Genomic DNA, 70,858 nt, shown 5'->3' with positions numbered 1-70,858 from the left:
TTTTGTTTGTATTTGACAGATATTGTCAAATCATAAATTAATTAAATTTAAAAGATTCTTCTCACAAATATGACGGTAAATTGTACAATTAATTGTTTTTATCTATATTTAAAATTTTGTACGTGTGGTGCAAGATTTGATGTTATAGAATCCGAAAAAATTTATAAAAAAAATCGGCAACTACCCAAGTACCCTCGCAAGAAAGCAATCCGTTTCATGACCTATCCAAGTACCCACTTTCATTTATTTGTGGTAATTATTGTCTAACTATAGATTAACTATACTGAAAAGATTTATCTCGTCAATTTCGACCAAACTATGAAATTAGTTTTTATTTTTATTTATATTTAATATCGATGTGGTGAAAAATCTTGAAAAATTTTGGGTTTTTAGTCGGAAGTAAACCCGGCCACAATGTCTTGAGAGCACGGAAACAAAAGATCGCAGCGTGCCAGCGTGAATGCCGCCCCCGCCCCCCATAAAGCGTGTCGGTAGCGGCTGCTTGATCATGCGTGTGCGTACGCGCCCTACCCCCAACGGCCCCACGCCCCCAACCCACCTCGGGCCTAGGCTCCTCCAGGCTCCGGCCTCCAGCCTTGACAAATCCTGGGTGAAGCCGCGCAGTGAGACAGGCGGTCCAAGGACCCCGCCACCAATTTACCAACCCGTACGTTTCCGCCCCGCGCGCAGCACAGCAACGGGCCGGCAGCTGCATCCGCGGCGCGCCCTCGGCGGCCGGCGCTGCCCCGCCTGCCCCCCCCCCCCCCCCACGCAAAAGGAGGCGTTATCTACATGCATGCATGGCCAGGCCGGCCATTACTTTTATGGCGCCGCGCAGCGCCAAACGTGCCGTAGCGGCGGGAGGACTCAGCGAGGACGCCGCCCCCGCCAGTGTCCCCACTATTACAACGACGCACGCCCACGCCCACCGCGACCGCCTGTCCTGGCCTGGCCTGGCCAGGCCCGCGGTTTCTCTGCGCTCGCCTTTCTCGTAGCTTCCGGTGTGGTTTCCTGGCGGCGTTGCTTGGACCCAAAGCTACTGGCCTACTGGGCCACGCGGGGATGCAGAGCCGCCGCACACACGGCGCCACACGGGGCGTGGGAGCAGCGGAGCGCGCGTCCCTTTTTCTCCGTGTCCGCGCTGCTCCGCCACGCCATCCGCCGCTACTCCGCCCAACAGTACTAGTAGTACTACGAGCACTTGCATGCGATGATGGTCCCGACCTGCCATCAACGCCGATCGGTGCCCCCTCCGTGCACGCACGTCTCAGTCAATGCCCCCACACTCCCCACCGCACCTCCCTCCCTCACACGTCCACATCCCCCAATTACGTGCACCATTGCTTTTCTCCGGCCGCCCCGCCGTTGCTGATTGATTCCAACCTTGCCTTCTGGCGTGGGTTCCCTGCCGTCCAGCAAAGAAAATGGTACAGAGTGCACCCCCTCCAAAGGCCGCGCTAGTGATTTTGAGATCTTTTGCAAATATATTATTCATAAATTCTAAATACCAGAAGGAATATAACTAGTTTACTACGTTTACCTTATTACCGGAATATTTTTTAAAATAAAAATATTAATGTTTTTTTTATAAATCTAGTTGAACTAATAGGTCGACGAACAAAGAGCAGTCCAGTCGCATAGCCGTAGCCCATGGTACGCAGCCATGCACCGCATAAAATAATTTATTACGTCCACCAATAAAACCAAAGCATGCGGGCGGCGAGCAAAGTAGTAGTAAAACGACGGAAAGCGGAAATCCTCCGGAGGCGCGGCGCGCGGTGGGCCCCACGACGAGGAGAAGCTGCCGCCGCGCGAATCACTGCCCCCTGATGCCGGCCCTCACGCTGCGCCAGGCCCACAGCTGTCGGCCGAGACCACGCCCGGTCCTCGCGCCGCATCCGGACGCGGCCACGCCGAACACGGGACACGCCCCGCGGCCCAGCCGCGGATCCGGCACGCTTCCCCGCTCGCTAGCGCCGCGAGACGCGAGCGCCCAACCGCGGGGCGGGCGCAGCGGATCCGGCAGCCGGCAACGACGGGTCCTGCCGCCGCGCACACGTGTCGCGCGGGGCCCCGCCCGCACGCACACGTTATTCTCAAGGTCACGAGTAGCACAACGCAGCCGCGATTCCGTCGTACGAACAGATCGTCGCCGGTGCGGAAAGATCCAGCCACCCCACCGCTCGAGGAGTCGTCCCGTCCACACCTGCCTCCCGCGCAAGGCCCACGACTCCCGCCGCTCCATCGCATCTGTACCGCCGCCTGCCGTCTCCTCGATGCTGCCACGACCCCCATGGATTTGAAAATTATTTTCGTCGCCGCAAATTGGCCGCGGTGAATGACAACAATAATTACTGTCGTTATACTAGCGGGGAAAGCCGTGGAAACAAGTGGCTTCAGCAGTTCTGGCAAACCCATCGGTGGTCAGCTGATGAGCACGTCGTTTGGAGCCTCATCAAGTCAAGGAGGAAACAAGCTTTGTCGAGTCATTAGGCAGTGCAGAATGAGATGCGCCACTGACCGAACCAGAAGTAATTTGTTCGTGTCACCGTGACGGCAACAAAATACTTTGGGGGTTGGGGTGCAAACGTAGCGGCGGAAATAAATGGCGACCTGCGTTTCCCAACCAAGCTAGACAGCTTTTCTTGAATGGAAAGATCGAAAGGAAACGTCTGAAGCTTTTCCATACAGATTTCTTTGGGTCATTTTTTGTCCTCATCAATTATATTCTCAGTAAACTTAGGAATTATACTACTAATATAATCAATACTCCATGGTCTAAGCCCGTACCAACGCCGGCTTGATCCGTCCAGACAGACGAACAGATCTCAGATCATTTCCGTCTTCGCGGAAAAAAAAAACTATTTACAAGGCTCCCAATCTCATAGTCTACAGAACAAGAATACAGGACCAAACAACCAGAAGTAACATTCCTGATGAAGGCAAAAAGGAAAAAAAAGTAACTACTAATTCGTCAGCTAAAAACTCCGGTGTGCCTAGTTCTCTGCCGGCGGCGGCCAGTTCAGATCCAGCTCGAAGCCCACCTCCTTCTTTGCCGTCACCGCGGGAGGCGAAGGGGTGTGATCAACCACAGACGAGGAGTCCGAATCACTCTGCGCGACGGCGGCCACGGTGACCGGCGGTGGGGCCACCTTAAGCATCCGGTAGCCGGCCGCCGCGGCAGCGGCTGCGGCGGCCTGTTCGTAGAAGAAGTACTGGTGCGGGGTTGGACGCGCGACGGGGTAGCCCTTGAACGGAAACCGCATGCCGCCTGCGGTGACCGCGTTCACGGCGGCCGCCCGATGGAAGAGATCGAGATCGAGGGCCGGAGGCAGCGGCATGGCCTGCATAGGCGCCTGGACGGCACAGCCGCTGGCGCCGCCGCTCGAGTCAACGGTGCTGTTGCTGCAGGGGCTGCCAGCACCGCCGGCGGCGACGGCGCACTGAGACGGGAACGGGAAGTTCGTCTTGGCCTTGGCGCCTCGGAACTCGCGGGCGGCGGCGTCGTAGGCCTTGGCGGCCTCCTCGGCCGTGTCGTACGTGCCTAGCCACACGCGGCTTTTCTTGGCAGGGTCGCGGATCTCAGCGGCGAAACGTCCCCACGGCCGCTTTCTCACGCCTCTGTAGTGTGGGCCCATGCCCACGCCTCCGACTACTCCGCCAACGCCCAGTCCGAGGCCGGTGGCCGGCGGCAACGGCGACTTGTCCGCCACCCGGGGCGCCATGGTGTACAAGTGGCGTGCGTGTGCGGGTCTTCCGGCTGAGCGAGGTGGTGTGGGCAAGCGCAAGGAGGTGTGTATATGTGTGGCGTCTAGGATAAGGCGAGGGGAGGGGGGCGGCATTTATAGGCAGCCGGGAGGGTTAAAAAAGGGCAGCAGGCAGGGGGAAAGCCGAGCGCGAGTGGTGGAGCGGCGAGAGGGAATAAAACTCGGCGCAGTGAGCGAGCGGTTTGACTGTCCTGTCCTCTCCTCGCCGCCGCCCCTCGTCTTTAGCGAGGCGGCCATTAAAATTAGGCAGCCGTTTTTTCGCGTCTGCCACCTGCCGGCCTGCAAAATTACGTAACGTATGGCAGGTGTTACGGGTGCCGTTTCTCGTTTAGGTCCCTACACTTTCATGGCCTTTAACCCAATTGCTGCCGGGTCTTCTTAGTAAGGTAAACCCGTCTTAACTTTATTGTAACCAATAATAAAATTCAAAAAAAACCAATAATATTTTTTAAAAAAAAAAACTTGGGCTAAGCGACCACATACACCGAAGTTCTCCTATGCCTTTGAGATAACCTACTGATCACAAATTAAGAAATGAGAATACAAATAGAAAAACATTTTTAGCATATCATTGTTTTATCATCAATTCTTGAGACCTCAAGTGGCGGTGGTGGCGGCTAGGAGCCTAGGGCGCATGAAATGCTCACGTCTTAGGGTTTCACCTCTCCTAGTGGCAGTGGCGGAAGCCGTTGTGGGCCCACTAGAGCCTACAGGCCTCCGGTCTATGTGGGAGTGGCGAGAGCGGAGCGCGGTGGCTTGTATGTGGGCCTTTCGGTTCGGGACGCAATTGTCCGCGTGGGATGGAGGAGCTGGTCGTGCTGGTGGCTGGAGAGGGAGCTAGAACGGAGGACGCAATTGTCGGCCTGGGATGAAAGTAGCGGGCCTAGCCCATGCGACAAATGGGGATAGGCTGGGCCTGTTGGACGTGGAGTTGCTAAAGTTTTTCAAAAGAAAGAAAATGGCTAGGCGAGGGAAGGTTTCTCTTATTTCATCTCAGAAATTTTTGGACCAAACAAGCTCCAACCAAAACATTGATAACGTTCGTTATAGACTGGAACTAAAGATTTAGGTTTTCGTATTTTAAAGTAAATAAATCATATAAGAAATGGTTGCATGTTGAATTTGAAAGGTGCATGCGTTGTTTGAAGAGTGGAGTCATAAAATTAGGGTTGTGTTTTACAAAAAAAATGAATAGATAATATAAGAAGTGGATGCATGTTGAATTCAAAAGTTACATGCTTATGGGGCATAACGCTAGCTCTATCCATCTTGTTTCCAGAGGTTGATATTTTTGTTGGGTAAAGTACTTATAATGTGTTGCTATTGTTTCTTCATGAATTCATATTTTTCATTTGGCTCCTACTATCTAATAACAAATTTGACACTTGGATAGTCTAGCCAGCCAGAAGATGTTAACAATATAGTGTAGTTTTGTGCGTATAAAAAATACTTAACGTGTCCTGTAGCATTATCAATGGCATTGGATGAGGGCTTTCAACAATTTTGCAAACATGGACCATTGCGACAAGGAAAATAACATTTCAGATGATAACTATGTGCAATGGCGTGAATGAATCAGTAATTCAAATAATTATGCGCATAAAAAATAATACATCTTGGCTTTTACCGTAGATCTAGCGCAGGCATGCTGTTACTAGTAACAGGTAGTATGACAATCAAAGAGCAACTGGAATCCCGTGACAAGCTCAAGAGCAAGGGCAGCGAGCATAAACACCGAAGAGTGGAGGGGGCGAGACGAAAATCGCTCAGATATCTCAAAAGCGAAGGGAGCACGGCACGACGACGGACGCAAAGGCAAAGCCGCCGCTCGAGGGCCCACCTGGAGCGGGGGCAGGGAGTGGGAGCGGCACGCCACGCCAGGCAGCGCGAGCACGTCGTGGCCGGGCGCGCGGGCCCCGCGGGCGAGGAAGACGACGCATCACGATCCGTGCGTCCCTGGCTGGGGTCAGGGGCAGTGCGCGTCCGGGGCGGCGGCGTCGGCGTCGGCATCGGCCGCGCACGCAGCGGAGCGTAAAGACACGTGGGGCCGCGGCGGCCTCCACTCCACCGCCCCGCTGTCGTCGCCTCCATCCCGCGCACGCCTCCCTCCCTCCCTCCCTCTCCAGTCTCCGGTCTCCACGCCGCGCTGCGGCTGCGCCGCTAACGGATCGTCAACTTGGGCCTTGTTTAGTTCCCAAAAAATTTTGTAAAATTTTTCAGATTTCTCGTCACATCGAATCTTTAGACACATGCATGGAGTATTAAATATAGATGAAAATAAAAACTAATTGTACAGTTTGGTCGAAATTGACGAGACGAATCTTTTGAGCCTAGTTAGTCTATGATTGGACAATTTTTGTCAAATACAAACGAAAGTGCTACAGTGTCGATTTTGCAAAATTTTTTGGAACTAAACAAGGCCTTGAGCGAACCTTGTCGCGCGGGGAAACTTGTTGGTGCCGGAAGATACGCCGCTCGCGGACAAAGGCTGGCTCTCGATTGGAAGGTTGAGGTGACGACGTTTTTTTTTCCCCTTGGTGCGGGGAGGTGCGTGCTGATGGTAGGAAAAGGTGGACCGAATTTCTTGCCTTTCGATCCGATAGACGGACGGCACACGCCAGGATTATTCGTTACCATACCAATTGATCGGTGTGACGATACAGTTTGAGCAAACCGCCGTATATGCCGAAGCAAAAGTACTAGAGCTCAGCCTCATGCTTTGAAACAGTATTCGTAGTACTTTGGAGGTTCAAGCAAGACTGCAGGGGTATAATGAATTTGGATATGAAACTTAATGAACTTGTACTTAATCTTTCCTTGTGTTTATTTTTAAAGAGTTGCAAGTACAAGATGAAGATAAATGAATTAATTTATATGCATGGTCTAACACAGAGCGGTGCTTTCGAGAGACAAAACACTGGCCTTCTCCAAACGGTAAAATATGCGAAGCTCATCAAATCTCAAAGGTAGAGTTGAATATGTCCTTATTTACTTTCACCTTAAAACCTATTTTTTTTTCAAAATTTTTCGTAACATCGAATCTTTTAACGCATGCATAAATTATTAAATATAGACAAAAATAAAAACTAATTATACAGTTTGGTCGTAATTTACGAGACAAATTTTTTAAGCCTAGTTAGTCCATAATTGAATAATAATTACCACAAATAAACGAAAGTGTTATTTTTCACTTCACAAATTAAACACGGCCTATATTGAACAAGAACCAGCGGATCTGGCAATCCCCTGCGAATGCGACGGATGAGCTTCCAGTAGCACTCTTTTTCAGCACAACTACTGCTCATGCGTGCTACGAGTAGTACTTGCTAGCTCGTCAGCCTCGATCTCGTCTCGTGAGGTCAGGTCAGGAAAATGACGAAGACGAACCCAGACGCGCGCGGGAGAGGTCAGGTCCTCCAAGCGAAAACAACCGGACGGTAGAGTAGAGTCGTGCGTGGCAGATCAAGATCACATTCACATCACATGAGGGGCGTGGACCGACGGACGGCCGCGCCCGAGCGCTAACGGCGAGATCAGGATCAGCGTGCGGCGCCAAAGGGACCGCGCCGCTGGGCGGGGCACCCACCACCGAAATGTCGGCATCAGCCGGCCCGCGGGCGTGTTGCTTGGATCGCGAGGTCGGGGGGCCACCCACCGGCCGCAGGCCGCCGGTCCTCTCTTTATTTTTCGAGCCGCTGGCCCTAGACCGACAGGCAGTACAGCCGCCGCACCCACCACGGCAGGCACCGGCACGCGTCGGTTGCCCGCGGATCGCGTGATGCCGCGCCGCTTCCACCACACGCCTGCGGCAGCGGCAGCACTGCCACTTTCCTGATGGCCCGGCGAATTGCTGGACGTACTCCCGACCGTGTACCAGGCGCCGCTGCCGTGCATTTATGCCCAGGAGAGGACCACGGACCACGGAGCACGGACGGTTGGCTGGCAGCTTCCTTGCCGACGCGGATTTTCGGAGCGGTGCTCCCTTAACTTCAGGGAGTATACAATGCTGCACAGGAGTATGTTATCAAAAAAAAAAAGTTGCACAGGAGTACATGTATTACTGGAATAGTACAATTTACAATAAGCACAAAATCAATTTGAAAGAAAAGGTAGTAAAACTATAGAAGTAATGGGTTTTTTTTATTAAGTTTCAAAAAGTATTTCATTATCACTACATTTCTTTTTACTTTTTTGACAAGCTTGGGGTGCGTATAACTTCTCACGAGCGAGATTAGTGTACTAATTTTAAAACTGAAGGTGATTATTGAACTTTGGTATCACACAAGTTACCAAATAAACCGTGGATACCATACGAAGACTTTTTTTTACTCAGCCCTGTCTCACTGATGGGAGGGATGATAGAAATTTTATGAGATAAAATAAGTTCTATAAGGACGCAACTTGTCTATATTATTATTTACATCAACAAATCGAGTTGTGTAAATTGAAACACAAATCCTCACTGAGACACATTTTATAATCTCTAGAAAAATACTCCCTTCATTCAATATTCACGAGCGCACAAGACCATTTCACTTAGACCACTCTTGACTACAATCGATGGTTCGGTTTTCAACACTTTGCTTTGCATGTGGTTGGTCGAGCACAAACAAGCCATTCCTATTGGAAATGAGTGTGTGTTGCCGTCGAAAGCTGGTCTTAAAAGAAGACATGTTAGCGAGGAAAGCTTTTTGTGAGATGTGTGGAGACCCGGATAACTCTTTGTACGACGTGGTTCTCTAATGTCCAGTAGTGCGATGATTTTGGGGCGAGGTCAAGAAGTTGACGGGAGTAAGGGTTCCTGATCTTCATCCTTGTACATGGGCGAGGGAGTTACTTCATGAGGAGAATGGCCCCTCTAATACTACTTATATGCTAGTTTGTAGAGCTTAGGCCTTGTGGATGAGCCAGAATGCCCATCGCCATGGTCACAAAGTCTGGGAGCCGGGAGCGATGCCTCCATTTATATCCTCACTGCTGGAGGAGCTGGCCACGATGAAGATGCCCTCTCGGATAGCTAAGATGAGATGACAAACGCGGTGGCAGCGGTCCGAGGAAGGATAGCTAAAGGTGAATACTGACTCGTCTTTCGACACCAGCAGCTACACTGGTTGCGCGGGAGCTGAAGCTATGGCAGCAAAGGAGGGCCTAGAACTAGCGGTGGAGATTGGTTATGACTGCGCCATCTTGGAGATTGATTGTCGAGGTTTGCAAACTTTTTACTTGAGGAAGGGGGTTCCTTTTTTTTTACTCAACTATGTCCCTGATTGGATGATGGGGCTAGCTACTGCTAATTGTACTCTATGTTTGATTAATAGAAAGCTCTATGTTGCTCAAAAAATTAGAAACGAGCGTGAAATACTACTCTCTTCGGTGCTAGCCGCATAAATGAGGAGTCACGTTAACTAATACGACGGGAACGAGGTATACTGTATACGCATATGGTACTGTGATTAGCCACTTAAATTTTAGTCTAACTAAACTTTAGCTCATCTAAATTTTAGTTCCAAGTGATATAAATGAGCCTAATAAAGATAATATAAGGCTAAAATGTAGGATAAAATAAAAGAGAGGGGTCTTCTTTACTCAACTCATAGGCCTTGTTTAGTTCCTTTCCAAATTTTTTCGCGATACTGTAGCACTTTCATTTATTTATGGTAATTATTGTCTAATTATGGACTGACTAGGCTCAAAAGATTCATCTCGTAAATTTCGACCAAACTATGCAATTAGTTTTTATTTGCGTTTATATTTAATACTCAATGCATGGGTCCAAAGATTCGATGTAATGGAGAATTTTGAAAAGTTTTTGGATTTTGGGTGGAAGTAAACAAGACCCTAGGGCCTTGTTTAGTTCACCCCGAAATACAAAAAGTTTTCAAGATTCCTCGTCACATCGAATCTTACGGCACATGCATGAAGCATTAAATATAAACGAAAACAAAAACTAATTACACAGTTTATGTGTGAATCGCGAGACGAATCTTTTGATCATAGCTAGTATATGATTAGACAATATTTGTCAAATAAAAACGAAAGTGCTACAGTAGCGAAATCCGAAATTTTTTCGGAACTAAACAAGGCGCTAGTGTATGTACTAGTTGAAATACTAGACGTGGACAGAATAAAACATGGCGTACTCCTATCTGCCACTCGGTTAGAGAGGGATGACGAGAACCTGTAGCGTGAGAAACGTGGGGCAAACAGAACTCAGTGAGCCTGTTCACTCGCTGTGCAGTGGCTTGACGAACACAAGAGGTGCCTCGTTTCGTTAACCTCCACGTCCAGCAACTTCCGTTGGTTAGGCCGGCGGCCAGGATGCACCCCGCTGTGGAGACGCAATTATTGGGCGAGGAAATCATGGCGCCGAGCGAGCCGCCGGCCGCCGAGGTGGAGTTGGCATCTCGTGGGCTGCGCCTGCTCCACGCCGTGGTGTGGATGGGGACGCGCTGTGCACGTCTGCTGCGTAATCTGCGATCTCACGACGCTCCTGCGGGTACCCGACAGCGCCCACAAATAGCGCACGCACCTGACAACTACGTGCGGTGCTGGGCCCACCGCCCAGCCGCACCACAGCTGGCGGGTGCCGCCGGTGCGTCGCGGTCGTTCGTGGACCTGTTCGGCTCGCAGTCGCAGCAAAAAAAAAGAATTCATTCGCGTAGAAAATGACGGGATGAGAGAGAGCCGAAAAGGAGGACATCTCTGGGGGCTATGGTCCTGCTGCGGCGCCTTCTACGTGCCGCCTCTCCAAGGCCTTGTTTAGCTCACCCAAAAAGCAAAAAGTTTTCAAGATTCCCCGTCACATTAAATCTTGTGGCACATGCATTAATTATTAAATATATACGAAAGTAAAAACTAATTACACAGTTTAGTTGGAAATCGTGAGACGAATCTTTTGATCCTAGTTAGTCTATAATTAAATTATATTTATCACAAACAAACGAAAGTGCTACGGTACCGAAATCCGAAATCTTTTCGGAAGTAAACAAGGCCCAAATCAGTGGCGGGGGGAGGTGGGTCCGCCGTGCACGCGAGCGGTGCGGCGCCACGCCAAGTGGAGATACGGACGGATCGCGAGGGCGGGGAGCGGGATTGCCCGGCGACGCCGGCGCCCGCTTTGCTTGTTTGGCCTTGTTTATATACACTCAAAAATTCAAAACTTTACAAAATTTCTTATCACATCGAATCTTGCGGCACATGTATAGAATATTAAATATAAATAAAAAAGATAACTAATTACACAGTTTATCTATAAATCACGAGACGAATCTTTTAGGTCTAATTTCTCCATAATTAGATAATGTTTGTCAAATAAAAACAAAAGTGCTACAGTATCAAAATCCAAAAAGTTTTTATGTAAACAAGGCCTTTGTTTTGTTTCGGCGAGTGATGAGTGATGGTGACGGGCGGCGTGGAGCGCGCGGCGCGGTGTGGGGGGCCGTTCGGTTCGGGCGGACGGGACGCGTCTCTGCCTGCCGTGCCGCCGCGCTACCGGCGGGTCCAAGTCGTTGTCTCCGCAGCTGCGGCGCGCCCCACTTGACGACGTCTCCCACTGTCCCTCCACCGGCTGCTGCTGGCGTACGTGGACGCGCTTTCGCTGGCGTAACCATTTCGGCATCGGGCCGTATCTCTCGCTCGTGGGTCGTCGCTCCCGGAATTTGACGTTGGTGAGTGGAGGGGCGGCTGGGCTTACCTGTTCCTGCGGGCAGCGGCCGTCAAACGCAAAGTGTACTGTACTCTCTTTTATACTCTAGGGAGTGTTTGTTTGGAATTACTAAAGTTTAACGGATACTATAGCATTTTTGTTTTATTTGATAACTAGTGTGCAATTATAAACTAATTAAGTTTAAAATATTTGTCTCGCAAATTACTCTCTATGTGTGTTTTTTGGTTTGTAAATAGTCTATAGAGTATTTAGTATTTTATGCATATGTCTAAACATTTGATGTAACGGCCAGTAAACTTTAACAGGTGAAACCAAACGGAGACTTATTCGACGGACAAAGAGAACATTTCGTCCTAGTAACAGAGGGCCTGTTTACTTCTAAAAATATTCAAGATTATTCATCATACCGAATTTTTATACGCATACATGGAGTATTAAAAATATAGATAAAAATATTTAATTATACAATTTGTCTGAAATTTGTGAGATGATTTTTGAGCCTAATTAATCTATAATTAGATAATAATTATTAAATACAAACAAAAGTGTTACACTAGCCAAACCTAAAAAAATTCGCGAACTAAACAAGGGTCCTGAGTTAACGTTTAGTCCTAGCATGCATTTGTAGCTCAATAACGTTTGATCCTAATAACTCTTAGGAATCTACACACACATATTCTACATTGTAAACATGTGCGAAAGACTGAACTGATAGATTTTAAAGTTAAGGAAGTCACTAGACACGTCGATAGTACATCACATACTACTAAAACAAGTGAAAAATATGAATGTACATGCCAAGTCGAATATAGAATTTAAACTCGGATCGACAAGTTCAACCACCAAGAGGGCAAAAGTTATTGTCTTCCACAATTTTTCTCAGTATTTATGGCAAACATGCTCGTGTGTTACAATGTGACATATCATTTGTTGTACGGTGCTTGTGCCAGTAATAATGAGCTACATATTTTTGTTACATTTAACTGGGCTCGACTTAACTATTAATTCAAATAAATCCTAAGGTTCATAATAAATATATGTTGTGAGTTTAAAAGGGGGTTGAAAGGTGATGCGTATGTCCACACATGAGTGGCACAACAACCAACAAATGTTTTGTAGCTCCTAACTCAAAGTGAGGAGGGTGAGAGTGGGATACGAGATGACTGACGGAGTCGAGTGTGAGAAAAAATGATGAGAATAAGGAACGATGTATGGCGGATCCCGCTAGAGAGAGAGCGTGAAGAAAAGAAATAATTTAAATATTCTCTTCACAAATATCCCCTAATCTAATTTGTACCATCAAGTCATCTAGATTTATACTTACCATCATTGATTTATATTTGATAAATCTCCAAACCACAATCACCCTCTATGCTTTCCCATTGTTTCTCACTTTCTCGTTGGTATAAAAAATAATTGTTTTTCGTCTTAAAATTTTCTTTAAACCGTTTGTGTACAACATGGACCGAGGAATGATTGATTTTTTTTGGATAACGAGCAATCATCATTTTTGACCATGCATAAGAGACCGCCCGATGCCATCTCCATTGGACCAAACGCGTGTAGCAAGCAATTGGGCCCATATATGCCAATACGGGTCAGGCCTAGTATGGCCTGACCGATGTCATCTCGCTTGGACCAAGCTCGTGTGGATCAGAATTGGGCCATATATGCACATACGGGTCAGGCCTCGTATGACCTGGGGCCTCCCTAGATTACCTAGGCCTAAAGTTTAGATGAACTAGTTTTTTTAGTTAAAACTTACTCCAGTTTGAGCACTTTTAGTCAAAGTGTGTTTGGATATTATATTATCTAAAAGTGAAAATTCTCTTTGGCGTAAAGTTTAGTTCACTTTTAGTGCACATATTTAAATATATCCGAACACACGCCTCGTGTTTGAGGCAGTCATTACTCATTAGCACTTGCAAATTCAGAAACTTAATGACCAGTGTATAATTGAAAACTTAATTTGAGGCCTTATTTAGTTTCTACCTTAAAACCTTTTACCCATCCCATCAAATGTCTAGTTACATGCATAGAGCATTAAATATAGATAAAAAAACTAATTACACAGTTTGCATATATTTTACGAGATCAATCTTTTAAATCTAGTTAATCCATGATTAGATATTAATTGTTATAGTTACACATTTGCTCTCTGAAAACTTTTTAAAATGCGAACTAAACATGCAGAAAAAGGTTTTAATAAAAAGACTTATCTTGCACCAAAGTTAACATTGTCTTTAAATGGACCAAAGCAAGACTCTATATGACACACGTCATTTAGGAATTCCATCGGGTGCGTCCAAATTGATTACCGAGCATATGGTATGTTCTATACAAACCGTGCACCTATCTTGCAACAAGATTAGCACTATTTCCAAACAGACCGAACCGAGCTTACACTTGAGCCTCTTCACCTATGAGTACCATTTGCGTGCGTCAAAAATGGTTTCTTTTGCCTGTAGTGCATGCCGAAACAAACACTGTTTCCAAATAGACCAAAATGAGAGTCCATATGAGACATATCATCTAAGAGTCAGGTGTGTCCAAATTGATTTCTAAGCATATTGTATGTTTCACGTAAACCGTGCATCAATCTTACATTAAGTTTAGCACTATCTCCAAACGGACCAAACCGAACTTCCACTTGTTCCTCTTCAATTAGGAGTACCATCCGGTGCATCTAAAGTGGTTTTGACTGAGTATTTGACAAAAAAAACACTTTCCTAAAGGAGGATTCCTGTAGCTGTAGCCGGCTTCTAATCAAACGTACTAATATAAGATGACTGCGGGGCTGTGTTGGCAGCTAAACGGGCCAACTGTTGGGCTCGCAGCCCAAGCATAAAAAGTGGAAGCAGAGAAACGGGATCGACCCAATGAAAACATCAAGTGGGCTGAAAAGAAAAATAAAGAAATAGAAAAGGAGGAGCGGATTTGTGTGGGCTGGGTTTAAAAGGATTTCAGCCCAAACAGTTTTGAAAGCGTTTTTTATTTTTCAAACCATCCTGAAGCTGTATTTTGAAATTATATAAGTTTGAAATTTGATTTTGAAACTAAACATGAAATCTTTGTTGAACACATTTGGAAGTCCATTTCAAAGTGTATTTTGAATTCATTTTAGAACAAAATTTGAAGCCCTTTTAGATGCAAATTTGAATCTTCTTTTTCGAACAAAAACATTTTTCAAATATATTTATGAAAACTTTACTTTTGGAAACACAATAAAACCTACTTGAACTTAATTGTATAAAAAACATGCTTCAAAATTTATCTTGAACCTAGATTTAATTTCTTAGAAGAGAATGATGTGTTTGAGTTGATAGATTAGAATAACTCCATGTCATCAAATGAACTAGTTCAGCCATGTCTTTTTTATATTTAAGTTTACTTCCTTTTCCATTGAATAAGTAAATGTATTGTAGCTCCCTTGTATGCTCTATGCTAGTTGGGCTCCTTCACCTTTATCTGTCTTTGTTGAAATAAGAATAATGGAGAAAATAGAGCATATGGGAGAACAAAGGAGGCTGAGTGGTCCTATTAGAGTTTGGGCAACCCAAGAACAACATGACTCTATTGAACCAACAAGTCATGATGTTGCACCTGACATGTACAAGCTATAAATGAAAAGATGTGCGCGAGAGGGCACAACGAGAGGTCGGACGACTCATACCCAGGTCAGTCGACCCACTAGGCAGCAAACTTCAATCAATTTTGTCTCCCATTGATGCTTTGAAACTCCCTCTATGATCTACGATACTTTGTCGTCGAAAATTTTATTATAAAGTTTGATTCGAAAAAAAAAATCATGTAATCATGCTTGAAAAGTTGATCAATCCATTCTTTCAAAAACACTTGGACACAAAATTGATTCTCACATGATCGACTTGCACAAATTTTATCCCTTGATTAGTACTGTTGACGGTCCTTAATGCTCACATTTAACCATCAACTAATCATAGAAAAGGATCCAAATGCAACCAACACCTAGACTTAGGGTTTTATCTGATAGAATTGCACAAGTTTTGGTGTTTGTCTATTTCTGCAGGGGGTTATCACGAAATATGGAAGAAAGGCCCACATGTCGGGTTTACATAGAGATATTAACGTGCCGCGCAATTTTCTATCATCTAGAAGACTCCAGAAGCCACGGGACCGAAGCGGAAGCCGAGAGGCCTCAGGGACAGGGCGCCCGCCCTAGTCCTGAGGGCGCCCGCCCACCTCTTTCCACCAATCAGGGTGAAGTTCGAGGATCATGCTCCACCGACCTAATACTTCAAGGAAAACCATACGATCAATGTCGGTTTGATCCGACGGCCCAGATTCACTTGAAGGGACTATAAAACCAGACCCCCTGGCCCCTGGAGATCATACCTCTTCTACAGAATCAAAGCTAGGGTTTCAATTCTTCATCCAAGTAGAGAGGATCCCTCTAGTTCATCTAGTTCTAGTTCTTGTTCCTCTAGTTCTAGTTCTAGTTAGTTCTAGTTGTAATCTAGAAAATAGGGAGAGAGAAGAGGAGAGCGGAGGAGGAGCCGGATCTGTCGGATCTTCCTCAACATTATACTTTTGCAGCATCTGGTTCGTTCTTCATCGTTCTCCAGGTTCTTCAATTCATAATTCCTGAGTTCTTTAATTACTTTTATTTACATTCAAGTTATTTATTGGATTCTCGCTTGCATCAAGTGCTCTAGTCTTTATAACGCTAGAGTAGTAATTAATAGATTAGATGTGGTGTTTAGTCTTGCAATTACCTGGAATTGCACCCAATCCTGCGGATTGTTGTGGTAGCCTTAGGGTAGTGACAACCCTAACGGTCGACGTATTCCACCACGTTCGGATCGGTGTTTGTAGGACCGTAGTCAGACCTTCCTAGCCCCCTTCTCATCTCTTTCTGTGGTTAGTGCTCTGATGTCCCGATATAGATAATCTTGAAGTAATTCTTGATTCTTAGATCAACTAGAGAACTCTCAGGAAACTTCCTCTCTTCCCACCAAAAAATAATCATATAGTTATCCTTGGGCGATTTGGGATCTTAATTAGTACACTCACGTTCTCTGTGGAAAATCGATACTCTGGAATACTCCTGGGTGAAAGCTACATCGGTATCCGTGCGCTTGCAGATTTTTCTGTTTGCGTTTAAAATACCCAACAAGCTTTCTGGCGCCGTTGCCGGGGAACGGTAGCTGTGCTAGTTTCGAAACAAGTCGTCCGTGTATCCTTTTTCTTTTCCTTTTTTACCACACTCACCTTATCATTTTCACCATACCACATGGATTTCACTCTAAGCATTAATGAGCATGGAATTTATTTCATAGCCACTTCACTTACTCCATGCTCATATGCAACATCTTCCCAATCCATTGGTCTCTCCAACATCACCACATTCGAGATCTCCAACCCCCACTTCCTTTCTATTTATAAAAACTTTAAAAGGGCGGTTGTCGATGCATATGTCTATAATAAATTTTGCAGATCTCGTTGAGTTGATCTTGATATAGGTCAGCGTTGGAGGGGAAACCACTTCGCTAACATAAATTGATGGTTTCCCAAGGACAAGCTTAGTGTCCTAAAACAAACACTGATTAGATCGTAACATGAGCTTTTAATTATTTGCAACATTACCTTGTGTATTGAGCATATAAGGATAATTGTAAAAATATTCCTTCGGGTATTCTTGTCACCATCCTTTCCGGGATTGGAGCAAGAAGATCGGATGAATGACAAGCACAAGGTATGTCCAACCAATCATCATGCAACATTGAATTAAATTCATCCAAACTTGAATTTTGCAAAGTTCAAGCTTGGGGGAGTACTTTACATAAAAACATCCTTTGCCATGTTACTATGTTGGTTGTCCCTACCTTTGAGACATGCTCATTTTGTTAAATACTAATCACACTACTTCATCACCACTTGAGTAGATCTCTATAAATGCTCTCATGGTACCTTTATTTGCTTTAGTATATGTCTAGGTTGGAGTAGTTTCATTTATCTCTTAATTAAGCATGGTGTTTAGTTTAGGGCTGATGATCTTACTTCTAAGGGAGTTTAAATTAAGCATGAAGCTTAGGTTAAAATGCCCTCCTAAATCAAATTAGACATGGTGTCTAGGTTGATCTTTGAGCCAATAGTATGCTATAGTAGATACTGGATATTTTATTGGACACCCTTGCAGGAATACTTTCAATATCAACCTGGGAAGTCCTGAGATAAACTCACATTGGAGACAAAGAGAGACACACATGAAGTTGAATAATTTACACAAGGAAGGCATAGCTCACAAGAGATGATCCATGGAGGTGCCACAAACACAATGCACAACCGCTAAGAGAGGAAAGCTTCCACAAGGTGATACTGTACCATCACTCTTCAAGTAAGGTAACATCTTAAGGTACTTGACTATCACTTCTATAAGCTTCTCCTTGATTCTGGCGTTCACATGAATAAAAGAGACAAACATGTATGATTTACAACTCTAGATTAACCAACCCAATCAATTCAACATGTTTAGTCCTTTCATCTTTGTGATCCCACACTCCTAATCATATGAACTAAAATGTTGCACACTTAATCTTTAGAAAATGATAGTCATGTAAAGAAAAAAATATTTACTTAGATAGATTATCTTTCCATAAGGTTGAGTGATCTGATGTGACATATGTTTTAAATGTTACACTCATGGTCTTATTATCCATCAACTTTGTCTTGCTCACTATGCTTAAGGTTAGAGAAGAACAAATACACTTTTGGTTTTGTTGGTGTTTTCCACCAACAGGGCCCGTGCACTTGATCTCTGCCTTGTCTTTATGAGCAGGTACACTTCGAGTAAAATATGAAGGACTTTTATAACTCCCAGACTACACCAAGTGAAGAAAATAGATCTACGAGTACAAACACAATGGAGATACTGCACACTTAGGCAATCACTGCCTTGAGATGCTTGAGGACGTAACTATGAGAGTAACCCCGTTGTGGAAGTAATTACTGACCTTCTGCTGGTTAAGAGAGGCGATCCAGGACGCACCGTCATCCCGATCTCCATCGGCATGGTGGACTTCCTAGAAGCACTCTACAACTTTGGCTCCAGCGTCAACATTATGCCCAAGGGAATATTGAAGAACCTCTATGTCCGAGTTGGTACCTTGGAGGCCATTCCTAAACACTTCGGGAGCTGTCATCTACGCTAGTGCTGCCAAGATCAGTTTCTACATCAAGGGGAGGAAGAAGACGTTTTCCTTTGGGAACAAGACTACACAAATCTCAAAGCAATCCTGACATAAACCAAGGAAGAGGACCAACAGGAGGAACAAGAACAAGCAAATGTGTACCGAGTCAGCTAAGATGGTCACTGCAGCTCAAGAAGGTCAAGATCGTCAACTCAAGTCACCTTTCTTGATCAAGAAGGACGACCCTGGTGTCCCAAGCATCGAGTGCACAATCAACAGATATTCTTTTTAGAAGACACTCTACGACACCGGATCTGACGTCAACATAATGGCCGCAGTCACTTATCAGTTCCTGTATGGAACCATGCCCCTACAACCAACATACATTCAGCTCCAGATGATTTTAAGGTTATTGACATGGGAGAAGACGAGTACGATCCACCCATCATCCTTGGAAGACCGTTCCTCAGCACTGTTAAAGCAATCATCTAGATTGGAACCAGAGAAGTCCACATGCACTTCCCCTCTAACAAGGTACGCCGCTATTTTACTGACCTTAATTATATAGTCGAAGACTCTAAGCAGGTCAGGACAAGAAGAAGACGACGCAACCAGAGAAGGCAAAATCAACAAGGACGGATGGGTAGACTACGAAGGAGAAGTGGTAATATCTGAAGACATACTGCTTGAACAGATATATCCTGAGGAGACCGTAGCACCGAGTCAGATGTGTAGAGAGAAGATAGTTATACATGAAGAAGAAGCGCCGCCGGAACCACCGACTACGCCACCCAGCGAATCCCAGGACGACTGAGAAACGGAGAGTCCCGTTCGGAGGACTTAAAAACACCGAACGCCTTGCCAAGAGGTAAACTTGGTAGTTATCTTTCTCCTTTCAATTATTTAAAATAGTTTGCTTAGTTAATCAGGTTCACATCATCTTGAAAAGAAAATAAAAATGTTGAAGATAGTAAGCCCCATGTGAATATGCTCATGGCATAAAACCCATAAGTACATTCACTGTGGTGGCATAAAAATGAAATAAATATATTCCTGTCCTATAAAAATAAAATTATAAAAATAAAATTATGATCCTACTAATGAGTAACATTTATTGAGGAGGCTCAACATGATAAAGGCTAGATATTTATGCTAACACTTAACCAGTTCCACAAAGCTTTGTTGTCTATTTGAGCTCCACAGAATTCAAGGATCAAAGAAGACTAGCAGACGGAGGACATCCTAATCGCTGTCAGGGTGCTGCCGACATTCAAATACACCTCCACCACTTGCTAGCTACATCAGAAGAAATTACGTCAAAAATCCAGCTTGGGGGAGAGCACCCCCATTTATCCAGCTAAGTATTCTACTCACGTTTATACTTTACTCTAATAGTAAAAAGATGCATAATCATATAAACCCAAATAAAGATATTGTGCTTGTCACACCCTGGCTTTTAAAATAAGACCAGAGTCGTCATATGTGTGCCCAGGAAGTCCACACATACAACAAAGAATAGAAATATCAGAAATAATGTTATATATAGCGGAAAACATATTTATATTAACACTTACAAACATCAGAGTACGCGGAAACAGTAGCTAGAACTTCTTAGGCTCCATTCTTCTCAGGGACGGTTGACTGGGGGCTCCGTACGCCAAGCACTTCTAACAAGCTTCTAGAAAACTCCATAGCATCTTTATCCTTCTTCTGAGCAGTACTTTACTACACACTGGGGTGTGCCGGAAATAGCAAGGGTGAGTTCATGTCGAACTCAACAAGTACAGGCGGAAAGTATATGACATGCAAGGCTTAATCAATGGAAGAGCTGACACTATTTAACTGCAGGTGAGCTTTTAAGTTGGTACACTTTTATTACAATTCTTTTATTAAACAACCTATTACTAGTGGTGAGTAGAATATCCCAACCCTTAATTAGATGGAAGTAGATTAACCATTTTATTAATCATCATCATCATTATTATTACCGAGGTAGCAACCTCAGATAGTAACTCGGGGTAGCAACCCCATTAAGGTCATGGGATAGCAATCCCAATTTAGAACACAGGATAGCAATCCTGCCAACACGGAATAGCCATTCCGCCAAAGCACGAGGTAGCAACCTCAACCAAATTTCGCCTCCAAGTATCCCGTGAATCCAATTTGCTCATCAAGTGAGGGTCTGGGCCGCTCGTGACCGTGAGCACGGCTGATATATCAGTTTTACACTCTGCAGAGGTGTGCACGTTCACTCCAAGTCGTGATTCCCATTTGCCCGGGGTCGCGACTCCCCAAAACACTTCCAAGGTGAGCAGGCAGGGTTTCACTACGAGACCTTTCACAGGGTCCAACTAATAGGATGCCACTCGTAAGTTTTTGCCGGGGCGCGCGGCAGCCGTGCCCATAGCAATGGGACCCCGAACTGACCGACCTCTTAATATGAATACCCAAGCTACATTCCTTACGCCTACCCGGAAAGTAACACCCTACCAGTGGAGGTCCTGCTAATTAGTCAAGCCAGAGCCCATATAGCTTGGAGCTGCACTGTAAGTCCCAGGGGGCCGCTCCCTGACTAAGTCCTTACGGAGAGCAGAGACGGGTACGCCCGGCAAACCGGACCACCAACGGTACCCGCTCCCCCTTTCACCACCATCATCACGATGCTCGTAAGCATCCATCATCGCCATCACCACAGTAACCAAAGGTTCAGCACAATTTAAGCATCAAGTTGAGTAGAGAGTAATTCTTGTTTGAACATGTGTATAAGATGAGTAGAGCAGCTAAGCAAACCTAGTATAGCCTAGTCTACCCAAATACATAACCCCAGGTGAGCAAGGAATAATAAGTAAAGCTAGTCATGTCCTTAGGGTTTGCATTCATTGGACACATGCATATAAAGTAAATGACATTAATGAGTAGGTTCAAAATGATCAAATGGTGTCTGCACTTGCCTTAATTCCCAGTGTTTAACTGCTCAGAAATCTTTGACTTCCTTCTTCTGATCTCCAACTTCTGCTTCGACTGTCGGTCCTCAGCTCCTGGTCTTCACTATTGACGAACCACGCTTCTTCTACTCGTAGCGACCAAGCAACACAAACAGACAAACAAACAATCATGACTAAGAACAAGCATCAATCAAAAGAAAAGCTTATAAAGAGCGCACTAAACGACACGACTTATTGCTACGATCGTGACAACGCAAGAACGATTGAGAACGGAGCTATCGTTAAACGGACACAACTTTCGAGGTTCGTAGTGTAACGGAGAAGACGACTATACGCTGGTCGTATTTTTATGAAAATAGGTGATGGATTATTCAAAGAAATATCTCGAAAGTTGAGTTGACCAAATTATAAAGAATTATAAAGGTGAGGGTTAAATGTTAGTCATATTCTATTCATAATTAATTATATATCACTGAAGCCAATCAAACATTTATAGTTTAAAAAAAATAGAATATATGAAAGCAACTAATCGAGTGATCATGTTTAAACTAATCAAGTTATAATTAATAAAGAGTCATTAAGGTTGATATTAATAACATGGGCATTTATTTATTTACAAAAGATCAAAATTATAAACATAATTTACTTTTAAATAAAAAGACTCTGGACAAATATTACTAAATTATTTATGTGCTTCATGTTTAAATAAACAAATTATAATCAAGAAGTATTTAAGTTCACATTTGATTATAAAGATACCGAAGTGTAAATCCTAAATTGTTTTTAAATTACTTAAATAGTAATGCATTCAGAATATTAATCAGATTAATTATACTCATAAACATGAGACAATAAATATAGCACTGCTAATATGTATATTACATCGACATAGTCACAATGCAACGAGAACCGAATTACAACCCTAGATTGTTTCAAATTTAAAAGCTATTAATCAAATTATATTTAAATCAATAAATTTAGAAATAAGTTACATGATAAATATTTATACTACTGCGTAGAGCGCGGCGATATGAAACTAACGCGACAAGAACGGGCTCAATCGGAGTTAAAACACGCATTCTATGGCCACAACTAGATCAGTGGCAAAACTGTGAATAAACAGAACTATTTTTCGTATTTTAAATAATTAAAACTGAATTTTAAAAGCATAAAGAACTAAATCTTTAAATACTAATGGATCCAGGGACTAGACTGCTAAAAACAGGACTTATTTCTAATTATTTTTGAACTACAGTGGATCGCGGGTTGATTACTGAAAACCACAGGGGTCATTTTGTAAAACGGCCAGGGCAGTGCGGGGTGGCCAGCCCTGCTGGCCACGTGGCGAGGCGCGGCTGGCCGGTCCACCGCGGGGCTGTGGACCAGGGGGCGCGGGGGCTGGCTCACCGGTCCACGGTGGACCGGGCCGAGCGGGCGTGGGCGCGGCGGCCGGCCGCGGCGGCGCCATGGGTGCGGATTACGAGTTCGCCGTGGCGGCGAGCTAGGGCACGGCGGGGCGAGGCAAGGGCACGGGCACGTTGTGCGCGGTGCGGCGGAGCCGGTGCGCGCACTGGCCGCGCGGATGGAGGGCCGAGGTGCGTGGTCCACGGCCGCGGGTGGACGGCGGCGGCCGCAGAGCTCCGGTGAGCGCTGGCGCTTGAAAGAGAGGGAGGGAGGGCGCAAGAAGGGCACGGGCGTGGTCGTCACCTTGCTGCGAACGCCGAGGGCCGGTCGTCGTCGTCGGAGATGGGGTCGGGGTGGAGATCACCGACGGCAAGCACCTCCACGCGGCGGCGGCGGTGACCGCGGCTCGCGGCTAGGGCTAAGGTGATGGCGGCGGCGCCCTAGGGTTTAGGGAGGGGCGCGGCGCTCAGGGCTAAGCCCTTTATAGGCTCGGGGAACCTCGTGGGACGCGCGCGCGCGAGGATCGGGCGGCGGTTGCGTCCGGCTCCGATCCAGCCGGAGGTAGGGGATGACCGCGGGCGCTGACGCGTGGGGCCAGGCTGGCAGCGGCTGCTAGAGACTGGCAAGCGGGGCCCGCGTGGCAGCGGCTCAGGCGCGAGGCGGGCTGCGCGGCTGCTGCTGGGCTGCGGCACTGCTGGGCCAGGCCCAAGTTGAGAGGGGTGCGGGTGGGCTGGCAAACTGAAGCAGGCCGAGATGAGAGAGGAAAAGAAAACCTTTTTCTTTTTATAAAACATAATTTCTAAGCTATTTTGCTAAACAAATTTTCAAACCATTTTTGAATTCAAAAACTTAAGATTATTCTATAACATGTTTTTGGACTATTTTAAAATCCAAATATATTTTAGTTTAAACACATTTCTAAATTGTTTTCCAACTCGAGTTTGAATTAGTTTTCAAATAGGACTTTTGGAATTTTATTTTTCCGAAAACCGAAAGAACTTAATCGTGGCTCGCTCGAAATTTTATAATTTATTTTTCTCACACAAACCAAACAAAGCTAGGGCACAAAACACACATCAAATAAATCACCCTCCACTTAATCTTTATAAAAAAATTAAAAATTCCACATTTTCTCTCTTTTTGGAATTCAATAATTAAATAAATCTTGGAATATTTTAGAAAAATTTTAAATCCTTATTTAATTTAGTATTTTCTAATAACAATCCAAAATTAAAAATTTTGGAGTGTTATAGATCTACCCCACTTAACATAAATCTCGTCGCGAGATTTGAAGGAACTAGAGAGAAAGATAGAGTAGATCATCAAAGTTGTTTCGAGACTTTTAAGACGTGATCAAAGGATTAAAGATGGACATAAAGGGTATAGAGTATGGTAAAGATTGGTGACAAGGAAAGATAAACGTATGAGATAAGAAGTGATCTTTGGATCCTGTATTAAGATAAGGTGCAAGGGCAAGAAGCCAATATTAACATGAGATGATACATAGGAGATAAAGATAGATATTATTGTGCTCACAATTTCCTTGATTCCAAATATGCATAAGATAGTAGATGAAAGGATAAAGAATTACCAAAAGTTGACAAAGACTTAGATTTTTTTTTGTCTTCACGCTTAATCATTTGTAGTCCTATGAGATGTAAGATCCAAGATCACACGTTGACAAAAATGATAAGGGCTCATCGCAAGAATGATAAAGATCAATATAAAGTTCTCCATGTCTTTCTGATTAGAGATTTTCGAGAGTGATGATCGTACGAATGCTACCCCACTTAAACCAAGTGTTAGCTTATCTTTCAAAATCCTGTATAAGAACACTCATCTTGTCGGTAGATAATCTTCAAAGTTTTCCTTGGGAGGTTACTAGTTCGACAACACGCTGCATAGATGGAGATTCCGAGGAACAGGGAGAGAATCAACACAATGATTGGAAAGGATAGATTAAGATGTTCTTAATTTTCTTAGTGCTGGTGTGAGACATAAGTCAGAAGACAAGAAGTTTGTCCAGGTGAAAGTTCTTGAACACTTCCCAGCAAAACAAACCAAGGGGTCGGTGAAATTGACCATATATCGGTATGGTTTTACATCTAACTTTCAGGTTCTGCATTTTGTCACGTGATAGTCCAGCATATATTCCACGGTGAAAAAGAAGTCTTATCTTAGGACCTCGGTTTCCTATTGCCTTGCTTTGATAGGTCAACAGGCATGACATTTTCTAGGTCACTCAGTGCTTCTTTGTGGTCTCCATAGATGGATTCTAAGCAGACATGACCTACTACTTGTAGTGTCGGGAGAATGTTGCAAGAGAGAACTACACAAATGATGTCGACTCATTTTGTATGAAGAATTTAAGATCGCTTCACAGGTAAGCACTACAAGTTGATGTTGGGATAGCACGATGTGCTTCGTCCAAGGTTCCATCAGTTACCATAAATAGACTGAACATCTGGTCAAACAACTCATAACCCATATTGGAAGCTTAAGAATGATAAGGTCCAATGAACAAGACATCTCATTTTACAAAGAAGATTACAAGTGACTTGAATACCAAATCTTTATAAGCTAATAGACACAACTGACTTCAGATTTCATAGACCATCATTGACTAGCTCAAATCTATCTAGGTCCCTTAATATAACTTGCTTCACATCAGATGTTGAGAATATATCACCTCTGTATAAGGTCCACATCTCTTTCAAACTGCCTCGTTGTCGGTACAATCCTTCCATTAGTGCTTTAATCCTTCGGGTGAGGTTGAATACCTTCATACATAAACCTATCTCCTGATGGGGTGGTTAGAGATACTGAGTGTTGGGTACAGTCAATCTTTCCATGACAAGCGGTTAACCATCCTCTTCCAAGAACGACATCAATCTCCATTGATTCCAAAACTACAAGATTCACCTCAAAATTTACACCTTTTATACCGAGACTGACTTTTGGGCACATGTGTGTTGCTTTTATCTTCCCTCTTGGTGATTTGACTAGTACGGGTTTCTTCATTTCCAACAGAAGCATCTTATGATTAGCAACACGTTTATTTGAGATGAAAGAATGTGAAGAACTTGAGTCAAACAAAACAGTGGCAGGAGTTGAATTGACTAGAATTGATCCAAACACCACATTTTGTGCTTCACGAGCAGTACACAGATCCACATGGTTCAATCTACCATTAACATAGTCACGAACTGGGTACTTCTTTGGACAATGTTTCTTGTGATGTCCCTCTTCGTGACACTGGTAACAAGCATTGCTAACCATTTTACCATAGGTGTTATCCTGACATTGAGCTCCTTGAATTGATGTGCCAGGAGTAATTGAAGTGCTACTAACTTGTTGGTTCTGAGGGTTCACCTTCAATGGAGTCTCTTCACTATTTCGCTTCTTAGCTTGATTACTCTTTCGAGGCTGATATTCTGTATAGGTGATGGTCCATCCATCTAGGCATACCTCTGGCATAGCAAGTGTAGCTGAAGGGGCATCTAATTCTTCAAGGTATGAATGTGTCTGATGAGAGTTTGGAGCTAAATCTAACTGCAATGTAGAACTCAGATTTGGCTCAACACTTAACAGTGGCTCTAGGGAGATTGCCTTCCTTTTCTTGTTACCTTCAGTTTGTTGATCCTGGGGTACTTCAATCTTTCCTTCACTTGACTTGTTCTGGAGACAAGGTAAACCATAGTATCTGCAGCAGTTACACGGCTCTTGAATCCCAAGTGCCTCATTAATACCATCTTTCTTGGCTTTCATGTTCTTCCAGGCATCTATGACTTGTCGCTTCATTGCTTCTTCCTGAGTTTCAGTCATGTTCTTTTCTAAATATAACTGAGAATCTTTTGGTGGTCCCACTCCACTTAGTACTTGATCCTGCCTAGACAAGGGCTTCTCCTTGTTTACTAGGGACAAGGGTAGCATAGTTGGGTCTTCCTGACATTTGGTGTAATCTTCTTCAATATCGCCTTGGAGAAGTAAAGATTGTAGTATCAAAAGCTTCTGGAGTCTAGCCATATGATCAGCTGCCATCTCTAGGATTTGGGATTGCCAAGCTATCATCTCTTCACTGCTCAATTGTGTTGCAGAAGTCATTGGTTGACTCGGATCACCAATATTCTTTTCCATTGATGTCACCACTTGGATCAATCATCTGACATTAGGCAATAGTAGAATGAGCTAGAGTAATATAGGCAAAGAGTATGACATAGGGTAGGAGAGAATAGCTGGACAGGATTAAGATTGACAAAAGATATGGATAGGATAAGAGAGATCACTACCCCACTTAACAGAGATCGAACTAATCCCCAAACGATTTCTTCCAGAACTCCTCAAAACACTAGAACAGAGACAACACACAAAACATCAAACCAAACAAAACAAGCACGCAACACATCAACGACACTACACGTGCTTCTTCAACAGTGGTGGTCATCCTAAAAAGGTAAGTTCGAGATGATGAAGGGCCATCGAATTTTGGAATAAAATAAGTTTTGAAAACTTAAGTAAAACAACTAAACAAAAGCCAAGGAGATTAATAGAAATAGCTCAAAGGAAGCTATTCAAGGAGGGGATACAACATGACAAAGATGAAGAAATAGTCAGAATCAAATAGTCAAGAGATGAGAAAATAGTTTTATATTAAAATAAGCTTTAGAAATCGACCAGTGCTATCTAGGCATACGTCCTACAGTCGACATTGCTCTGATACCATTCCTGTCACACCCTGGCTTTTAAAATAAGACCAGAGTCGTCATATGTGTGCCCAGGAAGTCCACACATACAACAAAGAATAGAAATATCAGAAATAATGTTATATATAGCGGAAAACATATTTATATTAACACTTACAAACATCAGAGTACGCGGAAACAGTAGCTAGAACTTCTTAGGCTCCATTCTTCTCAGGGACGGTTGACTGGGGGCTCCGTACGCCAAGCACTTCTAACAAGCTTCTAGAAAACTCCATAGCATCTTTATCCTTCTTCTGAGCAGTACTTTACTACACACTGGGGTGTGCCGGAAATAGCAAGGGTGAGTTCATGTCGAACTCAACAAGTACAGGCGGAAAGTATATGACATGCAAGGCTTAATCAATGGAAGAGCTGACACTGTTTAACTACAGGTGAGCTTTTAAGTTGGTACACTTTTATTACAATTCTTTTATTAAACAACCTATTACTAGTGGTGAGTAGAATATCCCAACCCTTAATTAGATGGAAGTAGATTAACCATTTTATTAATCATTATCATCATTATTATTACCGAGGTAGCAACCTCAGATAGTAACTCGGGGTAGCAACCCCATTAAGGTCATGGGATAGCAATCCCAATTTAGAACACAGGATAGCAATCCTGCCAACACGGAATAGCCATTCCGCCAAAGCACGAGGTAGCAACCTCAACCAAATTTCGCCTCCAAGTATCCCGTGAATCCAATTTGCTCATCAAGTGAGGGTCTGGGCCGCTCGTGACCGTGAGCACGGCTGATATATCAGTTTTACACTCTGCAGAGGTGTGCACGTTCACTCCAAGTCGTGATTCCCATTTGCCCGGGGTCGCGACTCCCCAAAACACTTCCAAGGTGAGCAGGCAGGGTTTCACTACGAGACCTTTCACAGGGTCCAACTAATAGGATGCCACTCGTAAGTTTTTGCCGGGGCGCGCGGCAGCCGTGCCCATAGCAATGGGACCCCGAACTGACCGACCTCTTAATATGAATACCCAAGCTACATTCCTTACGCCTACCCGGAAAGTAACACCCTACCAGTGGAGGTCCTGCTAATTAGTCAAGCCAGAGCCCATATAGCTTGGAGCTGCACTGTAAGTCCCAGGGGGCCGCTCCCTGACTAAGTCCTTACGGAGAGCAGAGACGGGTACGCCCGGCAAACCGGACCACCAACGGTACCCGCTCCCCCTTTCACCACCATCATCACGATGCTCGTAAGCATCCATCATCGCCATCACCACAGTAACCAAAGGTTCAGCACAATTTAAGCATCAAGTTGAGTAGAGAGTAATTCTTGTTTGAACATGTGTATAAGATGAGTAGAGCAGCTAAGCAAACCTAGTATAGCCTAGTCTACCCAAATACATAACCCCAGGTGAGCAAGGAATAATAAGTAAAGCTAGTCATGTCCTTAGGGTTTGCATTCATTGGACACATGCATATAAAGTAAATGACATTAATGAGTAGGTTCAAAATGATCAAATGGTGTCTGCACTTGCCTTAATTCCCAGTGTTTAACTGCTCAGAAATCTTTGACTTCCTTCTTCTGATCTCCAACTTCTGCTTCGACTGTCGGTCCTCAGCTCCTGGTCTTCACTATTGACGAACCACGCTTCTTCTACTCGTAGCGACCAAGCAACACAAACAGACAAACAAACAATCATGACTAAGAACAAGCATCAATCAAAAGAAAAGCTTAGAAAGAGCGCACTAAACGACACGACTTATTGCTACGATCGTGACAACGCAAGAACGATTGAGAACGGAGCTATCGTTAAACGGACACAACTTTCGAGGTTCGTAGTGTAACGGAGAAGACGACTATACGCTGGTCGTATTTTTATGAAAATAGGTGATGGATTATTCAAAGAAATATCTCGAAAGTTGAGTTGACCAAATTATAAAGAATTATAAAGGTGAGGGTTAAATGTTAGTCATATTCTATTCATAATTAATTATATATCACTGAAGCCAATCAAACATTTATAGTTTTAAAAAAAATAGAATATATGAAAGCAACTAATCGAGTGATCATGTTTAAACTAATCAAGTTATAATTAATAAAGAGTCATTAAGGTTGATATTAATAACATGGGCATTTATTTATTTACAAAAGATCAAAATTATAAACATAATTTACTTTTAAATCAAAAAGACTCTGGACAAATATTACTAAATTATTTATGTGCTTCATGTTTAAATAAACAAATTATAATCAAGAAGTATTTAAGTTCACATTTGATTATAAAGATACCGAAGTGTAAATCCTAAATTGTTTTTAAATTACTTAAATAGTAATGCATTCAGAATATTAATCAGATTAATTATACTCATAAACATGAGACAATAAATATAGCACTGCTAATATGTATATTACATCGACATAGTCACAATGCAACGAGAACCGAATTACAACCCTAGATTGTTTCAAATTTAAAAGCTATTAATCAAATTATATTTAAATCAATAAATTTAGAAATAAGTTACATGATAAATATTTATACTACTGCGTAGAGCGCGGCGATATGAAACTAACGCGACAAGAACGGACTCAATCGGAGTTAAAACACGCATTCTATGGCCACAACTAGATCAGTGGCAAAACTGTGAATAAACAGAACTATTTTTCGTATTTTAAATAATTAAAACTGAATTTTAAAAGCATAAAGAACTAAATCTTTAAATACTAATGGATCCAGGGACTAGACTGCTAAAAACAGGACTTATTTCTAATTATTTTTGAACTACAGTGGATCGCGGGTTGATTACTGAAAACCACAGGGGTCATTTTGTAAAACGGCCAGGGCAGTGCGGGGTGGCCAGCCCTGCTGGCCACGTGGCGAGGCGCGGCTGGCCGGTCCACCGCGGGGCTGTGGACCAGGGGGCGCGGGGGCTGGCTCACCGGTCCACGGTGGACCGGGCCGAGCGGGCGTGGGCGCGGCGGCCGGCCGCGGCGGCGCCATGGGTGCGGATTACGAGTTCGCCGTGGCGGCGAGCTAGGGCACGGCGGGGCGAGGCAAGGGCACGGGCACGTTGTGCGCGGTGCGGCGGAGCCGGTGCGCGCACTGGCCGCGCGGATGGAGGGCCGAGGTGCGTGGTCCACGGCCGCGGGTGGACGGCGGCGGCCGCAGAGCTCCGGTGAGCGCTGGCGCTTGAAAGAGAGGGAGGGAGGGCGCAAGAAGGGCACGGGCGTGGTCGTCACCTTGCTGCGAACGCCGAGGGCCGGTCGTCGTCGTCGGAGATGGGGTCGGGGTGGAGATCACCGACGGCAAGCACCTCCACGCGGCGGCGGCGGTGACCGCGGCTCGCGGCTAGGGCTAAGGTGATGGCGGCGGCGCCCTAGGGTTTAGGGAGGGGCGCGGCGCTCAGGGCTAAGCCCTTTATAGGCTCGGGGAACCTCGTGGGACGCGCGCGCGCGAGGATCGGGCGGCGGTTGCGTCCGGCTCCGATCCAGCCGGAGGTAGGGGATGACCGCGGGCGCTGACGCGTGGGGCCAGGCTGGCAGCGGCTGCTAGAGACTGGCAAGCGGGGCCCGCGTGGCAGCGGCTCAGGCGCGAGGCGGGCTGCGCGGCTGCTGCTGGGCTGCGGCACTGCTGGGCCAGGCCCAAGTTGAGAGGGGTGCGGGTGGGCTGGCAAACTGAAGCAGGCCGAGATGAGAGAGGAAAAGAAAACCTTTTTCTTTTTATAAAACATAATTTCTAAGCTATTTTGCTAAACAAATTTTCAAACCATTTTTGAATTCAAAAACTTAAGATTATTCTATAACATGTTTTTGGACTATTTTAAAATCCAAATATATTTTAGTTTAAACACATTTCTAAATTGTTTTCCAACTCGAGTTTGAATTAGTTTTCAAATAGGACTTTTGGAATTTTATTTTTCCGAAAACCGAAAGGACTTAATCGTGGCTCGCTCGAAATTTTATAATTTATTTTTCTCACACAAACCAAACAAAGCTAGGGCACAAAACACACATCAAATAAATCACCCTCCACTTAATCTTTATAAAAAAATTAAAAATTCCACATTTTCTCTCTTTTTGGAATTCAATAATTAAATAAATCTTGGAATATTTTAGAAAAATTTTAAATCCTTATTTAATTTAGTATTTTCTAATAACAATCCAAAATTAAAAATTTTGGAGTGTTATAGTGCTTATATATATTTGCTTAGTTTGATAAATAAATAAATAAATAAATAAATAAAGTTTGCTATGAATCCTCATGATAAGCTCTCACATGGAAATGATGTATAGTTGCTCTGCCATGACTAGTTCTTAAAATTGAAATCTCTCTCAAGTTTAGGCATGACTGTTATTAATTAAGATTTGCTCTAAACCTGAACTTGTGGGGAGAGTACTTGATCTAAAGTCTAAGTAGTTAACGGATACGATATGGGAAGGTTGAGCTGCTGTTTATCTGTTCCTAGAGATGCTAGAATTCTGGAGAATTTTATCTTTGAAAATCTTTAAATTGTTGCATGATGAGTTCCTGTATGATGAGAGTTTAAATTCCTACCACAGCCATATATACATACTTGCTAGACTTTGAGCCACACATTTACTTTTTACTGCTTATGAGCATTGAGTGTGGTCAAGCTTTGTAGACCCTTAGGAGCTTGTCATGTGGTTAAATCAAGATTCACTTGCACGTTCACTCATACATGCTACTTCTACTCCAGAAGTACCATCCATATATATCCATTTCCATCTCCAGAACCACCCAAAAATATTCTACTCCTAAACTGGGAGAGAATAGCCAAAAATATTCCTGTTTTTCCCCTGTGAAATAAATGCTCAAGTTATCTTGTTACTACCACTTGCTATATTATCTCATGAGATGAGTGCTCTAAAAAAAGAGAAAAAAGAAGAATACGAGGAAATAAAAAGGGGCAAGTGCCCGGAACCTCGAAAGAAAAAAAAGAAGAAAAAGTGAGACGAGAGGTAAAAATGGACAAGTGTCCGACAGTAGAATTAGGGGTACAAGATACCCACCTGAGAGAAAAGAAAAAAAGAAAAAGAAAGAAAAAGAAAATACAGAGCATCTCATTCTCCGTGAAAGTTTCAAAAGAGCAAGAAAGGTATGTATCCCCTCAAAAGAGCATAAGTAGAATTAGACTTTCACCATTGTTATCACCATCATCACCATACACCATTCATTCGCCACACATGCACATCTTGATTTGACTTATTGACTTGTTCTTTTGGATCCATGGTTTGACTATGCAATAAATGTCTTGTAAGTATGTATTAGCTGTCTCCCACCTATGAGCTCCAGATATCAAAAGCCTTATTAGAGTAGGGTGAGAGAGAAGGCAATGTCACTATGCCTTATACCACAAATACCACATACTTTGAGAGAAGGCATATACCATTACTGCCTTGGTAAGGATCCAGAAATACCACAAAAGAGAGACTAGAGAGAGTCATACAAGGAATCTCTGGGTTTTATTTGAAAATTTGCAAAAACTCCAGAGCTATAGTTAATCGAAGAATAAGAGACATGGTGCTTGACTAGACCGTTCTATCTTTTAACTACTCGAGACAGAAGTGACGGTTACAAGTCCCATGGTGAAAGGTAAATGAGTAAGTTTTAAGTCTTAACAGTTTACTCTAACCAGAGATGAGATCTTGTTTAAACGCATGTGTATCTTTAAGTTATGAAACCACTACAGAAACTCTTGAGTTCATCTTTGCTCAGGGACGAGCAAAGGTTAAGCTTGGGGGAGCTTGTTGACGGCCCTTAATGCTCACATTTAACCATCAACTAATCATAGAAAAGGATCCAAATGCAACCAACACCTAGACTTAGGGTTTTATCTCATAGAATTCCACAAGTTTTGGTGTTTGTCTATTTCTGTAGGGGGTTATCAGAAAATATGGAAGAAAGGCCCACATGTCGGGTTTACATAGAGATATTAACGTGCCGCGCAATTTTCTATCATCTAGAAGACTCCAGAAGCCACGGGACCGAAGCGGAAGCCGAGAGGCCTCAGGGACAGGGCGCTCGCCCTAGTCCTGAGGGCGCCCGCCCACCTCTTTCCACCAATCAGGGTGAAGTTCGAGGATCATGCTCCACCGACCTAATACTTCAAGGAAAACCACACGATCAATGTCGGTTTGATCCGACGGCCCAGATTCACTTGAAGGGACTATAAAACCAGACCCCCTGGCCCCTGGAGATCATACCTCTTCTACAGAATCAAAGCTACGGTTTCAATTCTTCATCCAAGTAGAGAGGATCCCTCTAGTTCATCTAGTTATAGTTCTAGTTCCTCTAGTTCTAGTTCTAGTTAGTTCTAGTTGTAATCTAGAAAATAGGGAGAGAGAAGAGGAGAGCAGAGGAGGAGCCGGATCTGTCGGATCTTCCTCAACATTATACTTTTGCAGCATCTGGTTCGTTCTTCATCGTTCTCCAGGTTCTTCAATTCATAATTCCTGAGTTCTTTAATTACTTTTATTTACATTCAAGTTATTTATTGGATTCTCGCTTGCATCAAGTGCTCTAGTCTTTATAACGCTAGAGTAGTAATTAATAGATTAGATGTGGTGTTTAGTCTTGCAATTACCTGGAATTGCACCCAATCCTGTGGATTGTTGTGGTAGCCTTAGGGTAGTGACAGCCCTAACGGTCGACGTATTCCACCACGTTCGGATCGGTGTTTGTAGGACCGTAGTCAGACCTTCCTAGCCCCCTTCTCATCTCTTTCTGTGGTTAGTGCTCTGATGTCCCGATATAGATAATCTTGAAGTAATTCTTGATTCTTAGATCAACTAGAGAACTCTCAAGAAACTTCCTCTCTTCCCACCAAAAAATAATCATATAGTTATCCTTGGGCGATTTGGGATCTTAATTAGTACACTCACGTTCTCTGTGGAAAATCGATACTCTGGAATACTCCTGGGTGAAAGCTACATCGGTATCCGTGCGCTTGCGGATTTTTCTGTTTGCGTTTAAAATACCCAACAAGTACTCAGTTATTTGTGGGAAAATTCTCGATTAGGAAGATTATTGACGGTCACTAGAAGCCAAATTTGGCCATATTTAGTTTCAAATAATGTATTTCCACACATGTACTTGTAGATTTTTTACATGTCTTTTTCATGGAAAACACATGAAATATGGGGAAATTCAAAATTTTGATGATCCGACAAATCGCCATCACACATACAAAGACCAAAAGGTCAAATCCACTTAAAAATGGCACAAACCAGAGGCACACAGGGAAGAGCAAAATCACAAGGTCATGGTGGGCCAACCCACTCAAGATGGGCCCTAGAAAAGCCCACCAGTGATTGGTCGATCCCTATTCTCTAGCTTAACCCTTGGTTTGCCCAAACCTCAAAGGGCCCTACTTGGGCCCAACAACCTCTAAGATCCTAGCCCTTACAAATTTCATGTAGCCACGCACACCCTTGGGTGTTTGCTAGTGACGCCTAGTCACAAAATACATCTCAAGCTCTCTACTGCCAGTTAGTCCTATCACAAAACAAAGCGCACTCCCTAAACTAAGGATTTTCACTTCTTTATTCACTATTAGCCACAAAGGGAGGTTAGGGAGTAGTCAAGGGATTTTGGTCCTGTATGTGAATGGAGGACCAACAACAACAAGCCAAAGTGGTGATGTATAGTTATTTATAAGCTATGCACAAAAAATCTACTGTTAGAGACCACTCAAAAACACACGACCTAGCCGACTTAGGTAGTTTTCCAAACCAAATAGACATCTGGCCAAACTCGGCCTAGGCGACTTACTAACTCGGCTTAGCCTATTTTTGCTAAGCGGCCCCACAATAATACTATATCTCTCTTTCTCACTAACACGCTCCCAAGCTTCCTCACATGGGTTAACGTAAGCACTTTGACTTGTCTAAGACTTAGTGATGCATCCCTCTTAATAGTGCCATACAACTATGCTCAAGAATAAAAGATAGCAACCTTTAAGCTTCATCTTGAGCCTTCTTCAGACCTTTTCTTGCCACATTGATCATGTACACTTGAGGTCCTTCATCACTTCACACTTTGAGTGTCATCCTTGAGCACGTGACTTGAAACAATCCACCATATTTGAATTTTTAGCCATAGCCTAAAGTCACTTTCATCAATTAATTTAACAATGTTTTGATCCTTCTCACTCTATGGCTTCCCAAGCTCTACACGTGCAAAACTCAATGCAAGTACTCTCTTTTTATCTTAGCCATGGTTCCTCGGTCACCAAGCCATCACTTGTCCTTCACCTCAAAGCCCTTTCCTTGCTATCTTCATATTTTAAGCCATCCCAAGCCACATTGTGGTTTGAACCAACCATAAGCGTAAATTGAAAGCCATTACATTTGCATTATTGTCTTCTGCTTGAACTAGATTGTTTTCACTGATATTCTTCTTGGTAAACTCTATCTATGGATCGGTCAAGCATATTAATAACAGATCATTATCATGAATACCATATTCAACATCTTTGATTTGTACTAAGCTTTCTAAGTGACACCAATATATGCAAAGCCTCATGTCTCATTTGTCATGTCAACACACTTACTTGCCAAACTTAATATAAAAATCACATTGCATGTCATAACAAAGCTTCATATGATAGAGACAAAATGATATTCATCAATCCATGTTTCTTTTTCAACAATAACAAACACAAGTTTGTACTTATATATTTGAACAATCAAATTTGGACTCATTACACATTTATATCATCAACATTCATACAATATGAGCCCAACCTACAATAATCAACTTAGTACTAAATACCTACAAATCTCATGAATATTGTTAGCCCCTTAACCACGTTGTAATCCAATCCATCAAAACCCATTAAGGGTAAGATGAATTTTCACCAGCTAACTACCATTAGGAAGTATATATGATACTTGAAATTGTGGATGGAGCGGTAAATTTTACGATTTGCTAATTCTAGACTCACATAAGATAAAACCTTTTAAATAAACTCATCAAAAAACAAAAAAATACAATAGAAACAAATAAAAATGTGAGTCTAGAATTATATATTTATAATAAAACACATTATTATTATTATACAAGCTTTCAGTTTTTTTCGGCCATCCAAAAATTATAGAAATTCAAGAAATTTTGAAACATGCAAGAATCCCAATATAGAAAAAAATCTACAACGCCAAAAAAATTTCCAAATAAAAAAAAATCTATATAGAACTATCGCACAACATATCGCGTGCGACACCCTCTGCTTGCAATGTCGCGTGGTCTATAGGTCGACGATTCACATGGTCTACAAGTCCCACCAGCCAAGACGATCCGCGTGGTCTACAAGTTCCACCTACAGTTTCCTCGCGTGGTTAGCTCATCCGCGTGATCTAAAGAAATAGATTGACGGTCTCACGTGACCAGCCAAGGTGATCTGCGTGGTCTATAAACCCCGCCAACAGTTTCCTCGCGTGGTTAGCTGATCCACGTGATCTAAAGAAATAGATCGACGGTGTCGCACAGATTACGCCGTGCGACAACGTTGTATAGGATTTTTTCCCCATCGGATATCAGCTTCTCGGAAAATGGGAACAACTTCTCACGTTATTAATCACGGCCGCAGACCGCCGCGCCGAACGGATCCGCGAACGCAGCGCTGAGTTGCCGCAGTCCCGCCCAGGAACGACGGCAGCTCAAGGCTTGAGGCGGCCGCCGCCCGCCGGCCTGCACGTCCCGTACGTCCCTCGCTTCCTTGTGCTCCTCCCCGGGCCGTCTGTCGCGTCGGGCGCTCGTCGAATCCGGTCAGACCACAAGCGAGCGAGCGAGCGAGCGCCCCCACACAACACAAGCACGCACGCACAAACTGAGCACGACGCGAACGCGTCGCGGTGTCTCTTCTCTCTTTTCTCCCGTCCTTTCTCCCTCTGCCCCGCAGGCCTCTCTGCCTCCGCCCCGCAGTTCCACACCCACCCTACGGCCTACGCTCTCTCGTCCCTCTCCACCAGGCGCCTCGCGACTCGCGAGGGAACGCCGCCGCAGCCGCCGCGGAGGATTCGGCGGGCGTCCGCCTGGACGCCAAATGCCCGCCCAGAAGCGCCCGCTCCCGTCGTCCACCCCCGATGATTCCGATGGCCGCCGCGTCGCAGTGCGGCACACCGCCGCCAGCGGTGATGGAGGCAGGGGCGGAGCCTCACATGAGATGGAAGGAGCGCCCGCCGCATCGACATCGGGGGCCTCGCGACGGTGGTGAGATGAACGACGCGCGCCGCCCCGCGCGCGGCGCCTGCGCCTCTCTGTCTCTCGGCTCCCACACGTCGTCTTCGATGCCCTGGGTCGTGGATGTGCCTGAGAGGTTTCCTTTGTGTTTGGGCGGTTTCGCAGATCCCGACGACAAGGAGGTGGGTGGCTGCGGCGGAGGAGACGGAACCGACACCAACGGCGAATCGTCCCAGTCCCCGAGCGCCGGAAGCATGGAAGAGTAAGCCTAAGCCCCTCTCCGACCTCTCCCAGCTTGCCTCGCGTGGCCGTCAAGGCGATCCGACGACCTCGTCGCCGCCTCGTGTCTAGTACGATAGCCGCTAGCTGCAGCTCGTAGTTGTGCTGCACGCTGGCATCCGCCAAGCGGGCAAGGCACGTGCGGATCCGGTGAACTGAGGGAGCGCGTTAGAACAATGCGCTCGACGATTGCTTCCTTCGGATTGTTTTTAATTAGCCTCTGCCCTCTGGTCATGGCGTCCACCAGCTGACCACCAGCGGCACTGGCAGCAAGATATATGGATCGAAGAACTGAACGTGCGTGGAGTCGGGCTTTCGATGGTATGCATGTTTCCGCCATGGTGACTGCTTTCGTTGGAATGGCACAAGCTGCGGCGGCGAGTAACAGGAGCACACGATCGTTTCTTAGCAACACTGCAACTGCTTCCACGGCGCAGCCACCGAGGCCTGGTCACGTCTCCTGCTAGTCCCTCGAGCTCACGTCGGCCTCTTCACTTCTCCGTAGACAGTGTGAAAATGCAAGAGCTTGCTATTTCGCTCTATCAATTTTGGTTTCTGAGTTTGAATTTTTTTGCTCAGAGCCTCAAGCATTTTTTTTTCTTTTCTCCCCAACCCCAAGAGCGCTAGCTACTCCTATCCTTTCCCTCCTGCAATCATGGACTAAAAGTTCAGTGTTCATGCATTTTTCCCCTTGCGTATCGTTATCAGCTAGCCCGACAATAAATTTGTAGCCTGATGAACTGAAGAGTTGCAATGAGGCCAACCTCTACACCAGCATAACTTGAAGTTTCAACGCTGTTAGGAGTAGAGTATGTGAATAACCGAACATATCTTAGTTAGTGACTTCTTTTAAATGCCTAGCGTCTTCGTCAGCAACTGAAAGGAAATATTTTATGGCGCCCTTGCAAGTGACTTCTACATCGACATATGCCCTTCCTTTCTCCGATAAAATAGTGCCATTCCATCGTTGGAGCCCTCGGTTCAATTGTACTCATGTACTGACGTAGTGGCCCTTTTGTTTTCAGTCTTCTTCCTTGCTACTAGTACGTCGGTGTCGGTGACTTGCTCGCCTGCTCAGTTGTCTGTTCCACTGGCCACCGTTGCTATTCGTTTGATCTGTTGTCATGCAGTATCAAAGCTGGCCAGCTCTTGACTCCTCTGCTGTAAGCTATGCAAACTGAAGAGTCTACGCTGTGTTTTCATCTTGGATGGTTTCCTTTCAACGTCCTCTACAAACTGACCGAATAAATCACAATTATAAGCGAGGCCACATAAGATTTCCTGGACTGATCTCCACCAGACACCAGTCCGCCGGCCGCTGGAGACTAGAAAGGTTGGCAGAGAACCAACCGGCACAGCCAACAGCGTGAACAATGAAGATTGATTACACGGAACTGGCCGTCACGCCGGGTGAGAGGGAGGCGGAGCCAAGCCTTAACCAAGCGTTGTCAGCAGCTTCCAGACGCCGGGATCACCGGCCGCCGGCAGAGGTCGGTCGCTCGCCGCACAGGGGACGTCGACGCCTCTGTGGCAAACAACACGCACAAAGCCGGGGACGGCGGGACGCGCAGCAGCGATTTGCCTCACCCACTCGCCCGTGTTCTGCAATCTCAGCTTCAATCTGAAAGACTGAAACGAAGAACACCCGCGTATTCTCACGTGGATCGAGCGCCCAAGCGGGCAAGCGGTATGCAAATACACAGCCCACGGCTTCCTCTTCCTCACTAGGAATCGGACTCACAGCCGCCAACCCAAGGAACGCGGAGGGCGGCAGGCGAGGCGAGAGAGGCGGCCTTCACTCACGCCTGCATCTGCATGCGCCGCCCGTGCGTCGCTTGCTGTTGCCGCCCCGCCCCTGGTCTTCTCGCGCGACTTCCTAGCCAGTCAGAGAAGCAGCAGGCGGCGGCCCCCACCGCGGCCTGTCAAATAGACCGAACCTGCAATACAAACCCACCACAGGACGAACACCTCCCTGCTTATTTTCCTCTTCTTTCTCTCCGCATCCCGTCCAGGCTCCCTCACCCACCTGGCCACCTCCCTCCTCCCCATCCTCCCCGTCGAGTCACACCACCTCCCCTCCCTCCCAAGCCCCGGACGCCGTCGGCAGGGTGGCGAACCACCGCCTCGCGCCCTTGCTGCAATCCGGGAGCCAAGATCCTAGGGGCAGAAACCCAGAATGCCCGCGCAGAAGCGCCGGCTCCTCCCGTCGCCGTCTTCGAAACCCCGCGACGACGTCGCGGCTACAGCCTCCGATGCCGCCGCCGGCGGAGGCGTAGGAGAAGGAAGAGGAGGACGCCCGCCGCTGCCGAGCAGGGGCGCCACCAAGCGGAGGTTGACTGACCCGGAGCCACAGCACGGACTCGAAGACGGTGAGCTTGACGACGGCATCGAGACCGGCGTCCATCGCATCTCGTTCTCTCACGACGTGCATGTCGCGTTCTGTATCCCCGCGCGAATATGGCTAATAAGAGGCTTGTGTGTGCGGGTTTGGTAGATTCGGACGCGGAGGATGATGGCGGCGCGGACAGCGACAGCGAGTTCTCCCAGAGCGACGGCGGCGGCACCGATGAGTGAGCCTTCCTTTCTCTCCTCCGCGCTCTATCCCTCCGATCTCGTCCGGTCTCGTGGAGCTCCTTTCGTTATCTACGATATGCTTCTGGCCTGCTCGCGGTGCCTGTCTCGTGCACCCCGCCCGCCGCTTCCTCGTATCCTGAGTCCCGACCCGCCGGTGGGTTTGGTCCTCGATGAGCTATCCGTTTCAGTCATGGTTGCTTAGTTCGTGTGATCAGGTCGCCTCTGTGCAAACGCACCGATTGCCAAGCTGACATGGATGATGCATCATATGCGTTCGAGCTAGGCAGGCATGCGATGGTCTACTATATGATATGCATGCTTCCGGCATGATGCAGGCCATCGCCGAGATGGAGATTGCCGGCCTGCTGATGACTTGGCACTGTCTTTGTTTTGTGCATTTGTACTGTTGTGCTTGAACCACTGCATTCATCTGAAATTCTGAACTGCTCTATCTGCCGTGGCTATTGCTGTACGTTGGAAGAGTTGTCAGTTCCGACTGTAATGCACATACGTTTTCCCGTCAGCATTGCATATGCTTTAGAAATTCATGAGATGAAATATTCTACAGCTTGGCTTCAGTCGCAAGTCCAATTTCCGTATTCTTTTATCTCAGGTATATGAGTCATGTATCTATGTCAGACTGTAACTGTAAGCAATTCTTTAATGGGACTATTTCAGTACTGATACCCGTGGATAGTTGAATACTTAAGTATGCTCAAATATTCAGTTTATTAGTTAAATATCGACTTTCACTTCTGCCTACTTTATGTGATCTTTATGTAGTGTCATGAAATAGCAATATCTTTTCGGTTTCAAAATAAAAAATACATACAGATGCTACACTTATTTATATTTACCTGCATTTCACTGCACTACATATAGATTGAAGATCATTATTCAGGCTCATGGAGTTTGAAATATTTGATGTTTTACATGATTTGAAGCTTATGTGAACTGCTTTCTCTCAGGTTTATGCTAGTGAAATTAGCAGAGATAAGGAAGGAGGTTCAGTGCCCTATCTGTTTAGGTGAGAATATTCTTTCTAATTTGCTTGGACAAACATGGATGTTATATTATTATTTTCAGTTTTCTTGGTCGAAACTGAAATCTAGACATGGTATGATTCCCTTATGCTTGTACATATCTGATTTTTTCAATTCATTGTTTAATCTAGCATATTAAACATCCTGCCTGTTTCTTTCATTCATATCTATACTATTTTTGTGTATCTTGTAAATGGTCTGCATTTTGATTTTTAAAAAAGGTAAATGGTCTGCACACTATCGTTGATAGATTGCAGTCCATTTTCCACCTAGTTCTATGTATTTATCAGTGCACCGGATGCATCTCAAACAGATAAATAAATGAAGGCGGTGAATGATTGTCTTTGATGTTCTCTCAGTTACCTCCCTCTCGTTTTGTGAATAAGGACATCTGTAATCCCGTTACGTACTTAAAGTTCCTATAGTTAAAGTTGCGGTTTACACTTTTCGAAGGACAACTCTGCAGTTGCACTAGATTTCTTTCATTTAGTGTACCATGTAGCATAAATATGGTTTTTTAATTATGTTTTCTTAATGAAGATTCAGATTAAAGAGCCATGTCTCTACATTGAATTGTCTGCACTAGCTGTCTTCCAGTATAAACTCATCTTCCAGTTATTTGTAGCTGGGTATCATATACATGTCATCTTTTTAAGGGATCGCTCCAAGTGTAAGTTGCACTGTTTTCTTAGACGTGATACACTTTCTCGCCCTAATTGTAATATTTCCTATCCAGTGTGGCTGTAACCCTTCTGATTCTGGTGTCAGCTAGCCTCTAATTTCTGTAGTGTAACCTACCATGTGTCACGTCTGATGATTTTTATTTCCTATAGACCATGTGATGCTTTTTATCGCCTGTTCATACAAAATTTGGTAAAACGGTTATATTAATCTGAGCTAAGGAATATATTGGATGAAACCCCATTTCCAAGTAGACAATATGTTTGTTACTACTCCCTCTGTCCCAAATTGTAGGCCGTTTCAGTTCTCTCCTAAGCCAAATTTCTCTATCTTTTTTTCTTTCAAAAAAAAAGTTCTCTATCTTTTGACCAAGCTTATAGAAAACTTGGTCAAAGCTAGAGAACTTTGATTTAGAACAAAACTACAATGAACTACAATTTGGAATGGAAGGAGTTAGATACAATAATTTACATCTTTGAAGTTTGAGAATTTAATTGCTTGATTCTGTCAGATGACAGTATATCATGGAGTCTAATCGTTCTATTTGACAGGTATTATCCGGAAGACAAGGACAGTTATGGAATGTCTGCACCGCTTCTGTAGAGACTGCATTGACAAATCTATGCGGCTAGGGTATGATGCCAGGCATCATTTTCTTGTGTCACAATCAATTTTTAAAAGTAGAATTCAAAGCCTAATTTTGTCTCTAGATCATAAAATAGAGGATTATTATCTGATAATAAAGTTAATGCTCTGGTTTTGCAGAAATAATGAATGCCCAGCATGTCGCACTCACTGTGCAAGTAGACGTTCTTTGAGGGACGATCCTAAATATGATGCACTGATTGCAGCCTTGTATCCAGATATTGATAAGTACGAGGAAGAGGTGATGTCTATGTTCCCCATCATCGTTTTGTAGCCTCATTCAGCCTCTCCTTGAAGTGCTTCTAATATACTTGATACTGCAGGAACTTGCTTTCAATGAGCAGGAGAGGATTCGGAATCAAAAGGTGATCTCAGCTGCTTTGTCAATAGAGCACTGTATCTGTTTATACAAAATTCATTTGCTTTATATCCTTATATTTAACCATCTATGTCAACGCATTATTATTTTTTTCATTAAAGATACAAGAAACCATCGAGGAAACATTCCGAAGACAGTCCGAGGCAATTGGTAAGAAGCGTTCTACGGCAAAAGCAACGGCCACTGCCTTTTCAAGGAGGTACAGGAGAAATATGCGAACACGGGGGAGAGGTAGAACTGTTACCCCTGATATTGCCCCTACTGGCTCAGATGAGGAGGATAGGGAAGATGAAAATGCCAATGAGGTCACCAAAGAGCCACCTTCTGCTAACGATCATTCTCCAGATTTAAGACTGAAAAGGTGCAGGAAGACGTCTGCATCACAAGCATCGCCTGCTAGAAACATTGGCAGTAGCGATCACAGCTTTGAGGAGAATGATGAATTAGTTGGTGGAAAAGAATTTTTAGCCACCTCTCCGTTGCGGGGAGAGATGCTTGCATGGGGGAAAAACGGTACACGGAGCCAGAATCGACATGGCAGTGCTGGTTCAAATGGCAGGATTGGAAGGAGCGGACGCATTGCAAAATTGGTGGATCACCTCCGTAATACTGATGAAATGGATAAAGAGGTACTTTTCATTTTGTATTTATGTTCTTGTGGACATAGTCTTTTCTCACAGCTATACTTCAGAAATATAGGAATTAATCATGAAGAAAAACCTGTTTGGGAAACAACTCTTTAAGGGAGGGACAAAATTGCAAGTTTCATGCTCATGTCGTGTTTCTACATTGTTGCTTTCCTATTTGCTTTTCCCCTTGTCTTCAAGGGAAACAGTTGGAAAGGGTTGCTGGCCTTTTGTCACACCAGATACATATCTCTATATGCTATATTTATCTTACATACATTTAGTAGTTCTGTCAAGATGAGCTTAACCTAAACCTGTAAACGGAGAGTGTGCCAGGTCTGCTGAACTGTCCAATTGTCCATATTTCTGTTTTGCAGTTCCAGTTGTATCTGGTTCTGCTTCCTGTGGATGGTCAAACCATACCTAGCTTGGAAAAGCCGTATCTAAGTTGTCAGCCAACCTTGTCCATTCAACATCTTGTACAGGTGATTGCTTTGTCAATGGATCTCTTTCTTGATTATTGAACATTTCTAGTTTACTCGGTTGGACCTAAATAACTAAAGGATGTGAAATCCACGTTCTTTCAGTTAATTGCTGTTCAGTTGTCTCGGAAAGTCGAAGAACTTGAGATGTACATAAGGATGGACCACCACCATGGAAGTGCTGGCTCGATGGCTTCCAGTACAGGTGAATTTGACGGCTTGGAAAGACTGAGGGAAGATAAACTTCTTTCCGACCTTCATCCTTCATGCAACGGTGATCTGGTAAAACCCAGTCTCGAAATAAATTTGCTGCGATTATGCTTGCTTATTGTTGCCCTTCTGATACACTGCACTCTTGTCTTTAATGCAGGAGTTGCGATATGCTTTGAAAACTCGAGACTAGATCAGTTTTGATCCTCAGCTGATGTCACTTTCCAGGCGGTGGTGGTGCAAATGAGATCTGCATCTGGTAACGGATTTATGTGAAAGGAATATTCAATGTGAAAAAAATGGTGAAGCTGTTTTTCTGATGAGTCTTGCTAGGTTAATTTACCAACTTTGTAAATATATAGTGAACTGAATTGCGAATGTCCGCAGTAGGTGAACAAGCTGTCTTCAATGTACTGTTCATTTATAAAAGTCTGAGATAATGGGAGTCACAAGCTGATTACAGTAATAGTACTATAAAACCAACTCATTCTTCCTTGCTCAGGTGCCGCAGCCTGCAATCTTCAACTTCTCTACTTTCTTTCAGCATGCCTCTGTAGTTTCTTCTGGTTCAGAGCTATTGGATTTTGAGGCTATTTTGAGTTATTTGGGAACTGTGGCCAGTGGCCCCTTGTGGGCTTGTGGCAAATAAGAATGTGCTAGTTTTCGTGACTTCTTTTGTCGCCCCACTCCAACAGCTCCGCTTGACATTCAGCGACATTGTAGTAATGTTGTACGCAAATTTAATTAGGATTTGGACGATAAACATGAACAATAAATTTTCCTAGCAGCAGCCATGAACGCGTAAAGATTAAGACGAAGATGAAAAGAAGATTTGGTTCCTCAAGAGGACAGAATCATCGGCTGTTGTATCAGCAGGTTGTACCCTCCAGCTCCAGGATGCCGGCGTGGATGAGCAGGGTCCACAAATGTGTCATGAACTCCCCGCCGGCCGCGAGCTTCTCTGCGTGGATGTCGGCGTTGCTTGACGGCGCGAGGAAGAGGACGAGCTCCGCCCACAAGTCTGCAATCACCTTCCACCGCCGCGCCCTGTCGTGAACTCTGTACCTGAGCTCACTCCCAAGCTTTGCTCCCATCCCCAATATTGTCAGCTCATTGCACTGCAGCTCTAGAAGCTTGACACACCTGCTTCTCATGGTGTCGCACCCGGCGAGGTAGTCCCGAGCCTCCATGACCACAGCGTTGAAGATACGCCTCGTGTCGTAGCCGTGCCCCGGCAGCATGTCCGGAACGAACGCCACCAGGTAGGCGCAGTACTCCGACAGGCACCTGGCCACGAGGCGATCGCCGGTGAGCGGCAGCTGCTGCTGCGGCGTCGTCATCTCGCAGATGGTCGTCCCGATGTGCCACACCAGGACCGTGTGGACATGCGTGGGCAGCTCGCACGCCCACGTGAGCCGGCTCGCGTCGTTCCCGGCGAGCGCCGCGCGCCCATCCGCTAGGTGGCCGTCGTTCGCCTTGAACCGCGACAGGACGCGCATCACGACTTCCTCAGGCAACTCCACCTTCTTGGAAGCCTTCTGCCCGTCCCTGGTTGGCTCGATCAAGCCCAGCGACAGAATCGAGGCTACATTTCTCGGGTGGTAGTCGAAGTTGCGTAGCAGCGAGTACTGCCCCAGCTTCCTGTCCCAGTTCCTGCCTGTCAGCTTCCGATGCTTCCTTTTCTTGATCAGTTTCATCGCCTTCTTCCTGCTGCCGTCGTCGAACGGAACGGCTTCTCCCTTCCAGGTGATCTTGCTCGCGCCGGTCAGGGTGTGCAGATCGTCGGCCACCCTCCACTTTTGGTCGTTGATGCGCGATTCCACGACCAGCACGACGACAACAATCACCATCAACACGACGGTGATGCAGTGGATGTACGATTGCAAACGGCGCGGGCCGCGCCATCAGCCTGCTGGGCCAGATCGTGCTGCGAGCAAAAATCAGCCCGCACAGCAGCCCACCTATGCGAAGCAGGTTTCAGTAGCGGACACACTAAGCCCAACGGCGCCGCTCCAACCCGTCAGACTCGCGAGTCGCGAGCGAGTCCCCTGTCGCGATGACGCAAGCGCCGCCGCCGCCGCCGCCACAGGCGACACAACCGCCGCCGTCGCAACCTCCATGGACGGCTCTTCAACTGCCGCAGCCATCGCCACGGAGGACTCCGCCATCAGCCCCTGCTACGGCCACCCTGCACCCCGGCATCGTTGGGCCCTTCCCTGGCAATGAGCAGCCACCAGGTATGCGGTGCCCAGCCCCTCTCCATCCTGCCCTCAGACAACGCCGCGTGCTGCGGACGTGCGTGCTCGCCCGACGCTGGGACCCAAGTTCTGCGTCGTGGATCTCTCTCAGGTTGCCCGGCGTTGCAGGATCTGGACCTTACACGCTGCAGGGATCCGTGTTAATTGCATAGAATCTTGTGTATTGTCCTAGTCATCGTGACATCTAGGCATGGATGGATGCGAGATTTCGATAGCAAGATTCTCCATAGTTTATTTCCTACTTGAAATAGAGATGTAAGGGTTGAGTTAAATTTTGTCTTTTTTGGTCCAATTGTCCATCAGCGAGTAGAATGTTGTTACTGTGTTCTTTAATCAACACATTTTCAATCAATGTCTGCTATGTGAAAATCTTCTTTGCCTTTGTATCCTTGTTAGAGCTCATCTTAATCCTCACATTGCAGACATGGAATTTCTGCTGGAGCACTGGCAGATAACAAGTTGGATAGCACTTCTCAGCAAAATAACATTGTATCCCATATTCTGTCCAAGTCAGATGTCGACTATGTGACTCAGCCAAATGAAAGAAACATCATGTTGGAATCGAAAAAGAAAGGACTATTGCAATTCTTGATTTTTTAGTTGACTTAAATTTTATGGTCCCTTATAAATTGATATGGGATTATCACTCGTTATTGTAATAAATAATATATGTCACTAAAATCCAGTCATGTTTTTTCATTTCCAGATTTTGTTCAGAAGTATGTGAATGGATTGTAAATTTATACAATTTTAGATATGCAAGTTTTTCTTAAATTCGTCTAGAAATGCAAGTTACTATGAGTCAATACGCTGTTCAGAGCTAACAAGCTAATTGACGTAAATAATGGCAGACTGACAGTAAACACACTTGCATGGCGCTGCTGTCTCCACTAGCGGTGCGGACGCGCACGGGCCACGACAGTAACCCGCAAAAATAAACGGCGTTGTGCGGGCCGCCGCATGTGTCCGCTAGCAAGCTCGCGGCTTACGCGGACACGGACGGGCTGCCCGCTGCCGCGCCGCTTGCAAGTTTAAGTGGATGACATCTACCCCATTGACGGTCTGCTCCAAGCTGGTACGGTGGTAGTGCCTGCTGAAAGCTCCAGAGATGGCGTTCCAAACAATCACGGGGAGCACAAACACCACCGTCATTCCGACGTACTGGGTGTGCGACTGGTGCCTCGTGTAGAAGAAGTCGTACAGGAACGCGAGCTCCATCTCGATCACCCGGAAGGCACGGCTGTAGTCAGCCTCTTCCCGGAGGAGCCCAGACACGACGAGCCGCCGCGTCTTGGGACGACCGGCCTCCCCGTGCTCGTAATTGGCGAACCTCCGCCTGAGCAGCTTGAACAGAGCGAAGGACAGAGCGATGTCCTTGAGGATGCCGCCGTGCTCCCTGCTGAAGACGCTCACGCTCTGGCTGTCGATCCACTGCCAGACGGTGTCGACCGTGGTGAAGGCGCACGCGGCGATGGCCGTCCTGTAGTCCGGCTTGGAGAAGTAGGGGAGCGTGAGGTCCTCCCCGTGGAATATGTACCTGTATCCTTCCATGGTGGCGCCGTCGAAGACATGGCCGGACTCGTGCTCGGTCATCATGTAGTCGGCGACCACCTTGGTGTGCTTCATGAGGCCGTCCGTCCTGCTCGCCTCCCTCAGCGCCTGGAACTTGGCGTGGGCCTTGGCGATGCTCAGGATCCAGAAGATCCAGATGGTGGCGCTGTAGCACCGGTTCCGGCCCTCGCAGCGGACCATCAGCCACAGCAGCAGCACGATCTGCAGGCCCTGCTGCAGCAGCGTCCGCTTCCACTGCTCGACGTCGCGCAGGTTGTAGGCGGAGAGGGAGTCGGCGCCCGCCTGCACCAGGAGGCCGGCGCCCCACAGGACGAAGGTCTGGTCGTGGAACGGGCCGGCCTCCAGCAGACCGATGGTGTAGGGGACGAGGACGGTGGCGAGCGTGTAGACCGCCCAGATGAGGAAGCGGAAGGACTTGTCGCCGCGCCGGTGACGGTAGGGGCTCAGCAGGACGAGGAGGGCCAGGAGGAGGTTGCTGAGGAGGTCGAGGACCTCCACGCGCACCAGCTGCCCTTCCACCGTCCTCAGGCTCTCGACGATGGTCGTCGTGGTGTTCCTCAACCCCATCGGCAGCTGCCCTTCTTTCGCGCTCTTCCGTGCCCGTCTTCTTCGCCTAGGCGTAGCGCGTAGCTGCAATGGTCGCTCATTGACAGCAGTAGTATAATACACGCATGCCAGATCGCTTGTCACGTGAAAAAGTTGAACTAAGCGCCAAACACGTACGCTGTGGCTCGCAACTCAGAGTTTGACTTCAAAGTTACTACTGTGGACTTGAGAGCTAGGTCAACTCTCAACTCTCAATTAAGAGCTACTGTGACTTCAAAGTACGCTGGGAGGCGCTTGATGTATCTCAATTCCTATTGGAACCTTGAATACTTATAAAACTAGCTACAGCCGTACACTGAGATTTCTATTTGAAATTAACTTTGCTAATAATTCTCATTTGTTTAAATCTATTTTTTTATCTCCTTATGTGCGTAGCTTCATCTTTGGGCACAAACTACATACAACTATGTTGGACAGTTCCTTAAAATTGTTGTTGTCTTCTCTTCTTATTTTTCGCTCCTATCCCATGACTTCACAATTTAGGGCGATCAAGGAAACTTTCATATCCCTCCCTGTAAACCCAATTCTTCTTGATATATAAAGAGAATTAGGTGATTATGTCACTATATTAGTGTTCAATAGTGAATTTTGTTTTCTTTTAATTTGTGTTTTTGCCAAATATTTTGAACTAAAACTTTCGTTTACCCTTGTTTTAGATGTCGTCAGAGACAGAACTAGAATGAAATAAAAAGAATAAAAGACAAAAAAAACATTTGGAACATAGAGAACGGACCAAACTACCCTCCTCTTATCTCTCTCCCTCAATCTCTACTCTCATGCATCTCCTCACCTAGATAAAAGACTCTACTCCCACCATCTCGAAATACTTGACTTTATAGTGTTTAAATTTTATTTTAAATAGTTGTCATTTTTGTTTTCGCCTAGAGCTACCAGGTAAGTAGTACCCTTACTTCCTTCACCCCAAGACAAGTACACCTAACACCTCTCTTAATTTGAAGAGTCAACCAATTTTAGTTTTGACTAGATTTATAGAAAATAAAATTCACCGCTAAATATGTTGCTTATAAAGATATATGACATGATTAATCTAACGATGCTCATTTGGTATGATAAACATTAGCTATTTCTTCTATATATGAGTAAAATACATGAATAGTCCATTAACTTGTGAGGGTGTGTCAATTTGGTCCATCACGTTTGAAAGTGCATTTCTAGGTCCAAAACTTTGATAAGTGGTGCATAAATAGTCCATACCTCTTCGTTTTGTGTTTATATTTGTAGAAAAACCCCTATATTTATTTTTTCTTTCACAAACTTACCCTTCCATGCTGCCAACCACAAATACCACCGCCCCTGGGCGCAAAGACCACCGCAGCGGCGACGCCACTACTCCGCTTCGCTCTGGGTGTTGCCCTATCGACTGTCAGATATCGAACTACCTACTCCCAACTGCAAACGACACCGTGACGGTGACACCACTGCTCCACTCCTTGGTGTTGGATTGCACCATGGTGATCTCTAGGTCTTAGATGTTGAGCTCGAGGAGGTTGGTGACGGCCGTGATGAGGTTGGTCTTGCCGGTGCCCAACGTGCCATGGAGTAGGTATTCGTGCTTCTAGGTGCGACCACCGCGCGTGGTGCTCCCTTCGTCTTACAAAGCAGAGAGGTCTATGGGAATGCGATCCCGGAGCGCTGGGTCGATGGCGAGCATGTCGAACGTGGCATGGGTTATGGTGAAGCTACAACATAGGCCGCAACAGCTTTGTTCTCCAAAGGGCTCATGTCCATGGCCGGCGATGCGCTACGTTCTAACATCACCACACTAGGCTCGCTCATGCTCTTGATGTCCAAGCAGCTCCGGTTCCTAGTCGCCTACTGTTCTGTCGTGTTGCCGCGGAGTCATGAAGGTGAAGCCCCACGTGCCGGACTTCAAGCTAGCGCTAAAGCACTTCTACATTCATGCAAGCGGCGCACGACATGCTTGATGAGCTGGAGCGTAGCCTTGGTCTTAGCGCCTAGCACAGGGAAAGGTAAACTTGTGAAAACAAAATAAATATAGGGAGTTTTCCATAAATATAAACATAAAACAAAGAGTATGGACTATTTATGTACCATTGATCAATGTTTTGGATTTGAAAATGCACTTTCAAACCTAATAGACTAAATCGACACATCCTCATAAGTTAATGGATTATTCATGCATTTTACTTTTTATAATATTTAGTTGACTCCTCGAAGCACGAGATAGACTTAGAGCTGTTTGGATGCACCAACTAAATTTTAAGTGTCTAAATTTAGCTCTAAGGTATCCAAACGGTCCATCTTAGAAGACCAACTATAAATTTAGCTACTTCAACCCAACTAAAGCCACTTAAAATTTAGCTTAGTCTATTAGCTGGAGGATCCAAACTCCCTAGCTAAAATTTAGTTACAACAACATTTAGCTAGCTAAAATTTAGATTTAAAATTTTAACTAGCTATTAACTTTAGTTGGATGCATCCAAATAGATCCTTATTTTCGAACGAAGGTACCACAAAGATTGCTATTCTTACTTCTGACAAATCATTTTTTAAAAAACTTTACCAAATATATATAAAGTACAATAGATAAATCGGTGAATATGTTCATAGAATACATTTATTTAAAATTATGTATACGCCCTCCGGATTTCTGAAGTTTTGACAGTGACGTAGTCTTAAAAAATAACTTTAACTATTTTTTAATAAATATTTATAAAATATAATAAAAATTATTTTTATGAATCTTAGATGAATCTACTTATATTATTTTTATATTTTAAAATTCAATCTTAAAGAATTTATTTATAATCAAACATTCACATTCTTTTGGAAACCGAGGGAATGTATTGTTGAGACTGAGGACTTATTTGGCACAACTCAACTTCACTGATAAAGCTGTTTTTTCTAGAAAATAGCTTCATGAGTGACCTAAATTTATAGTTGAGCTTCATCTAGATGAAGTTGAGCCGTTTTGGAAAAAGTGTTTGGCAAAATAGCTTCACCAACTACTTCATACATAATTGAGAGAGAGAAATAAAAGAGAGAGCTGCAATAAGCTACTTTTTTCAGCTTTATTCCAACTTATGTCTTTGTGAGAGAAAAAGAAAACAACTTCACTTATAAAGCTATTTTGAAAATAAGGCCTTGTTTAGTTCGCAAAAATTTTTAAGATTCTCCGTCACATCGAATCTTTGGTCGCATGCATGAAGCATTAAATATAGACAAAAATAAAAACTAACTGCACAGTTTATCTGTAATTTGTGAGATGAATCTTTTGAGCCTAGTTACTCCGTGATTGGACAATGTTTGTCAAATAAAAACGAAATGTTACGGTAACAAAAACAAATTTTTTTGGAACTAAGCAAGACCTAAGTGTTTAACCCAAAAAAAAAAAACGCTGTTACGAGCTGTACGCGTGAGTATTTCAGTATGAGCAACCGTTCACGAATATCCTATTTCCTATCGATTTCTTCCACACCTACCGGCGCCCGGGAACGACCCTGTTCCGATGCTACGGTCGCCGCCGCTGCCAGTGCCACTACGCCCTTCCGCTGTCCGCGCCTCCCCGCTTCCGCCCCCTAGACCTAGAGCTGCAAACCCTAACACCGAGTCGACGACGACAACAACTGCCGCCGCCTCAGCGGACAGAGCGGCCACCATGGGCGCGGCGGCGTGGTGGCGGCGCGCGCTGGGTCAGCGGTTCAACCCAACCGGCGTGGCCGCGGTGGCGGCCGTCGCGGCGTCCAAGCCGAGCCTGGCGCTGCCGCACGTGTCGGTGCAAGACATCAGGTGGCTAGACTGGGCTGAACTCCGCCGCGCCGGGTTCCGCGGCGTCGTTTTCGACAAGGACAACACGCTCACCACCCCCTACGCGCCCGCGCTGTGGCCGCCACTCGCGGCAACGTTCGACCAATGCCGCGCGACGTTCCCGCCCGGTGCGCTCGCCATCTACAGCAACTCCGCAGGTCTGCCTGGTTTGACAACCCCTACCAAACGATTTGGGGCGATTTTTTTTGCCAGGTTCTGGGTGTTAATCGAATCGATTTGTCTGTGGGTGTGGAAGGGTTGACGGAGTATGATCCGGACGGGCTGGATGCGAGGGCGATTGAAGCGGCCATCGAGGGGGTTCATGTGATCAGGCATGGCAAGTGCAGACTCGCTACCTGTCTATCGTGTCTGTCCTTTGAAATTTACCTGATAGCTCAAAGAAACTCTGTTCGATAAATTAGCGCTCCGTTTCATAATCTTACTTCAAAATGGCGGTTCTTAGCTTTGTACACTTGTAAATTGATCTGTTCTTGGTAATTTCAAAAGTTCTTGGGTCTAATGCCTAACTTTGAAGGAAACTCATTGGATGGAGCTATGGATGGTCCATTTGCATTGTGAACTACCATTTTAATTTTAGTTGTTGTTTCATTTATATAAGTTGTGTACCAAAATACACCTCATGATGTTTTCAAATGTGTACGGTGTACCTGTGTCGGTCTCTTATAATTTGACTTTGCTATGGAAGTGGGAGATCTGAATCATTGTTTTCATGTTTAAGAGATAAATGTTTGAGCATCTGTTCTATTGATTGCAGATACAAAGAAACCAGGTGGACCAGCTAATGAAATAGAGAGTTACTTTGGTTGTTCAGCCTCAGATCTTGTGTTGGTAGGAGGATAGTTGTGAGCTGTGACTATTCTTACTAGAAATACATTCTAGTTCTCTAATTTTAGGTTGTCACATCCCCAGGTTGGTGACCGTTACTTCACTGATGTGGTCTATGGAAACAGGAATGGCTTTTTTACAGTACTGACAGAGCCTTTAAACATTGCTGATGAATCGTACATTGTCAAAAGGGTATGTTTCCTGTTTATCCTGTAAAGCTAAGATCGTTTTGTAACCTTGAAAAGAAAAGGGAAGATGAACAGTGTTCTCTTAAGTCACTATCCAGCTGCTTTATTCGGTTTCGGCTTCATATGCTGCTGCAAGCCTGTAATGATAATTCATTTGTTATAATTATACATTAATGAATGGAAAGCCAAGCCTGTGACAATCATGCACCATACACTCTGAGTCTCTGACGATTGTTGCATTTAAACATGATAGTCATTGTGTCAAATATACATGAAAATGTTTCAACAACTATGTTATTAACTGTCTATCTATCTAGAATCTTCACACCTCATGTATATATGGTTTTTGTCAATTGCTGCAACTTTCCCACAATGATTTGTCATGCTCCATAGAAGTTTGAGTAAGTAGGCTTGTCCTTGTTCTTAGACCACAGTTCTCAGTTATATTATTTTGTGTGAAGTCCATTTGACTACCCTGAATTGTGGCTGAGTCTGAAATCTTACATCCTCCAACTCTGAAAACCGTACAGATTACCCCCTGCAGCAGTTAAAAGTGGTTTTGAGCCACATCATCCCCTTTTAGTCCAAAAACAAATCCGTATACAAGGAATAAGTTTTTTAAACAATGAAAATATCTTCAAGACTAAAAAAATCGAAAAACATTCTATAGATACCTTGAGCTAGGAGAAACCAAATTAAAATATTTGGAGCTCATGCAAATATCTCTGAAAGCTTCCAAAAGTTGGATTTATCTCTACCAAGAAAATTCATAGAACTTCCTAATTGACGTCTAAAGTCTAAACACATTGAAAACTTTAAACAATAAAAATACGATTTGCAACTAGAATAAATGCAACCAGCATTATTGTGTGATGCATCTCATGTTTTTGTTTGGAAAGTTTTCAAAGTGTGTTTAGGCATCGATTAGAATGTTTCTGGATTTCTCTAGATTTACCCCACTTTTCTAGAGTTCAATCCAATTATGCAACTTTTCAGAGATAATTTCAAGAGTTTCAAATATTTTATTGGGTGCCCCTTGTCCTAATATATCTCTACTATTTTTCCCCGATTTTTTGAAGGCTTGAAGACATTTCATGGTTTAAGAACCTTATATAATGTTTACTGGATTAAAAACCACTTCTAAATACTGTGTGGGTAGGTGGTTGGTGGGGGGGGGGGGAGTAATTTGACCGGTTTTGAAAATTGGAAGGACCTAAGATTTATGGTTTTTTAATTGGGGGTGGGGGTCTTCAGACTCAGACACAAATAGATTGATCAAATGTACTTCACTCTATTATTTATATTCGTTCACACATGATTGGCAAATAGGCTGACCATTGTTTTTGTTAATATATTGACATTTATTCTAATCTACGTTACACGAGTACGGGTACGAGTATCGGATACAATACGTATCGGATACGCGGATACACACTTTCTAAAAACAAAACCCACTAAAATGGTGTATCCGAGTATCCGTATCCGCGTATCCGACGAGTATCGGATACGGATACGTCACCCCTCTTGGAGTATCCGTGTAACATAGATTCTAATTTAGCAGTTTAGATATTTTCAAAATATTTGGTTTGTGGTTTAGTCATTTGAAGGTAATGTTTCAAGCATATGGCATATTTCTGAGTTCTGGCCTTGTTTATTATTTTATTACTCCCCTTGTTTATTATCATTTCTTACAGTCTTACTGGTTTTTGGCGAACCTGTGCTTCCTCAGGTTAGGAAACTGGAGGCGTACATCATCAATTATTGGTACAAGAAAGGGTACAAACCAATGGAGCATCCTTTGCTCCCAGATGCAAGAAGAATAGTGAAGTTTGACCCATATGACGACTCAGTTACGACCAGAATATAGTGTAATGATATATGTTGCACCTGCTCACAGTAGAAATTCACCGGTTTAGCAAAAAAAAAAAAAAAAAAGAAATCCACCGGTTTCTTTCTCCAGTAGAGTGAGATCTGTTGTTTGTAGCTTTGTAGAAGATTACAAGGGAGAAACATATGGTGTGTAGAGATTTGTTGTTTTTTCTCCCTCTCGAGCAGAATGCAATTTAGGGAAATGTCTGTCGTGTGCGTGAACATTACTTTGTCCTTGTTCATTTTGCATGAAGAAAAGATAGTCCTCCGTACATATCAACATGCTTCACATGATCGTTGGGCAGATGCACTTCACTACCCATTTACATCACCTTTCTTGTCACCATTTCGTGTGCCAATTGGCATTAGCAACGGCAGGAACGACGGGGTTGTGGTCGAGGCTATTCGATGATTCGTTATACACAGAGTGATCATTTCTGGGACTAAGTTGTCTAAATCTACTGCCTGAGTATCTGAAAAATTATATACTACTCCATCCGTTCTAAACTGTAAATCGGTTTTGCTTTTTTAGACAGAGCGCTATATCTAAGTGTACAACAAAAGCTATGTAATTAAAAAAAGCCAAAACGACTTATAATGTGTAATAGAGGGAGTATAAATGAAGTTCACCCAGGAGGCTGCATTTTATTGCTGAGCTTGAATTGCTGGATGTTTTGAGCATGTAATTTTCATGAATTCCATTTATTAGATTAAAACACTGAACCATTTTTTCTATATTGAGCAGCAACCTCTGAATTAAGTTGTGCTCCTTGTTCTCTGATGTGCAATGTAACATACATACTATTGCTACATCTTGTTTTATTTGCTCAACAGTTACTTTCATGTTTACATAGATGACTTTGGCCTGACTGATGAAGACTTCTGTCCATATGAATATACACCTACTCCACGCTTCTTTCCAAGCCGGCCAGCATCAACATACTGAACAAGAAGAGGGCAAGGGCTGTACTTATTATCTCCCAGGCCACTATGAAGTACCCGAAGTACTGAAAGGCACACATCCAACCCAATGAAATCGGCAAGCTGCAGAGGGCCCATCGGGTGATTCGTGCCCAACTTCATCCCTGTGTCAATGTCCTCTTTGGTTGCCACTCCGGTGTACAGTGCCCAAAAAGCCTCATTGATCATCGGCATGAGGATGCGGTTCACAATGAATCCTGGGTAATCTTGCGAGCATATAACGGACTTCCCAAGTCTGCAAAGTTTTCAAATCATCAGGCAATCTCAAGGGTTACGAGTCTGGTAACATCGACATTACAGATTAGACAGAGTTGTGATTTCAGACTAGCACAAGCTGCAGTCAACATCCAAGATAGGCAAGTGCTGTGAGAGCCTGAGACAGGTACGTGTTGTTTCAAAACCTGTGAGATCCATTTTGTGTGTAAAGTTGTTGGAGTGACACAATCATGTGGCTATGAAAGATTTTTGTTGAAGGGAAAACCACTATTATGTTACCTATACAACTGTCAGAAGTCTCGACTGAGTAAATACTGCCCATAGTGTCAATTCCAGATCAAAACTTTAACATAACAGTGAAAGGAAGTAAACTTTCTTTCTTTGTTTCTTGACTTCAAGTCTCTGTAATTTGTAAACTGTTTTGTTCCTTTCAATAAAATTCCAGTAGGGGGTTAAACCCCTCCTGTTTCATCAAAAAAAAAAAAAAAGGAAGCAAACTCAATATCTTTTTGACTAATTCACTACACACTTCTGCTAGCTATGAACAAACTGATTCAGGTGAGAGGGCATAGCAAAATTTTAGTTACCTTTCGGAAAAAGATTTGACTGCAGCAAACACCTCATCTGATGTATCAGCTCCTCGGATAATCTCGATCAGTTTCATTATCGGAGGAGGGTTAAAGAAGTGCATGCCTATGACCTGCAGCACGAAACTCACTTCACAACCTTGAAGAGCGAATTCAGTTTCTTTGACGCCAGAGGTTGCCCATCACCTGAGAGGGGCGTCTGGTAGCTGAAGCCAGGCGGGTTATAGAGATGGAGCTAGTGTTGGACGCAAGGATGGCCGAGGACTTCGTGATCTTATCCAGCTCCACGAACAGCTTCTTCTTGACATCTTCCTTCTCCACGATGGCCTCGATCACAAGATCCGCGTCCCTGAGATCTTGCACGGTGGAGACGCACCTTATCCGCTTGATTGAGTCTTCGCACGCGGCCTGGAGACCAAGCAAGCCCCCAAATTTGTCAAGGAGAAAGCTGATCATCTTTTTTTTTCCCAGTCCCCGAGTAATCGGGCACCAATTCGGGAAGGGTGCTTTAGGAGGTCAACGCTCTTACCTGGGAGAGCTGGCCCTTGGCGGCGAGACGGCGTAGGGAGGCGGAGATGGAGGCGACGGCAAGGGAGAGGGCGGCGGGGTCGGCGTCGAGGAGAAGGACGGCACAGCCGGCGGCGGCGGCCAGCTGGGCGATGCCCGAGCCCATCTGCCCCGCGCCGATCACCCCCACCGCCGCGATCTCACTCGCTGTCGCCATTGTCTTGTTTCGTTTGCAATGAAGCGGTTGGGCTTTATCGCTCTCTGGTAGGAGTCTGATGGGTGGGAATGGGAAATGGAAGTGTCTGGAAATCTTATCCACCTTTTGGTTCGTGGGTATGGGAGAGAGACTGTGATGTGGCTGGGATAAGAGCTTCGGCTGCTGAGCTGAGCTCGACCCGGCGCGGTACGGAATGAGGACTGCACCGCCACCGTCGCCTGCCACAGCACGGAACCCTCATCCTCGGTCTCCACACGCAGGGTACTGGAAGTGGAACCCGCGTCGTCCCTCCCCCGACTCTCCTCCCCGTCGTTCGCTTCCTGCTCGTCGACGTGAGCGATGAGTATGGTGTGGCAAGCAATAATATAGCTTCGCCCCTCTGCGCCGACGCCTGGTATCTCCGCCACTCTATAGTTGGCCAAACGGGCGGCCCGGCTCTGACACTATGCGGCACTATGTCTATCGTGCTGTGCCATCTCGGGCCATCGTGTCAAACTCTCGGTCCAGGCATGACACTATAGCTCCTTAACCGTGTCGTGCCGTGCCGATAGGCACTGTGGCCCATCGTGCCCGTGCCGGCTCGTGGCTTCAGGAGAAGTCGAGAAGCTCATTGCGTCCTGCCTCAAAGAGAAGATGAGCGCTACGCTGTCGTATAGTCAGGCGAGAGAAAGAGTGACCGCAACAATGATGTGTTTGCGCCGCCGACTAGGGAGTTAGGGTTTAAAAGGGTTGTGTGATGTTTATATACATGACTCAGAATACATTCAATGGTCATGATCTATCCTCAAAGCATCAGATGATGGAAATAATCGTGCCAGCGTCGTGCCAGCCTATTAATCATGTCGTGCCCGTGCCGACACTGCGGGCCGAAGTTACGGCCCAGACACGGTACTACCACCGGGCCGTGCCGTGTCTAGACCGTGCTTTTTAGTGTCGTGCTCGGGCCGGCTCATTGCATGGAAATCTATACGCCACTCTTATCTCTCTCTCGTCTCCACTCTTGGCAGCGCAGCCTAGGCATGCGTGGGGACTTGGGAGGCAAAGTAGCAAAGGACTACGTCGTCACCCTAAGGTAGTGCGATAGCTCAAATTTAGCTTATGCTAATGCTTACGCTGAAATGTACGTCCTATTATAATTGGCTGGGCGACCATTTTTGCTAGCGTACGATAAAAAGGCAGCTAGGCAGCAAAACTAACAACATTAGCTCCTTCCCTGCTTAACAGACACAGAGCCCCTGCGACTGCAGATCCAAACTTCCGTAGGCGATGCGCACCGGAGGAAAATGTGCTAGACTGGTAGCCTGCAAATCGATGAGCACTCTCATCACAGGACCAGTGCCCATTGGCTGGAACACAACATTGGAAAGAAGCAGTTTTTTAGAGTCTACATGCTGGGCATTGCTTATCTGCACCGTTGAATATGCATCGAGATGTGTGAAACAGTGGGAAGAAGTGTGAACACAGTGGAGAGAAGTGTAGCAGCACGAATCTCATAGCATATTTGGATGGTCCAGATAAACAATGCTGAGCATGTACATGCTGCATTGTATTATTGTTCAATTTGCTTGTGGCCTTGTAAGCAGAGCATGCCGTTGTAGACTTGCAGCTGTTTCTTTTCATTTCATCTAATGTTGAAGCCATGAAGGCAAGGAAGATTATGGTGGTGTTTTAAAGGTATAATATTCTATCAAACTAATCTTCGATTTGTGCTTAAAATTTAGTAATTGCGCGTACGTCTACACAACATCTGAAAATCAATACTATCCAACAGTTTGCTAAAATATTTGCCATTCTAAAAAATTTAGCAAAAGAGGCAAAAAACTTGCTCCAATAGTTTGGTATTCCCACTTGCTAAATTGTTTCACTTGCCAAATATCCGAGCCGCGCGTGTAAGTATGCGCCGCGCGGACGCACTTGCCATCGTACGATTCTGCGTATTCGGTGCTGTTCCCGCGAGACATGTGAAAGTCCTGACCTTGTTCCCGCCGTCATCGCGAGACATGTGAAACTTTGCCTTGTTCCTGCCGTCCTGCTTGTTGCTGCAGAGATGCTGCAGAGCTGCTCGCGATGGCATGTGTTGCTACTGACAGTGATGGATGAGACACTTTGTACAGCGAATGATTTAATTAGTGATTATGTGTTGTTCTGCCGAGATGTTGTGCTGCTACTATTTAACTAAATAAAATTGCAACAGACTACAATTACAAATAAAATGACAGTACAAAAATAAATCTGGATTTACATCAAATGACAGTAAAATAAACTCGATGAGTCAGGATTTTTTAGATATTGTACGAATATAAATTTGGGTGATGGTTTCAAAGATGCTCGATCAGGTCTTCCTTCAACTACATATGTGTTTCTTTGTTTCTAATTTGCTGATGCGCTTGAATATATTCATCGAGTGTGCGAGTGCGGTTGTAGCAGGTACGATGGATCCATCGATCTGGTAGTTGGTAGTTTATAGTGGTGGGTCTATTTTTTCATAATTTGGCAAGTCTAATTGGCAAACTGTTGGAGATAACAAATTATTTCACTTGCCAAATCTTTTAGCAACTTACCAACACACAAGATTTGGCAAACGTTTTTTAGCAAACTGTTGGAGATGCTCTTATTTACAGAACTCAATTTACGATACAGGGTTTACACTTTACGATCACTAATCCCCCAATCTCTACAACTAAAATATATGAAACAATCGTCCTTCGCTCCGCCCGCGACCAACGTATCTTCCTGACTCCTTCGCGCCGACAGGTGGGACCCATATGTAGAGACACGACGCACCACCCCTCAGATCCAGCACGCCAGCCGCTGCGTCCGCTTCCTCCCGCACGGCCACCATGCCTCAGATCCAGCACGCCAGCAGCACCGTTGCCGGCTGGTCCGCAGGGGGCAGAACTGCCGAATCCTCAACGGAGGAAGCCGGTGGAGGAGGAGAAGGAGGAGGGAGCGCACAGAGCTCGCATGCAGGCTCTAGCGCTCCCCCGCGCGGTGGAACCAGCCAATCCCGCCGCCGCTCGCTTCCCCAGCGCATGCGCAACACTTTCCCTCTTCCTCGCCACGACTCCCATGACTCCGAGCGTCTGCGCGGGCAGCAAGGGCAAGGCGGCGCGGCGTGGCTCCTCCTCCCGACACCGAGCGACAGCGGCAGAGGCGCCGTGGCATCCCGACGGCGCGGCGCAAGCAGCAAGGGCAAGGTGTCCCGGCTCTCCTTCCCGACACCGAGCGACAGCGGCCAGGCGGCGACGAACGGCAGTTGCTGTTCCGGAGAAGGCGGGCTCCGTCTGCCCTGTGAGGCCAACTTCTCGGAAGAGCGGCGTCACGACGGCAGAGGCGGCGCGGCGCAAGGGGCAAGGCGTCCTGGCTCTTCCTCACGTCTTCGACCGACGGGCGCGGGCGTCGACAACAAGGGCAAGGAGGCACGGGGGTATGGCGTACAACGGCGTGGCAGTGTGGCGCGTACGGTGCGGGGTACGGGCGTGGCTTCTCTACTGGCGGCGCTCGGCCCCTTCCCCGGCTAGAGGCATTCGGTCACCTCGCCACGACAGCAGCGGTCGGCACAGCGAGGGAAGGCGGAGCGGCACGGACGTGGAAAGGAAGGGCAAGGTGTCTGCGCGGGCAGCAAGGGCAAGGCGGCGCGGCGTGGCTCCTCCTCCCGACACCGAGCGACAGCGGCAAAGGCGGCGTGGCATCCCGACGGCGCGGCGCAAGCAGCAAGGGCAAGGCGTCCCGGCTCTTCTTCCCGACACCGAGCGACAGCGGCCGGGCGGCGAGGAACGACAGTTGCTGTTCCGGAGAAGGCGTGCTCCGTCTGCCCTGTGAGGCCAACTTCTCGGAAGAGCGGCGTCACGACGGCAGAGGCGGCGCGGCGCAAGGGGCAAGGCGTCCTGGCTCTTCCTCACGTCTTCGACCGACGGGCGCGGGCGTCGGCAACAAGGGCAAGGAGGCACGGGGGTATGGCGTACAACGGTGTGGCAGTGTGGCGCGTACGGTGCGGGGTACGGGCGTGGCTTCTCTACTGGCGGCGCTCGGCCCCTTCCCCGGCTAGAGGCATTCGGTCACCTCGCCATGACAGCAGCGGGCGGCACAGCGAGGGAAGGCGGAGCGGCACGGACGTGGAAAGGAAGGGCAAGGTGGGGCGGGCAGCACGGTTGCTGCTCCTCTAGCGGCGGCGTTTGGCCCTCTTCGGCGACCTCAAAATCTTTCTCCTGTGCCCGCCGCTACCCGTCCTGCCACCGCCCCTGCCACCTGCCGATCCTCAGTGCCGCTTCCAGTCGCTGCTAACGTTGGCCTGTCCCAACTTCCTAACCCTAGCAGCACGCAGGTGATAGGCCAGCAGCGGTGGCGCGTGGACGGGCGCTGCCGTGGACGCGGAGCGGAGCCCGGCATGCGAAGGCCGCTAGGTGCAGTGCAGCATACGAAACGAGCAACCAAGCAGGGTAGTGGTGCAGTGCACAGGCCGGCTCCGACCTGCACCAGGCACTCAGGCAGGCGCCACAGACCGCAGCACGCAACCAGCAGCTAGGCCTGGCCGTGGTAATCAGGCACTCAGGCAGCAGCCAAGCAATCCAGGCGCCCAGTCGCACTTAGCAACAGAGCCTCAGATTGATAAGGTAGTTGTTCAAAAGTTGGTTAAGTAGTTAATTGATAAATTATAGATTTTTCAAAAGTTGATTAAGTAATTAATTGGCATTGAGCGTGCAGTGTATCAATTATGCACATAAACTTCTTCTGGTTTATTTCTTACCATAAATATACTATTGACCAACAACCAGTTCTTTTTGAAATCTGAAATACTACATATATTATTTGGCCTTGCAAAGCTGAATGGATAAATTATGTACATGTACATGCGTACTACATTATTGAATTGTTATGATCAAATACATTTATGCATTGCAATTCAATACATCCACTACTATTCAGACTTTAGTAAACTGTTGACCAGTATATAATGTTCACAACCTTGCGCTTGCCTCAATGTGAAATGTGAAAGTGACAGGATCATTCTTTATCAAGCTTTGAGATAAATATATAACATCGCACATTGTAAGCAGCATATGATTTTTTTTGCTGCATTATACCTTTTTGTTTTTAATGATTATTGTACTTGAAACAGAAGAAAGATAGATAGCTGAAAAGGTGGATGGTCATGGATTGGAGGGTGCTTCATCGGCTGAGCAGGTAGTCTGAAGGCTGTATCTATTTCAATTTTGAACTGAAAAAACTGGTTTGTTTTAACTTAATAGCCATCGTTATTTTCCGGCAGACTTTAGTCAATGCCCATAGCAGCTTCAGGTTGCTTTTCTTGCTGCCCCACCTCCCAAACGTGAAATGTGTGCCTAAATTGAACTGAATTTCAGAAACAGCTACACTTTTCCTGAGCTTTGACATGAATATGGCTGTGGTAGTTTACTCATAGACAATGCATCGTCCACTATTGTCCCCTCTCAATGTTTGCACTTGCTTAAAGTTTTTTTTATAATGCTACATGAAGTAATCTTCACTAGCTTAGATCCTAACAGGAAGATGTGGCTGTATGTTTCGTCACTGCAATTCTCTCCAGAATTAACAGGCAGTTGGAGGCAAGCTTCCATGTGTTCTCTTTGTGGCCCATGTGTTCTCTATGTTTTTGTGAATCCAGAATTTTATACTGCCTTGTTTTCTAAACCCAGAATATACTTTGCCAAGCAGGTTGTCTGAGGAAAGCCAATTTTAGGTGGTGTCAAACTTATATAATTTTTTAACATCTCTGAAAACTCAGTCAGGTCTGCACATAGCTAAATTCTTATTTTTGACTTGTCGGTAAGCACCAAGCAGCAAAAAAATAATACCATAATCTAAAAATATTAATCAATGTTAATACAGATTTCCACTAAGTACAAATTGGGTCAACAGAGGATCCTATTGCTCTGACAGATGCCTAGAAGAACTTATGGAAGTGTCCTACTGGCTGTATATGTGTGAAATTGTCAGCATTCATTATGCTGCTACCTTCTCCTTTAGAAGATTTGATAGATGCCTAGAAGAACTTATGGAATGATCAGACACGGTGATTATGCACTCCAAAGGAAAAGCATATGCTTGTTTGACCAATTTTTTTTATAGTTTTAGGAATATTTAGTCTGTGTTCTTCTGTTTGCATTAATGGAGTATTAGAGGATCCAAACTGTTTGGTAGAGAAACCTGATAATGAGTTTTTGTTTTAGCGGCTTTATTTTCATTCCATTCAGGGAACGGGTACTGAGTATTATGCATAAATAACAATAATTAAGGGGATGCAGGGAAATTGTTTAACTTGTTTGGCGGACCTTCTTATTCAGGTAAAGTTTAGATAGGATTTATTTTCAACAAATGACGTAGCTAGCATGGCAAATTTATTCATGTCTTGTTTTGAAATCTGCAGGTTAGATCTAATTAAGCTAAGATAGTATGTCAATTAGTAGGTTAGATTTCAACACGGTCAGTATGCGCTGTTCACTGGTTCTTCTTGCAAAATGCAGCAATTGCTATTTAATTCCTTTTATCTTACCTGAACATGGCTACAACCTACAATCATTCTCATATCAGTAAGCAACATGTCACTGTGAAATTAACATAAGAGCTCTTTTCTTTTATGTTTAACTAAAACACCTAGATGAATGATAAAAGAATTCAATAAGTACTTAAATGGCTTCAGAGTACCACTTAACATATAATTGAGTTTATTTATGTATTTTAGAGCACTGCACAGTGTATAATTGAGTTTAATATTTTTAGATGAAACGAATGGTTTTATATAACTGAAGCTGTTTGTGCATTCCATCATACTATATTGCAGCTCTTTCTAAAGTTAAAGTTTGTTATGTTATGACAGTTCTTTATTTGCAGCGTAACATCCTGTTTACCTACATGGTGCAGCTTAGATGTCCTCCCCGTGCCACATTGAGCTCATCTTGTCGGAGAAGTAAGAGCTTGTGAAGAAAGAGATATTTGGTTGTATACTCTTTGTGCCTGATTATTTGAGTCAAAGCAACGGATTAATGTTGTGCTATTTGGGTCAATGGTTTCTTTAGGCTGAGTTCCAGATCGCAACCAGGAAGGCTTAGAGTAGGGGGGTCATCTTCTATGATTGGTTCAGTGAAACTTTTGGCTGATTATTTGTTGTCTCGTATACCTGAATGTTGTTTGCAAGTGCTTTGATCACTGCCTGAACTGCACATATATAATTTACCAGTCTTAAGATTTGTCTGTGGGTTTTTTTTCATATCTGTGTTGCTGGTGATGTCAATGGTCATGTTAATTAGCAATTTTGCTGGTAGATGTGGTTTGGTTATAAAGCTACAGGTAGAGGTTGAGGAAGGTTGAAGAAGGGGTTTACATCGTCGTTGCCATGCATGTTGTTGACATTATACCACGGGTATAATTGTTTTTCAACTTATCTTTGATCATTTTGACAAAAAAAATTCAGATCCTTATTGCATTGAAATTTTTATACAAATCATGGTGCTTGTTATGTCGTAACAATTTTATTATTCCCGGTGCAACGCACGGGCATTTACCTAGTTCAGAACAAAAGAATGTACTCCCACTATCCGTAGACGTTCGCTATGCAGGCGTGAGACGACGAGCCTACAAGAGCATGGCCGCCGCAGCCAGCAGAGTGGAGCCGACGCACGCCGTCCAGGTGCCGCTGCTGAGGCCGCGCGGGCCACCGCTGCGGCTTCCGGTGGCTCCTCCGGCACCGCCGATGCCGCGGCCACCCCCACCCCCGCCCCTGCCAGTGCCTCCTCCGCCCCTCGCCTCCGTGACGTCCACGAGACTCGCCACGCAGAGGAGCACGACGAGGAACGCGCACAGTGGCAGGAGGACCCTTCTCATCCTCTTCTGAATCTCCTCACAGATCGGCGGCCTGCCTAGCTTGGTGAAGAAAAAATGAAGTCTCTTCTCCCTGAATTGTCGTGGGCAGGTGCGCCTGCGCGTCCATCTGGGTGTATCTATACGCGAATCCGGAGTCGACCAAGGCCTCCGGCGTCCTGACGTGCTGACAAGTAGAGTGATCCGTGTGCACGAAACAGGACAGTAGAACACACACGGAAATCACCGCACAACACGCTAGTCGGATGATTCTTTCTTTGCTGCTGGTTTGGTTGGGATTTGAGAAAGTCTGCAGGAACACGTTTGCGCCTGATTAATAATCGTTGTTGTTATTATCTTGTACAACTTCTGTTGAATTTTGTGAGTCGTTTATTTAGTTATCCTCTGTATTTGAAGAGAGCGATTTTTATGCCACGTCTGGCGGCTGATAGTGATAAGCGATTAGCGTGTTATCCAATATAATATGAATTTCCCAGCACTCTTCGTAGCGAAGCTCCCTGGCTCGTTCATTGTTAAAAAAAAAAAGCTCCCTAGCTCGTTCTGTCTGCCGACTTGGTCTACAGGGCATTTGGATCGCGACCTAGCCACGTCGATTGAGCCTAGTATGTGCTAAAGTTCAACGACTTGAACCCTAGGTCGTCCAAAATCGACTCTGCCCTAGCATTGCCGCCGCTGCAGCCCCTGTCGTCCAATACTGCTAGTCCCTTCCTTTTCCTTTGTATCTCATTGGAGACTGAAAAGAGTGGAGATCTATTTTTCTCTATACCAAATTTTTTTTGTATTAGAGTTTTATTTTCTTCTCCTCTTCCTCTCCGACGATAGTGAAAAGAGAGACGACTCTATTGAAGACGAGAGCGACAACTTGGTGTCAGCCTTGGTGAAGAGAGTACTATGCAAGAAAGAGATAAAAAAAACTATGATTTCTCCTTATTTTTTTTTTCGTTCACATTGTGTTATGTGTGTGCATCTATTGATCTATATAACAGTTCCATAACAAAAGCGAGCAATGTTAATTTTTTTTTGCGAACAGGTTTTAGGGCCCGTGTATGCTTGTTGGAAACCGTTTAATGTCCGAGAGGTATTGATAAAAATTCAGACTCGGTAAAACAATGTTGCATTGCTTTGGATTCACGATTTTGCGCGCGCACATATACACAGAGTCAATAGTGCTCGTACAGAGCTCAATTCATGAAATTTGACACAAGACATGTTTTTTATTATTTTTAATAAAGGATATATAAAAAATATCCGGCCTCTACATCCGAGGATGTACACAGCCAATTATTATAACGTCTTAGAACACCATAAAGAGAAAGCCAGTGTCTCAAACATAGACCAGGACACTAGAGCAAACAATATAAATGCTTCTACCTTTTATTTGAAATATCTAAAGCAATCATCTCTAATTTCTTGCTCATTAACGAGAGGGAGTCCTTGGCTTGCTCGTCACGCTGCAACGGGGGCCTAGAAGCGTAACCAATATACTCCCCAGAAAATAACCTGCGTAAAAAAGTTAATTTTCATTTTGTTAAAAATAACATCATTCCGGCACAGCCAGATAGTCCAGTACATGGCAGCAACCCCAACCCAGCTGATTAATAAGCCAGGTACCAAACAGATCTCGGTTGGTTCAACTTAGTAGCAAAATAGATAATCCTCCATATCATTTTAGCAAAAGAACAATCAAGAAATAAGTGTTGTATACTCTCATTTATATTACAGCGGATACACGGCACATAGAATTTTCTTTTCCCTGCCATTTATGGCCACGGGACGATCGACATGTATCCCAAGACCCGAGCATACATACCACACAGTGACACAGACACACACACCACCCAATTCATGAACGAACGTACTACGTGGATACAGCGAGACCGGAGGCTACAAGAGCATGGCCGCGATGGCCAGCAGCGAGGAGCCGGCGCACGCCGTCCAGCTGGTGCCGCCGCTGAGGCCGCGCGGGCAGCCGCTGCTGGTGGAGTTTCCCCTGCTGGTGATTTTTTCTCTTCTACGTACAAATAATATATGGAAGACGCCTGGGTCTATTTATACATGATGATCCGGAGCTGACCTTCCTGACCTGCTTACCAATTGACCAGGTCCATGTCTGGAAATAAAATGCATTCATATATATATATATATATATATATATATATATATATATATATATATATATATATAGGGTTTTCTATACTTCTGGAAGTAACTACTCCCACCAATATGCGGTTCAAGCCAGTCAATCGGCAAGCTACTGTAGTTGGTTAATGGATATCGTGATGATCCGATAAGGAGTGGCGCATGCAACAAAAAGATTGATTTAGTTAATAATAAAGCTATAAAATAATATATTCCCGTGATACGCCGCCGTGACGTGAAGCAAGTAAAAGCAAAGTATGAGTACATACTTATCGATACTAAAGTATGTACTGTGCGCATATATTTTATTCAATTAAAGTATGTACTGTATTGTATCGCATATATCTTCGTTTGCTATGAGTATGTTAGGGATACTTGTTGATCATACGCATATTATAATTAAAGTACGAGTACATACTCATCCTATCTTATTGATCAAAGTATAAGTATATACTTGTGAATTAAAGTATATATTATAATCAAAGTATGAGTACATACGTAAAGGAGTGTAGTATGAGCACATACTTGTTTCCTGGGAGTATGTCTACATACACGATTTATGAGTGCTTAAGAGTATGCGGACGTACATATTATATTGTAATGGCTGGACGTATGAGTACATACTTGATATATACTAGTTACATATGATTAGCTGGAGTATGTACGGAGTCTGCATATACATACGTGTTTGTGGAACTCTGAAGAGCATTATGATACCAAATATGAATTGCCGGTACTATACTGTGAAAAAAGTATCTAGTGGTACAAACAAAATTCTAGAAAGTCTCAAGTAATATCTCAATCTAAAAAAACAAGTATCTGAGGGTATACGAAGCTAAAAATTTTCAATTGATGTTTTGAAAAGATAAAACAGGCTTGCCGTCGTAATCTCTCATCATGTCGTGGCTTGTCTCGTTATCCTCTGGTAGCCCTGTTCAAGATCCAGATGGGGAGGAGACAGAGAGTAACGAGAAACAAAAGAAAAAAAATCCATGGTATCAAATATTGGCCATAATAGAATAATTAAAATCAAGCATTAAAATCACAAATGATGCCGTCATCCAACCTGATCTACTTGTGGTCCATCGGGAGATGCATGAACATCAAACTGGATTAGAATGTCAAGGTCTTTGCGATCCATGGCACGTGGACCTGATCGTCACCAATGATGGGAGAAAGAGCACCGTGCCTGCTGCCCCAGACACTGGCTCGCAGGGAGGGCGCCACCACGAGATGTGCCATCGAACGCCTGTCCGCCGCCTTCGGACTACGGTCATCCGGTGAATGGTGGAGGAGGTGCCACCAACAGACCCTTCCATGGGCAGCTACCGGTGGGATGGGAGGATGGAGAAGGGAGCGTCGTCGCTGGGTGGAAGCGCCACCGTCAGTGAAGTCGCGGTTGGAAGGAATCGCTGTCTCCTGATGCGGCTGGCCTCCAGACGCGATCGTGCTGCTGGTGTGCCACGAGGCCGCCTCCGCGGTGTGCCATGGGGCTTCTGCCGCCTGTGTGTGTGGGGTGGGGTGGGGTTGTCGCTGCCGTCGATGGATTGAGGGTGGGCGCGAGGAGCACCATGAAGATCGAAGCCACCACCGGCGGCGGCGCTTGTGCTTGCGACTAAAGGACGGTGGAATTTTCTTTTTTAAAAAATAAATCAGACGGTCTAGTAGAAATTCCTATTATATATTAACGGGTTAGGTCATTTTTAAACCCGCTAAGCAGTGCACCAGGGTTAAACGTGAGGGCAGGATCGACCGACGTAGGTACGCGTCCTTTGTAGAGTAACTACTCTCGGGGAGTAGAAAAAAATTACCCATATATATATATATATATATATATATATATATATATATATATATATATATATATATATATATATATATTGGTTTTTGGAGGAACACGGTTACACCTGTAGCATCTTTTTTTAGAGAAAGCAACACTGATGCAATGACCGTCTTCAAAGGGGATGCAGATCATTGTTTTGTTATCCTACAGCTCATCTACCCTACTAACGCACCAATAATTTTTTTATATCCACACAAAAAAAACCTCCCCTATATATCTCGCCCGATTAGCTTCATGTTTCCGAGTTTTTTTTTTTGGGTTCCTAAAAAGCCATGGATCATGGATGACGATGGGCATCCGATCGTGTTGTCTCCCTCAGGGCAAGGCCAAGCAGAACTTGGGGCTCCTCTGCAGAATGGCTGTACGTGCTTGTTTGTTGACATCTGGAGTGTTGCCTCCACATTGGTGTTGGTGCTGGGTTTGTTTTCCTCTGGATGGTTACTCAGGAAATTTCTATAGCCTGCAGTGGATGCCATATTCCTCATATCCAGAGCAGGCTTGTTACTGTGTGTTTTCCTTGAGGGCAGCTTTATCAAGACCTGCAGCACAGTACCTTGCACCAGCGATTTTCGTGCTGCCGGGTAGGCGTTGCCGCTCCTCGGCAGCCGGACG

The 70,858-nt window shown here is 45.1% G+C and overlaps 6 protein-coding genes across 9 annotated transcripts; 3 read left to right on the top strand and 3 right to left on the bottom strand.

Moving 5' to 3' along the window:
- On the bottom strand, nt 2,737-3,842 carry LOC8082391 (ethylene-responsive transcription factor 4). The gene has a single exon (XM_002456434.2). It carries the CDS (start codon nt 3,840-3,842, stop codon nt 2,997-2,999), a length of 846 nt encoding a protein of 281 aa, XP_002456479.2. The 3' UTR covers nt 2,737-2,996.
- Nucleotides 40,070-45,237, top strand: LOC8055240 (putative E3 ubiquitin-protein ligase RING1a). The gene is made up of 10 exons (XM_002458587.2): nt 40,070-40,500; nt 40,626-40,701; nt 41,674-41,732; nt 42,981-43,062; nt 43,195-43,315; nt 43,398-43,439; nt 43,555-44,082; nt 44,457-44,564; nt 44,667-44,843; nt 44,932-45,237. The coding sequence occupies exons 1-10, from the start codon at nt 40,308-40,310 to the stop codon at nt 44,962-44,964; spliced, it is 1,419 nt and encodes a 472-aa protein (XP_002458632.1). The 5' UTR covers nt 40,070-40,307; the 3' UTR covers nt 44,965-45,237.
- On the top strand, nt 52,640-56,175 carry LOC110433898 (uncharacterized protein YqeG). The gene is made up of 5 exons (XM_021456940.1): nt 52,640-53,154; nt 53,253-53,333; nt 53,772-53,845; nt 53,927-54,034; nt 55,760-56,175. Exons 1-5 carry the CDS (start codon nt 52,698-52,700, stop codon nt 55,895-55,897), a joined length of 858 nt encoding a protein of 285 aa, XP_021312615.1. The 5' UTR covers nt 52,640-52,697; the 3' UTR covers nt 55,898-56,175.
- Nucleotides 56,572-58,542, bottom strand: LOC8082390 (3-hydroxybutyryl-CoA dehydrogenase). The gene is made up of 4 exons (XM_002456432.2): nt 58,213-58,542; nt 57,870-58,091; nt 57,684-57,796; nt 56,572-57,115 (listed from the first exon to the last, which is right to left on the bottom strand). Exons 1-4 carry the CDS (start codon nt 58,405-58,407, stop codon nt 56,746-56,748), a joined length of 900 nt encoding a protein of 299 aa, XP_002456477.1. The 5' UTR covers nt 58,408-58,542; the 3' UTR covers nt 56,572-56,745.
- Nucleotides 61,135-65,653, top strand: LOC8055238. Of its 4 annotated transcripts, none has more exons than XM_021457212.1 (3): nt 61,135-63,020; nt 63,530-63,591; nt 65,308-65,653. In XM_021457212.1, exon 1 carries the CDS (start codon nt 61,372-61,374, stop codon nt 62,227-62,229), a length of 858 nt encoding a protein of 285 aa, XP_021312887.1. In that variant the 5' UTR covers nt 61,135-61,371; the 3' UTR covers nt 62,230-63,020; nt 63,530-63,591; nt 65,308-65,653. The 4 variants fall into 4 exon arrangements, with proteins under 4 accessions (XP_021312887.1, XP_021312888.1, XP_021312885.1 ...); XM_021457213.1 differs by having other exon boundaries at nt 65,278-65,653; XM_021457210.1 differs by having other exon boundaries at nt 63,527-63,591.
- Nucleotides 65,846-66,734, bottom strand: LOC8055237 (ctenidin-1). Its single transcript, XM_021457214.1, has one exon. It carries the CDS (start codon nt 66,265-66,267, stop codon nt 66,019-66,021), a length of 249 nt encoding a protein of 82 aa, XP_021312889.1. The 5' UTR covers nt 66,268-66,734; the 3' UTR covers nt 65,846-66,018.

Source organism: Sorghum bicolor, chromosome 3, assembly GCF_000003195.3.
Source record: "Sorghum bicolor cultivar BTx623 chromosome 3, Sorghum_bicolor_NCBIv3, whole genome shotgun sequence".
Taxonomy (NCBI): Eukaryota; Viridiplantae; Streptophyta; class Magnoliopsida; order Poales; family Poaceae; genus Sorghum; species Sorghum bicolor.
The sequence above is the reverse complement of the archived record's forward strand: the minus strand, read 5'-3'. Positions and strand labels throughout refer to the sequence as shown.

Coding starts and splice junctions, on each gene's coding strand:
- LOC8082390 (XM_002456432.2), bottom strand. CDS start 58,407: ATGGCGACAGCGAGTGAGATCGCGGCGGTGGGGGTGATCGGCGCGGGG. Junction 58,092..58,212: donor CCAAGGGCCAGCTCTCCCAG/GTAAGAGCGTTG, acceptor CTTGGTCTCCAG/GCCGCGTGCGAAGACTCAAT. Junction 57,116..57,683: donor GTCAAATCTTTTTCCGAAAG/GTAACTAAAATT, acceptor AAAACTTTGCAG/ACTTGGGAAGTCCGTTATAT.
- LOC8055240 (XM_002458587.2), top strand. CDS start 40,308: ATGCCCGCGCAGAAGCGCCGGCTCCTCCCGTCGCCGTCTTCGAAACCC. Junction 43,440..43,554: donor AGAGGATTCGGAATCAAAAG/GTGATCTCAGCT, acceptor TTTTCATTAAAG/ATACAAGAAACCATCGAGGA. Junction 44,083..44,456: donor CTGATGAAATGGATAAAGAG/GTACTTTTCATT, acceptor TCTGTTTTGCAG/TTCCAGTTGTATCTGGTTCT.
- LOC110433898 (XM_021456940.1), top strand. CDS start 52,698: ATGCTACGGTCGCCGCCGCTGCCAGTGCCACTACGCCCTTCCGCTGTC. Junction 53,334..53,771: donor GGTTCATGTGATCAGGCATG/GCAAGTGCAGAC, acceptor TATTGATTGCAG/ATACAAAGAAACCAGGTGGA. Junction 54,035..55,759: donor AATCGTACATTGTCAAAAGG/GTATGTTTCCTG, acceptor GTGCTTCCTCAG/GTTAGGAAACTGGAGGCGTA.
- LOC8082391 (XM_002456434.2), bottom strand. CDS start 3,842: ATGCCGCCCCCCTCCCCTCGCCTTATCCTAGACGCCACACATATACAC.
- LOC8055238 (XM_021457212.1), top strand. CDS start 61,372: ATGCAGGCTCTAGCGCTCCCCCGCGCGGTGGAACCAGCCAATCCCGCC.
- LOC8055237 (XM_021457214.1), bottom strand. CDS start 66,267: ATGAGAAGGGTCCTCCTGCCACTGTGCGCGTTCCTCGTCGTGCTCCTC.